The sequence below is a fragment of the Adiantum capillus-veneris genome, chromosome 2, assembly GCF_014529385.1.
Source record: "Adiantum capillus-veneris isolate H3 chromosome 2, ASM1452938v2, whole genome shotgun sequence".
Lineage (NCBI taxonomy): Eukaryota > Viridiplantae > Streptophyta > Polypodiopsida > Polypodiales > Pteridaceae > Adiantum > Adiantum capillus-veneris.
This window is the reverse complement of record NC_140932.1, coordinates 28,404,485-28,476,573: the sequence shown is the minus strand read 5'-3', so window position 1 is coordinate 28,476,573 and position 72,089 is coordinate 28,404,485. Positions and strand designations below refer to the sequence as shown.

At 40.1% G+C, this 72,089-nt stretch overlaps 1 pseudogene; it reads left to right on the top strand.

Annotated features, from left to right (window-relative positions):
- The first annotated feature begins 29,507 nt into the window (after positions 1 to 29,507).
- On the top strand, positions 29,508 to 30,852 carry LOC147462563 (uncharacterized; annotated as a pseudogene).
- Positions 30,853 to 72,089: the final 41,237 nt, after the last annotated feature.

Genomic DNA, 72,089 nt, shown 5'->3' with positions numbered 1-72,089 from the left:
AGGACAGGTGACATGAGTTTGCTTTTCAGCGGAACAAGCATCTCATTGGACCCAGGTGGGCGACAGAGTGACTGGTGCTTTCTTTGAGGCAGCGGAACGTCGGTACTCGCATGCCAAGGTCAGTCAGTTGAGGAGGCCAGATGGGTTAGTTCCTTCTGAGCTCGAGGATATGCGTGCAGTTGCTACTGACTTTTACCGTGAGTTACTGTCTGCAGAGTCCCAGTGAGAGCGTTAGGATGCATGCAGGGAGCAGGTTTGGGCATAGATGCCTTGTCTTGTGATTGAGGAGATGCGTCAGAGGCTTGATCTGCCACTTCAGCTTGAGGAGCTGCACACAGCTCTTAGGGCCCTCCCCCGTGGTAGCTGTCCAGGTTGGATGGGTTGAGTCCAGTTTTTTCTTGGAGTAGTGGGACCTGCTTGGCCCATATCTTTGTAGTAATTTTCAATACATTTTGCACACAGGAGTGATGCCTGATAGCACAAGTAAGGGCCTGATCTACCTAATTCCCAAGGAGGGTGGCTCCTTGAATGAGATTCGACAGTGGCGCCCCATCAACTCAGCCTACAAATTTTTTGCCAAGGCTTTGAGTTTGAGGATTCAGCCACTTCTAGAGAGCCTTATACATGGGACTCTGACAGGTTTTGTCAAGGAACACAGTATCCTTGACAACATATTTACTTTTTGGCAGGCTTCTTCCCTGGTACGGCTCCGTGGTGAGGACCTCGTGATTCTTCTTCTTGACTTTGATATGGCATACGACAGATTTGACTAGGACTTTCTAGAGGGCACTCTACGCAGGATGGGCTTCTCAGATGCTTGGATCAAAGGGGTGTCAGCTTTGTACAGACACGATCATATTGAGGTACTCTTGGCAAGAGGTAGAGGTGATTGCTTCATGCTTACATGCTCGGTCAGACATGGCTGTCCTCTTGCTCCCTTCCTCTTTTTTTTCTATGCGGAGGTGATGAGCAGGTTTTTGGTGTCGCAGCAGGTTGGTCTCTCGGTCTTAGCACTCCCTATTTTAGGAGATGAGCTATTGGACGCTGAGTTTGCCGACGACTCGGCCTTGTACTTAGATGGCTAGGAGGCCAACCTTCACAGGTGTGAGCAGGCTATGGAGACATTCTTTTGTGCATCGGGCGCACTGATCAACTGGAGAAATAGAGTGTCTTTCTTGGTTGGTAGTTCTCCTGTGCCCTATTGGATGCCAGGAGAGAGTTTTAGGTGGATTTCCCCAGGGACTGCAGTTTGTTACTTAGGCTGTCAGGTGGGTTTGGACTTGTCTCCCGAGCAGCAGATTTCTCCCCTTCTCCTGTCTATCAGGAGAAAGTTGCTACATTGGATCTCAACACAACTTTCTTTGGTTGCTAGACTAGTAGTTGCCAACCAGGTGTTGTTGGGGACTATGTGGTACATCACTTCTTCTTGGATCTTCTCAAGTTCTTGTATCAGCCAGATAGAGAGGCTGATCAAGAATTTCCTTTGGTCAGGATGTGACACTCAGATAGCCCGAGCCAAAGTGGCTTGGCAGGTCATCACTATTTCTTGTTCACAAGGAGGGCTTGGGATCATTGATCTAGCACAGAAGAGCAGAGCCCTTCTTGGGAAGTTCATTGTCAGAGGAATTCTTCTAGGTGAGGAGCCCTGGAAGGAGTTCTTGATAGAGCGGCTTTGTGCTAGGGTGCCCCAGGAAGGAGGCCCTTGGCAACCTTCGACCAGATGGAGCTTCACAGAGATGCGCAGAGGTGGTTTGAGTAGGAGACTAGAGGACCGCTTCGCTGTGAGCTTGCTTCGATCTTGGGAGCTCTTGCAGCATGGCTTGGAGCAGAGACAGCCTATGTGCATGGAGAAGCGTCTACAGAAGCCCCTCATTTGGAACCGCATGGTTAGCACTCGGAGAGGACACTTGGTTGGCAGTCAGCCTCATGTTTCCTCGGGTCCCATGGCAGTGGGTCCAGCACGCTCTTTAGGTGACTGGGTAGAGTTCATAGGTTTGTCAGTGGAGGTGCAGGGTATTCATCTACAGGGCATGAGAGGGGTTCAAAGCATGTGGCAGGACATCTCAGAGTCAGTTCTAGCTGAGTGGCTAGTAGCACCCCGGTGGATGGGAGCCTTCACACGACTGGAGTTTCTCATCTCAGTTAGGGCATGCTCAAAGACTGTTCCATCCTTTTTCTTCGAGCTCCAGGGTGGGGGACGCCTTCAGTGAGTTTCAGTAGAGGCCCCATAGGTGGGAGAGTGTTGTTTTTAGAGGATCCGAGTAGTGGGCATCTATGGGAGGACTTGTATCATAGATCCTGACCCAACAGCTCTTGAGATTGGACACTGGAGGTTGTGGTCTTGGGAGTGTTGTCCACTGGCACAAGTACAGTGGGATCCTAGTGAGTGGCTATGGAGGGATCCCTTCTTTTCTATAGACCATGGAGAAGTCCCGTTCTTTCAGTACACTGTTTGTATGGGACGTCATATACTAGCAGCATAGAGAGAGGCCCGCCCCGTTGCAACACCTCATTGACAGGAGGAGGATCTCACAGATGAGTTCTTGACAGCATTTTGGGAGAGGTTGTGGGACTCCAGACAGCCGAGACGAGTCACCTTGTTTGATTGGATGGTCGCACATAGAGCTATGGCAGTTGGGAGTTGGCTAGTGCATAGTGGTCTCTCGGCTGCATGTGCAGCTTGTGACCATCTTGTGGAGAGTCAGCGTCACTGTCTTTGGGATTGTCCCTTGGCCCATCAACTGTGGCAACAAGTTCTTTGATTGATGACTGCTCTCTCCATGGCTCGACAGTACACTTGGGGAGTAGCGGCTTGGTCCACCCTCACAGGCCCCTCACTCCAGTTTGATCTATCCTCCACCAGTAGGATGATAATGATGCAGGAGGGGCGAGCTATACTTCAGCCTGCTATAGAGCTTACTCCACAGGAGTGGTGCAATGAGAGAGAGGAGTGTTGGAGCTCATCAGTGGCCTGACACTCTGGTTCATGTGGCGGGCCCGTTGTTTCCGCATCTTTGAGGCTCGCCCTGTGCCACAAGAAGAGGTTGTACGCGATTTTTGGCTAGAGATGATCCACACTCTTAGAGGATAGCTCAAGGGACTACAGGGAATCTACGATCGCATGCAGGAGCAGAGAGAGGCTTTCCTACGACTCCGGCATCTTGGGCCTTTCCACACCATGGTCCAGGGTATACTACGATGGCACTACCGACCACCTGTGTGGCTTTTCCCTCTCCCCATCTCTTGATTTAGCCCCATTGTACATATGCTAGTTTTTTCATTGGGAGAGTCTCCCACCATGGATGTTGTATCCCTCTCTTGAAGAGGTCCCTATGGGCAGTTTCAGTAACTCAGAGAAGGATCTTTCTCTTGGGACAAAAAAAATTGACTCAAATTTCTTTCTATGAGGATCTCACACTAAGAGTTATGACATATATAAAAATCAAAATGAGTGGAAATGTACATTATTTATGAAAAAGTTTTAGAAAACTATATCAAGGTTCTCTAAGCAGTCTTTGTTATTTTCTAAGGTAGATCTTAAAAAATGAACCGTTGAAGTTTTTATTTCTTTTTGCATGGTCACATTCCTTGGATCATAATCTATCAAATGACAGTTCGATCTTGCAAAATAAGTTCTACATCATTAGATGTCTGGTGTTAAAAACTTAGATTTCTGTCAATAGAAATTCTAACAAAGAAAAATTAATATTAATTATGCAAAGATCCAATTTATAAGTATTTCCTCATCAAGGTCACAATGTTGTGAGAAGGTGTGACAGGCTGAACCAGATTAGTCCTTTCACAATAAAATTACCATTTAGATGTGAAAAAATGAAGATTAGAGCTCTCCATTCACTACAAGAGGCTATTCATATTAGCGACGCTCAAACAGCGACGCTCAAAAACAAAATTCCCGGCGTCGCTATGAGCGTCGCAAATTTCTTTGTAAATTTGCGACGCTCATAGCGACGCCAGCTGGGCTAAAAAAATAACCGAGCGCGCCCAAAAACTCAGATCTCAGATCTGAGTTTTTCGGCGCCCTCAAGCAAGGAGCAGGTAACGCTCTCCCTCTCTCTCTCTCTCTCTCTCTCTCTCTCTCTCTTTTTCTTCTCCACACACACACACACACACACACACGCGAGGAGAGGAAGGAGAGCCACGTATGCTCCTTCCCTCTCCTCATTCTCATGTTCCCTTCCCCTCTTTCTCTCTCCTTCTCTCTCTCTCTCACACACACACATACACACACACACACATAGTGTTTTTGAGAGAGAGAGAGAGAGAGAGAGAGAGAGAGAGAGAGAGTACAAACAAAAACAAAAATGCACACACACATACATAAACAAAGAATGCACACACACATTGAGAGAGGAAAAGAGAGAGAGAGCATGCATAAACAAAAACCGCACGCATTGAGAGAGGAAAAGAGAGAGAGAACATGCATAAACAAAAAACGCACACATTGAGAGAGGAAAAGAGAGAGAAAACATGCATACGATCCAAAAAAACGCACACTGAGAGAGAAAAAGAGAGAAACTAATTTAACATCGTAGGAAACTAATTAAAAATAAAAGACCTAAAGATCTAGCCGGCGAGGAGTTGAACTCAAGACCTATTATTCAAGAGGGAAATGGCATAATCAATCTATCATACTTGGCATGGATGATAGAAAGGTTATACCATTTATCTCTTTTTATTGGCACACACATCCACACACGCGCACACACACAAGAAGAAGAGAGTTATAACGTCGTAGAAAACTATCTTAAAAGACGTTAAAGATTAGGTTATATGTAGACTTACATTAAATTAAATTTAGGTTTATTTTTAACTAGATTTACGTTTATTTACGCTAGATTTAGATTTACATTATATTAGATTAGATTTATGTCTCCATAGACTGCGATGCCTGCATGAAGCGGGTGAAGAAAGCCCTCAATGGAATATAGGGTATTGCTGCCTTCACTCATGGTGGGCTCCGTTGATCCAAAAGGACTGGTGAAATGTCTTCAGAAGATAGGGAAGAAGGTGGATCTTCAGGGCGGCAAGAGTCACTACATCCCCGACACCATGACCATCTAGACAACCTCTAGTCATTCAACAGCAACTTCAAAGTTAGTTACAAGAGCAAGAACGGTCTAAAGGGCCAATTGCTGTCGTCAGATGTGGATAGAGATGAGGCAGCGTCACCGCCGGAAGTTAAGTCTCACATCTTTAGTGATGAGAATGCCAAATCTTGCCGAGTTATGTGAAAAATTATGTGTTAAATCAGTTTTAAGGTTCTTATAATCCCTGTTAGTTTAGTTCTTTGTTTTTAATATAACATAATTTACGTTAGATTTAGATTTATGTTATATTAGATTAGACTTAGGTTTATTTAGGTTTACCCACACACACACACACACACACACACAAGAAGAAGAGAGTTTTAACGTCGTAGGAAACTATCCCAAAAGACATTAAAGATTAGGTTAGATGTAGAGTTACGTTAAATTAGATTTAGGTTTATTTTTAGTTAGATTTACGTTTATTTAGATTTACGCTTATTTACGTTAGATCGAGTCCACGCAAGAATTACTTACGGTTTAGGGTTTAGAGTTAGACGAACAGTGAAAAGATCTACTGTGAAAAGATGTTAAGATGCTGTGAAGTGCTACAGCTAGAGAAGAGGCAAAGGGGTTTTGTCCACTACATGCAGTATCATGTAGACGTGGGTGTGTAGATTTCTTGTACCCACAAATATAGGTATTAACCAATAAAGACGAGATTATAACCCGGTGGTTCTGATCTCCGTGCACCTCTAGACCGAGGTGTGCGGGGATTGGACATGACTAGAGAATGTGAGGTAAAGAGAGAGAGAGAGAGACAGAGAGACAGATAGAGAGAGAGAGAGAGAGACAGAGAGAGAGAGAGAGAGAGATAAGACGAAGAATGCCAATAGAATATTAAATTTGTTGTCCAGGTTATAAGTTTTTTATCCTCATTATGAGTAGTGACGAGGATGTGGGACCGTCCAACCGAAACACCTATCTCTCAACGAGGGTCTTATATCCTTGTAATCAATGTAAGCATGTTGTGCGACGGACAAGACGTGTTTCTTTGCAGCACGTTCGTGAATTTGGCGAGTTCGATCCATCTATTATAGATTGAGTTGTTACCAATTATAACTCGTCGGACTCTGACGCTGGCCAACAAGCAGCAATCTTGCAACCCAATAGACGTGTTCGCAGGCGCTTTGGTCAAGCAGCATATCTGAGGCCACAAGATGTAGCCTCTGACAGCTCGGGGGATGATCATGCAGAGCACATTCCCAACGAGGCAATGTTTGAGCCCGAGATTGATGAAATGATCGAGACGATCATGGATTGAGAAAGGCTTATCTATGATGATATGAAAAGTGAAGCCGATACGCCATTGTATAATGGAGCACGTATGTCTAGATTGAAAGCACTCCTGGTTCTTCTCAACATGCAGGCAAAGTTTGGATGGAGTGACACTAGCGTCACAGCGCTTTTCAAGTGATCTATTACAATTAGTTTGCTTTTATAAAACTCTAAATGTATAATGATCTGATAGATTTTTACACGACTGTATCATATTTTTATGTTGTGTAGATTGCTGAAAGAGCACATACTACCAGCTGACAATGTGATGCTAGATTCCTGAGATGAAGGAAGAAAGATTTTGCGAAACTTGGGGATGGATTACAATTCTATCCACGCTTGTCCTAATGACTGCATTCTTTTCAGAGGGGAATACATAGACATGGAGAAGTGTCTGAAATGTGATTCCGAAAGATATCGAGTAGATCTCCACGGGACAAAAATTCCACAAAAGGTTTTGCGACATTTCCCTCTGCTTCCTCGCATCAAGCATTTCTTCGAATGTAAGTCCATGGCCGCCCTAGCATCATGGCATGAGGAGAATAAATCTTCGGATGGTGTGCTACGAATTCCTGCAGATTGCGTAGCCTGGAAACATATAGATGGAACATGGTCGGATTTTGCCAGGGAAGCTCTAAATTTGCGCTTAGGCCTGGCTATGGATGGCGTAAATCCATTTGGTCAAAGATCAACATCTTACAGTGTATGGCCCGTTGTCATCGTCAACTACAACATTCCCCCGTGGTTGACTACGAAGAAGGGGCACCTATGGCTAAGCTTGATTGTTCCAGGGTGATATAAAGTGGGGAATATGGATGTGTATCTTTGTCCACTATTGGAAGAGCTACAACAATTGTGGATTGGCATAGAGGTGGTGGATATGAGCCGACACACAGGACGACGAAATGCTTTGATCAGAGGCATTCTAATGTGGACCATGCATGACTATCCCGGGCTAACAGAATGCTCAGGTGATCTATTAACACTCCTCACTCAGACACTGTAAATCTTGTTTTTTCCCATAGTTGATCGATTATCATGTGTATACATGCAGGGCTTCAAACAAGCGGATACAGAGCATGTGTCACATGTGGACCTAGACTGAATGCACGTAGGGCACCCTCACTGAAGAAGCAAATCTACGAAGGTCATTAAGCGTATCTTCCAGAGAATCATGTGTTACGCGACGGCTTTTTGGGAAGAGAGCCACCAAGGATGTCTGCACAAGCATGGTTAGAGCAGAAGGAGATGTGCGATGACGGATTGCCTCCAGGGATGAAGAGACTATCTCTATGGTACTAGTTACCATACTGGCCCCGACTCATGATCAATCACTTGCTCGATCCAATGCACATATTCAAGAATGTGGGTAATCTACTATGGGACCATCTGACCGGCAAGAAAGATACTTTGGGAGCCAGAGTTGACCTTAGAAATGTGGATCGTATGGAGCAATATTGGCCGCAAACAGCGTCTGATGGATCGATAAAACTCCCTAAAGCATCATGGATTTTCACAGGAGCCCAAGAACGCAAAGTAAAAGAGACCATTCGATCTTTGCGGACCCCCACTGGCGTAATGCATTCGCTCCGAACGTGTTTTACTAAAGAAGGAAAGCTTACCGGTTCGAAGTCACACGATTGGAATGCGGTGACGAAGTGACTGAGGAAGAGTGGGAGTACTCTCAGGGTTGCGCGACCAAGGTAAGTTTGCAATGTACAACTAGCAAGTGACTTTATTTATAAATGTTTGAACGGCCACTCATAATCTTTGTTCGTTGTAGTATAAGTCATACACAGCAGCATGGTGTAAAGGTCGACATTTTAGGGTGGAACGAATCGACAAAAAGCGTTTTACTCAAGATTATGGAATCATGGAAAAATTTGAACAGTCTAGTCGACGACGTTCCTCTGATGCAGATCCTGTGGTGGCGGAACTCACTTACTTCGGCACGCTGCAAGAGATTTTGAGGATCGATTACAGAGGATTTTTTGTCGACTTGTTCGACGTGCAATGGTTCAAGATAATCATGGAGGGTCGCAACGCTACTGTGCGTAGAGGAGAGTCTGGTTTTCTTGAGGTGGATTCTACTAAGAAATGGACTGACCTAAGAGACACTTTCCTACTACCCGAGCATTGTGAACAAGTAAGTATGTAAATAGTTAACATCCCCCTTTTACAAGTTATGTGCTTGAAAGCTCTCATGTAAGTTATGTGGCTCTGGCAGGTAATATCTCATCCTACAAAGTCTACATCAAACTGGTGGTACGTCATAGAGGTAGCCCCTCGTAGTGCAAGGACGTATGAAGGCTACCATGTGCCAATCACAACGGCATCAATGGAGGAGATCAGAGAAGATGCTCAATCAGAAGCCGCTGCGGTGGTGCCAGACGAGCATCAAGATGCTACTACTCTATATGGGGTGCATGCAGAGGAGCTACGAAATGAAACAGAGGATATGTGTTTAAACGGAGAGCTCTATATAGATATAGGAAGTTATGCTGAGTTATGCGAGGATGAGAGAGAGATCTCTTAAAGCCACAAATATTGTATTTGAACAATTTTGCTCCGTGTTGTAAAAGCTCTGGCTCTCTAAGTACCTTCCATGGTGTATAACGCTCTTTTCTACTCGCGCTCACATCTTTTGATTGAAAATTCTGAGTTTTCGACTTGCCTCTTCTATCACTCAATTCATTGCGTCATTGTATTTATATGCGTCATTACGTCATTCTATTTAATGGTCTTTACGTCATTGTCTACTCTATTCATTCAATATTAAGTTTAAATATTCGTGTGTTTAATGCAGGTATGGATGATGAGGAGTTTCTTTCTTCTTTGTCACCGCAGTAGAGACGGTGGTACGTGGAGCATCATCGCTCTGGCGCATCATCGCGCGTTCCTACTCCATCCGCATCTCCCTCTCTTTCGGAGCATTCGGCGCGCTCCGAAGCTTCGGCGTCGACGAGACGAGCTTCACACTCGTCTAGACACCGGCGCTCTAGTGGTGGCGGTGGCGGTTGTTGCGGGGATTCCGCCACCGATGCCTCCACACCGCCTCGTGTTCGACGAGGCTCTTTACCCTCCCCTTCTTTGCCCGCCCCCACACCAGCCACAGCATCGCCATCTACGCCAGGTTTTGCACGGCTGACTGTTCCTAGAAGCTACACACCTCTACCTACTCCGCCAGGAGCCACCCCACTCGACACTCCTCGCTTCGGGGCCCAGACGCCGGTGGAGACACCTGACGTCTGTACCCCCATCGACACGCCGCTAGAGACCCCTGCCGGGACACCCAGGTTCACGCGTCACCGGCCAGAGGGCTTGTCTTACTCCATCGACTTCAGCGGCGGCATCATCATGGATGATGACGGCAAGAAGGTGATCTCGCGCTTGCGTGGTCTTTGCTCTCAGCTGTTTAGACACTACATACTAAACAAATGGAGTGAAGTACCAAGTGATTTAAAAAACAGAGTCATCAGCATACTTCATGATGAGTTTCCTGTTCCAACACGGGATCAGCACTTCAATGAAGACCTGATGAAGATTCGAATGCGCGAATACTGCAAACACAAGCGTTCCGAAGTGCAAAAAGCAATCAAGAATGGGTGTAACAGGCCAGATTGGCTGGCCAAAGAAGATTGGAAGAATGCGAAGAAAGCAGCGCGCGAGAATCCGGACAAGTGGAAGCAACAAAAGGATGCAGCCAGAGCGCGAGTAGAGGCAGGGAGCTCGCACCACTTGGGGAGCGGTGGATGGGCATCATTTGAGGCCGATTTTGTAAGTGTTTTCACATTGCTCTTTATGTTCGATAGTTTAGGGTTTATGAGTTTTTTAATTCTAACATAATGAAATCTTTGTATGTTTTGATAGTGGTCGATGACAGGACGTGATCCCACACCGTACGAGCGCGAGTACGCAGGCAGGAAGGGCTTAAACGCCTTGATGGACATTCTCAGTTCTCGCGGCGGCATGGTTAGTATTAGGGTTTACTCTTTTTTATTTTTTGTATTGTTTTATAAATGTCGTTATATGTTTATACTTACTGAAAGCTGTCTTATTGTCTTTTTTTGCAGAATCCGACAGATACGCCGCTTGGACACGATGAGACGTCTGACTAGACGACGTCAGTTTAACCGTAGCTAGATAGCATTAGTTTAGGGTTTCTCATAGCTTATGTATCATGAGACGGATTTTATACGTCTTTTTGAACCATGTATATTATTACATTTGTCACCGCAGTTCTTTTTGCCAATCAATTCTTTATGCCTATGATGTTGTACAATTGTCATTATTACATTTGCCAATCAATTCATTTTGCCTATGATGTGTACAATTGTCAATTTTGCAAACAATGCGTCTTGTGGGTGACTATTTTGAGTCTATTATCTACCCTTGCACTTTTTTTAAAAAGTGAATCAAGTACAATATGGTTGATGGGTGGCAGGGCATTCAATGCCCTGCCAGCAAAAAAAAATTCTCTCAGGCGTCGCTATAACCGTCGCTATTTATGGCTCTGTAGCGTCGCTATGAGCGTCGCTATAGTCTGCAGTGTAAACGTCGCTATAAGCATCGTTATGAGCGTCGCTATGAGAGTCTCTATTTAGCGACGCATATAGCGATGCTTATAGCGATGCTTATAGCGAAGCTCATAGCGACGCTTATAGCGACGCTTATAGCGACGCTCATAGCGACGCTCGTAGCGACGCCGGGGGTTATAAAAACCCAGTGTATTTCCGTCGCTAACAGCGTCACAAGAGCACACAACCTCTTGTAGTGATTGTGTTTGCAACTATGTGCTCTGTGTGGCTACCAAATCTTGACTCTTCAAAGTAAGTGCAAGAAAGTCAAATGTACATAGGAATGGAAAAAAAGAGGTTGTCTTGGTGGGGGAAACTGATGAAAGTGGGTACAACTTATCATGCATACACCCCACAAATTGGAGAAGATTAAGAAGATAAAGCAAATGATCCCCCTTGGGATCTCAGGGGGTCACTATGTATAAATTGTGTATATCATGTTGGAAAGGGGGAAAGGGGAACACACCTTGAACACAAAAAACATGCCTTTCTATAGTGTAGTATATGCATAGTACCCCAATCCGCTAGAGTTCACATTCAAACTCACACAACTCAGAGGAAAACAACCATTTTTACACAACCACACACACACATGGAAGAGGCCCAATCATCCCGCACAGTTCAATCCACAACCTTCTGCACACACACGAACTCTGTCTATTCCTCCTTGCACAAATTGACCTCGGGGGACACACCTACCAACACACAACTGAAAACATGCACACAAGCAGAGAAGAGAAGGGGGGAGGAGGAATTGATAGCAATGAGGCCTTCTATTCACAAAACACGACCATTTGCAACGTTCTCTAAGCGGACACACTCCTCGGCGAGCTCAACACAAAAATATGCAACCCTCTCATCTCTGCACAACCTCCATATCTTTCATAGTCCCTTCCTTGGAAACACACTTTGGATCAATACCCAGATGTGGAGAAAAATCGGAATAGCCTCCTTGGTCCTCTTGCACCATTGCCAAGAAAAGAACCTCCACCCAATTGTGAGAATACCCTCTTATAGGAGCTTACAAAGGCATATAAAAAAAAAGTGTTTCGTCTGCTCGTATAGTTCAATAGGAGTATCTTTTTAGAATCTCTCACATGATACCCCCATTTGGCAGTTTTTTCTTGAGCACATGTTGTATGATGTCAAAAAATCATTGACTTTCCACTCCTTTCTTCAAACTCTCATGCTTTGCTGAAAGATCATCATACCTTCTCTTCAAAAGATTATACTCCTCATTTTCCTCCTCTGTGAATTCTTTGTAAGGTTTGTTGGCTAGTGAATATGACTTCTTTTTCAATATCGTCCACAATTATTCTCCTTGCTTCCTTACTCTTGACTCAAGACTTCCTCTTCTGTGGATAAATACCAACCATATACATCTAGGTCATCTTGAATCATATTCGAGCATTTTGCCTCATGTTCTTTACATGTCTATACTCTGTTCATTAAGATACAATTTTTTGACTGCAATTTGGAATGGTCAAAATTTAATAGATCCATTTTTTCTTCAAGAGCCATGTATCAATAATTTCTCCATTCTTGAAATTTTTTTACATTACTCTCTCTTCTATGCAAATGATTCTCGTAAAATGTGAATGACTCCTTGTCTTTCTTCGCCTCGTTTTCTAAATCTAGTATTTTCTCCTTCATGTCCTCAGTTAAATTAGCATCTTCTATCTTTTTTTCATTTCATAAATGTAAGACTATAGTTGGATATTTTCTTGGGGGGTTCACCTTTTAGTACCCCCCTATATAATATGCATTCACGGGATATTTAAAAAATGCATCGTTTAACATGTCTAAATGAATAAAATGACCCCTTATTTTAGGGATTTTTTCCAAAATTGAATTTAAAAATCACTTGTTTTAATGTATCTATGTTAAATTGCCTAAATTTCTTGCATTTAAAAACCCTTCCTTTCAAACACACGTTATACATTAACATGATTACATAGTGCACCCCCAAGGATATTTTTTCTTTTGCAAGAAATTATTTTCTAATTGATCTTGTTCAATAAAGCGTTTATCCAAATCTTTGTAAGCATCACCTAATCCCAACTGACTTTAGGTGGTGACAGTGGTTGACTCCTTAAGATCTTTAGTATGAGATTTCTTCCTCTTCAACCTCAATGAAGGCTTCCCTGAAATTATACTCTTTGATGTTTCTTGAGCTATCTCCTTTAGGGTATTCAATAGATTGACCATATCTTCATCAAAGCCCAATAATAATGAACTCCATATATCTTTTGATTCCTGATTATCTGACAAGATCACTAAACTCACCATCTTCCTTGTGTCAGGATCATGCTTACTCCTTCTCCTATTTTCTCTCCAAATCTTTCCATCTCAGTTTCTTGTTTGGCTTCTCTTTGGCTTGTGAAACTTGATGGATTGCATTCTGATCCATGATTGTAAATGTCCCTTTTGTAATTTGGGGGTTTTGCCATTAATGTGGTCATCTCCATCTCATGAAATTGCAATGCTTTAAAAAAAACTCCAATTTTTGTTGTCTTGTCCTTCCTCCTCTTCTTTATTCAATCTCTAAAAGAGTAGGTTTGCCTAATTTGTTTTTCTCCCTATTTTTGCAACATGAAAAATAGCAAAGCTTTTTCTTTGAGATGTACTCCAATTTCACAAGAAGACAATACCCTCTCTAGATACCAGTTGATTTGTTGTAGCGTGCAAATATTATGCATCTTATTCCCATGTGCCTATCTAAATTTCTCCACCGTTAAATAATCTAATTCCTTGTCAACTTTATTTTCCTCTTCCATATCTAAGTTAAAAATCTCTCCTCACATTTCAAGAGACATCCAATAGAGTCCAAAAATATTTCCTTTAGTATCCTACACATGAGTAAGAATGTTTGCCGTCATTGGGTTTCTTAACCAAGTTTTCCAAGTTGGGCATACTCTAGAAAACCTATTCTCATGAGCCACTCCTTGTATACTTGGATGTTAATGTCAGTTTCTTGCCTCATCTCTACAACAATATACTCTATAGGAACTTCTTCTACTACCATTGGAGTCTTTGTTAGGGGTGTTGACAAATCCTCTTCAATAATGACATTGGGTGATGTTGAAGGACTTTCTTCTAGAGTTTTGCCCTTCATAGTCAATTGCCTAGTCACCATCACCTTAGGTTTCTCCCATTTGGTAGAGGCTTTGGGTGAATCCGCCGCTTCTACAAAAAGTTTTTTCCTCACCATGAGAGGTAAGAAAGTGCAGAGGAGAGTGAACGGTACAAACACACACCGAAAAAGGCTACAAACATATGTGCCATGCTATCCTCTAATCGGTGTATGGATTCAAATTTTGACATGACCCCTCTCCACTTACGAGACTAATGTCAGCTAAATATTATCCTTGATTTGAGCATGAATGGTCCCTCTCCTTGAAGTGAGGATTCTTGACAAAAAAGGTTTTAATCTAAATCCATTAATTTCTTTTGCAAAAATTTGACCTTGAAAATTTGCTAATAAGTAAATGGACTCACTAATTTCTCCAAAAATTTGAAGGGATCCCTGTTAGGAAAAAAGAAGTAGCTAATATGACATCCCCAACTCGTTGACTCCAGTCATGATGGGGTCCTTGACCGGTCTCTAGGTCTAACAAAAACTAGATCCTCTAAGTAAGAAAAATCCGAGGAATAGACCGTTGCCATTGGCAATGGCTTGGAACTATAGCCCGAGTCCCATCTCACAAGTAGAAATGAAACAAATGTAAAAGACCCAATACTTTTTCAACCCTATAACCTTTGCAAATGGGCTATGTATCCTTGTCCAATGCTCTTTCCCTCTACATAAATGAGGGTTGAGTTGTTGGTGGACTCCTCTTCCACAGAAGAAGTCTTCTAACGTAAGTGCGTGAGGATGGAGTGTCACTTGACTAATGAGGTCCACCTGTCCATGATTGGAAACCCTAGTCGATCCCCACTTACCACCCCGCACTCACACATGCTTCTTTTTTATGTAATTACTACCACCTTCTTTAAAAATCTAAAATAATTTTTTTCTTTTCATTTTTCCAATGCATTAATTTGTTAAAACAAGTCTTGAATTCAGTATTAAAAACAATCTTTTACAAACAAGCATCTTTAAACTGAAGACAAGGTATGGTCAACCAAAAACATTTACCATAATAACCATGACCCATACTCTTCTTTTCTCAAGACCACCTAAGGGTGAAAAACAACACCCATGCCTTATTCATAAATTGGGGTGAATATATCACCAAAAGATTAGGGTTCCCATACGCCGAACAAGTTGCCCATACAATTGGGCGGCTCCCCTAGGATAAGAAATTGTATCCTAACTTAAAATTATGTAGAAACATTAAGACATGACAGAGTAGAGCCTCATCATCCATGGGGGTAGATTATTTATCAGTGGCCTTATAGCCATCATTATTCATCAAACGTTACCAAGGAGTCGTAGGTGTCTTGACACAAGTTGTCTTAGGGATGACCAATCATTTTCCTCCTAGATCAACTAGATTAGCCAAAAACATTTATTTCCCAGTATATATCAAGCAAATGTACGATGTTTATTGGAACATACCCTTCCGTTTCAGCCTGTTCCAAAAATCATACTTACCTTTCCACTCTTTAAACATATGCAATTCTATTACTTAAAAAGAGTTTAAATTACTTAAAACTTAAATTATAATGAAGACCCACGTGGGACTTGTCGGGTATTTTCTAAAGCCTAGGGACCGAATGCTCTCGTCCGTTGTCGGAGGGTATGTGTTTGAAAGGTGAGCCGAGAAGGCACGGGGCCTCTAGGTGTGAGTGGTGTGAAAGAGAGAGAGATCAATAGACACAATCAATGTAGATGAAGATTAAACACTTGAATCTAACAATATACACGATATCCCAAAGCGGGCCGTTAGCAGCACCGCTACTTAAGTTAAGAATTAATTGAGGAGTTTGAGCTCCTTACAACGAGTTAAATCGAGTTAACTCAACTGTTAATAAAGAAAAACACCTCGATGATCTTGATGATGATGGTATTGTTCTCCTCTACCACTTGCCAAGAGTTCTCTCTTCTCTTCCCACTTCAATTGTCTTCGAGGGTTCTTAGAAGTTCCCTCTCTTTGTTGTCAAGAGCTCTCAAAAACTCGCTTTAATTGCCTTGCAAAACAAAACTCCAAGCAGTCCTCTCTTCCGCTTCTTTCAATCAAGGGAGCAAGAGTGCTTGCTTAATCTTTATTTTGAGAAAGAGTGTAGCCTTGAAGGCCTGCGATACTGAGAGCAAGAGAGATTATCTATGCATCTCCACCCCTCTTCATGCCTTAAAAATGCCAGGACTTACTCTCCTCTTGCTTAGTTGAGAGAAAGAGAGAAGATAGTCGCGAGGGAAAGAGAGGATAGTTGAAAAAGATAGAGACAGACCCCCATGTCTTCTTGCAAGTTATTCTCCCCTCCTCACCATGGGTTCTCCATCTCTTTTTTTACCCTTCAAGCCATGGGCTTCCTCCCTTTCTTACCCTCACTCTTGTTCATCTTCCTCTTGCATGATAGTGACGGGCTTACCTCTTTTTTTTTCCAGCTCTCCAGAGCTCATCCTTCTTCTTCTTGCCCTTTGCTACTTTCCCCTCGCGTTTTTTTTTCTATAAAAAAATCCTCTTTTTATATACTTGGCACCATCTAAGCAAGGATGGCACACTTGTTGCTAGGGCCGTGGGAAACAACCTCTATTAACGTGGCATGCCCGGTTGGACGTGCAACAATTCCATGTCATTAGGAACAAATTGATACAGTAGACTCACTTGAGCACTATTCGCTTCATCAATGAGCTCAGCCGTTCTCTCTACTCTCCAACACGAGCTTGTATCTCTCTCTCTCTCTCTCTCTCTCTCTCTCTCTCTCTCTCTCTCTCTCTCTCTCTCTCTCTCTCTCTCTCTCTCTCTCTCTCTCTCTCTCTCTCTCTCTCTCTCTCTCTCTCTCTCTCTTTCTCAGCGCTCGTTGGTTGCATCCTTTGCCTCTTGCCCCCATTCACATTATGGGTAGTCCTGCTACTTGGGTTTTGGGGGGCCATTTAATTTATGGTTCATGGGTGGATGGCCCTCAAATGACACCACATTGGGCATACACATCAACCAGGGCACCACATTTGGCATGTATATTGGCCAATGCATCACTAAGCATGGCATATCATCCAAAGCATTGCCTATCATACCATTATAGCAGACTTCCCACTACCATGTTGGGCATTCACCACAATCAATGCTCTCCAAGAGTTGACCTTATCAATTGGAAGGTCATCAAGAAGTTCATGTGCATTCGTAAGAGCACCACATTTAATTACATATCAACTACGATAGTGCCTAGTAAAATCCCACCTATATACCCTACTATCAATTCACTACAAGATATAACATTTCAAACAGGATGCTCCTGGAACACTTATTGGTCTATTGAGTGCACTATATTCATGAACCTTGTCAAAGTCCAAAAACTCCTAGATGGAACATTGATTGAGGCAACCAATCTGGAAAAGATCAGGCTCCGATGAGACTTTAATGGGCAATATCTTGGCAACAAGAACTCTGATTGCCAATTTGAAGAGACCCACACAAGGTGAGCACTTTAGGCCCATGCATTCTTACGAACTTTGACCCTTCATCCATAGCTACCCTGTTTGGTACAAATCTGCAACAATCAATCCCAACTTTAGACTCCTATATCTTCATCTTTGTAGCTCCATTGACGAGTCATAAAGATAAGCATGTAGAGAATTCCGAGTACTTCAGTTTTAGTCCATAAAATTCCACTTTTGATAGATTCAAAGATCTCCACTTTTAGCATCAATAAGACAGTTTTTGGACCTTTAAAGTTGCATCTGTTCCTTTAGCATTGAGCTAGCTTGTTATCAATCCTTGATCACTGCTCAATAAATATATAGCCTTCAAGCACATCCTTTTCTCTTTTTCCCATCATGGAAGTAAAGCGACACAACATCCACCCCTATGAACCTGCACACCTCCGGTGCATGCCAATTGGTCATCAATATGCATCTGCTATAAGCACTTAAGATCTTTGCTATCATCAAGCTCCCATAATTAGTAGGTACATCCAAAATAGTGTAGGTTTGAAACCCTATCATGAATGGTCTAGCTTTATCATTTGGTAATTTCCCATCACAAGTCTTTGAACCATTTTTTTCGTATCTTCAACACACTCAATTAAAAGAAACGATGTATAGTAAACCCTGCCAAGCTCAAGCATTCTCCAGTTAACTGTGCACACTTCTTGACCATCAAGCTCAATTTAGGAAATGCCATCAAGCTCAAGTATGCCTTAGCCTGTCTCCACACAAAATGGTTGTCAAGTCCTCCACTTCAAGTTTTGGCAACAAGACCAACTCAGAATATGTAAAGATACCTTACCAATTGTCCAAAGAAATCAATGAAAGCTAGCCATGTAAGCTTACTGACCACAAAACCAAAAACATTGCCCCTCATAGAATAAATCCAAAAAAAAATCCAAGTGTCAAGCAACCTGCTACAAGAAATAATTGATAACCTTTGAATCTACAACCTACACTTCACTAGCCCCCAAGATCAAATGCGACATAGGTCCACTAATAGACATCAGAAAACCCAAGCCATCCCCATGCTGGTGTAATATGATATCCTTCTCTAGGATCATAAGGAAAATAGAGGAATTTATGCATATTAGTCACATCTGTTGTAGATTTCTCTTCAAGTTTCTCTCCCTTATTCAATATATTTGTACTTCTATAGCACAAGTTCAGCTCTAACTCATAGCACTCTAGGTAGCCCTTTGGGTCATAACCATCAAAGTGTTGCTTCTTGTCATATATTGCATCTAATGTTGCATCCAAAGCTTCATCCATTTGTTTCTTTGTCTTCATGGCTTCCACTTCAAGTAAATATCCTTGGACCAATTGAAGCATCTTCAACAAATCCAGAACTGTTGACTTACCATCAAACCCTTTGTAGTAAGCTCTTCAATCAACTTCATCATCTATTCTAGATTATCCATCTGCACCTCCCACCTTAGCTTGTTTCACATTCAGTTCACCAAGTAACATCGGGGGATATGTGTTCAAAAGGTAATCCGGGAAGGCACGAGGCCTTTGGGTGTGAGAGGTGAGAGAGAGAGAGAAACATACACAATCAATGTAGAGGAAGATTAAACACTTGAATTCAACAATATACATAAAATTTTGAAGCTTAATTACACAAAGCAAGCGGTTAACAATGCCACTAATTAAGTTAAGTGTTTATTGAGTAATCTAAGATCCTTACAATGGGTTAAATCGAGTTAACTCAACTATGAATAGAGGAAAAAACATCGATGATCTTGATGATGATGGTACTGTTCTCCTCTACCACTTGCCAAGAGTTCTCTCTTCTCTTCCCACTTCAATTTACCTCAAGCGTTCTGCCAAGCTTCCTCTCTTTGTTGTCAAGAGCTCTCAAAAACTCGCTTTAATTGTCTTGCAAAACAAAACTCTAAGCGGTCTGTTCTCTTTTTCTTCTTTCAGTCGAGGGGGCAAGAGTGTAGGTTTCTTGCCTTGCTTAATCTTTATTTTGAGAATAGTGTAACCTTGAAGGCCCGTGATAGTGAGAGGAAAAGAGATCTATTCATCTCCCCTCCTCTTCATGCCTTGAAAGCCGACAAGTTTACTCTCCTCTTGATTAGTTTGAGAGAAAGAGAGAGGAAATGAGAGGATAGTTGAGAAAGGCAGAGAGAGATCTCCCATGCCATCTTCTTGCAAGTTCTCCCCTCCTCACCATGGGTTCTCCATCTCTTTTGTTACTTTTCAATCCATGGGCTTCCTCCCTTTCTTACCCTTGTGCTCGTTCCTCTTCCTCTTGCATGCTAATCACGGGCTTACCTCTCCTTTTTTCCCAGCCTCTAGAGCTCATCCTCCTTATTTTTTCCCTCTGCTACTCTCCTCTCACGTTCTTTTTTCTAACAAAACCCTATTTTTCTATACTTAGAACCCCTCCCTAAGCATAGACGGAACCATCCTTGCTAGGGCCGTGGGAAACAGCCTTTGCTGATGTGGCATGCGAGGTTAGACCTACACCAAATTCCATGGCGTTTGGACAAAATCATTGTGCCAGACTCTCTTAAGCACTATTTGCTTCATCAATGAGCTCAGTGGTGCTCTCTACTTCTCAACGCAAGCTCCTCTCTCTCTCTCTCTCTGCTCATTGGTTGTGCCCTTGCCTCCTTCCCCATTCACACTATGGGTGGTCCTATTACTTTGGTTTTGGGTGGCCATTGAATCTATGGTTTATGGGCAGGTAGCTCTCAAAGGACAGCACATTGGGCATACACATCAACCAAGGCACCACATTTGGCATGTATATCAGCCAATTCATCGCTAAGCATGGCATATCATCCAAAGAATTGCTGCACCATTATATTATAACTGGCTTCCCACCACGATGTTGGGCATTCTCCGCAATCAATGCTCTCCAAGAGTCGACCTTCTCAATTGAAAGCTCATAAAGAACTTCATGTGTGTTCATAAGAGCCCTATAAGAGCACCACATGTAATTACATATCAACCACAATAATGTCGAGTAACGGCCCTCCAGTATACCCTACTATCAATGCATTGCAAGAGATGACATTTTGGACAAGATTCTCCTTGGAGACTTACTGATCTATTAAGTGCACCATATTCTAGAACCTATTCAGAGTCCAAAAACTTCGAGATGGCATACTAATCGAGGCGACCAACCTGGCATAGAGTTGGCGTCAATGAAACTTTGATGGGAAATATCTTGGAAACAAGAAATCTGATTAACAATCTAAAAAGACCGATGCCCTCGACAAGGTGAGCACTTTAGGCCTATGCATTCATACCAACTTTGACCCTTCATTATCACAAGTTCAAAAGAAGCACAAGACCTCATGTACACAAACTCGGATGATTTGCATTCAACTAAAAGGAGCTTTTGTATACTTGGTCATACATCATTGTGGGATAAATTCCCTTTGCTCTCCTTCACTCTACCAGACTTGACACAAAACTTCAACACCCCCCCTCAAAGATTCAATCTTTGCATTTTCATGTCCTATATGCCTACTTCTCTAGTAACATAGCCCACACATGGTGCCCTAGATTCCTTTAGCCCTACAATTGCTAGCCTGAATCTTGACAACTACACTACATACATGGGGTTTTTGAAATATCTTTAAAAATATTTTCAGTCCTCCTGTAGGCTTTTTCCCTTGTTGGTGCTTCCTCTTCTTCTTATCTTCCAATAAAATTTGCCTCCTATTGAGAAAAATGTCCTGGTTGTGCACATTTGTGGCAAGTGAAGTTTCCTATGCCTCAACCGCGGCCTTTGCCTCTTCCTCTTGTCATCCTCCCTCCTGTGAATCCTCCTTGGTTGAAGAATACATGATCTATTTGTGTTTTTATTGGAGTCACGCCGTCTATCACATTCCTCTGTTTTTAATCAAACTCTATAAGTGCGGCGATAACTTCATCAAGTTTATTTTCCATAGTGTGCAAAGTAGACACAAGCATGTCAAACGGTGCCTTGTCGACACTGTTGAGTAGAACTATGATAGCTTCATCTTTGAGAATCTGTTTTTCCACTCCTAGCAGCTATTGCTTTAATGTTTTAATTTTTTTAAGTGGTAAGTCACGAGAAACTCATAATACTTCTTCTCAAATTTGTAGAATTGCATGAGAAAGTTGGTTTTTTAGCTTTTCAATGCGGTACCAAATTCCCTTTTGAGGGTGTCCCATGCCTATTTGGCATCCCTGATCCTGACGATATGTGAAATGACTTCGTCTCCTAATGATTGGGCAATAAAATTGAGGGCTTTTTGGTTTGATATGATTATTGTTGAGCCTAACACTTCATCATTTGGCTCTATCAGATGCCATAGGCCATTGCGCATTAATAGATACATTATTTTTCTTTGCCAGGTGAAGAAATTTTCCCCATTGAACATGGCCATCATGACTAGCTTGTGTTCCATGGTATGTACCGTCACTTGTGAAACTAGTCACAAGAGCAGTGTCAAATTGCACACATGAGAGCCCTTTGGGACTAGGTATAGCATACAAAAAATAGTGGGTGGTCTTACTTGGTCACTCCAACTCAAGCAAAGAAGGCAAGATAAAAATGCTTCCTCATTCAAGAAAAAAATTCCAAAGCTTCTCTCTCTCTCTCTCTCTCTCTCTCTCTCTCTCTCTCTCTCTCTCACACACACACACACACACACACACACACACACACACACACACAACCTCTGGTGTAAAGATTCATGGTTTCAAGGAAGCTAGGGTGGGTGATATCTAATCATGATGCATAAGTGAGAGAGGTGTAAGAATAAATATTGTGACTCAAGAAAATTAGGTTCCAAGATAGATTAGCTTGGACTCATAGTCGCAATCTTGAGTTGAGTGCAAGTGATCACAAGTTCAAAAGTAACATTGAACTTCATGTACGAAAACTTGGATGATTTTCATTGAACTAAAAGGCCCTTTTTATACTTGTCCATACACCATTATGTTGCATGTGGGATAAATGTCCTTTGAGAATAGGAAGGCTTGGGATAGTAAGATAGATTCTACTTTGTGGACATTCAGGACAGTACTCAAAGTGAGCACATGGATGATACCTTTTAAAATGGTGTTTGATCTAGAGGCTATTATGCCAATACATTTCATTGTTCCAAGTTTAAGGGGTTTAGTTCAATAGAAGTTGTCAGTAGATTATTCTTCACTTTTCAGTAGGAGAAAATCTTGAAACTTGAGGAAAGCAACATTTGAGTAGCTTATGTTACTAAGTCAATCTCAAGGAGAAGACAAGCATGGGTAGACAATAAAAAAGAATTCATGTAGCTTATGTTACAAAGGCAAATCAAGGAGAAGACAAATATTAGTAGACATGAATTTGAAGCATAAATGAATGCAGAAGGAGAGTGGGTGTTGATGTACAATAGAAGGTTGGGTAAAATGTTAGGAAAACTAAACTTTAGATACTTGGGATTGTTAAGTATGGAGCCTGATTTACACCTTGTAACTCTTAGTCTCAAAAATGCACATTTGTAAGGTCCCCATTATGAAAAGAAGCCTTCGTGCGTTAAAAAAATCACTCACAAAAAAACCAAAAATTCACCTCCCACCGGAAGATTCTCTTTTTTGCAAAAATATTATGGCGGGATGGTAGCCAAAAAGTAATCGAAAAATGTCGATCGGTTGGTCGGTTGGCCGATGACTGATAGTCAATGGCCGGTGGGTGGAGGGCGGATGTCTTTAGTCGATAGTGGAATTCAATGGCTAGTGGCTGATTTCTAGGTGGATTTGTCTTCTCTGGGGTGGCCACATGATGGGTGCATGTGAGAATTCAACTCGGACTTGTCTACACAAGGGTGGTTGCACACGGCTCCCTTTCATGAGAAAGGGCATCCCTTTTGGCCTATAAAAGGAGGCCTCTTGTACACAAAAAATGCATTGTGAAATTGAAAAAACAAGGTTTATGTAAGGTGGTGAGAGTGAAACAAAGTGGGAGTTCCATTAAGGGTATAATCTCTTTGTAAGCTATTTCTAGTTTGAAGTACTAAAGCCATGGAGTGGCTACATTCCCATTGACATAGCCCACATTTGAAGACTATCTCTACCAGAAGGACATTTGCCACTAGGCGGTCTTGCAAAGAAGCCCGCAACGATCGTAGATAAAGCATGGATTCTCCTTGACCAAAAGACATTAGGAACAATCTAGTTAAGCTTGGTGTTGACGGTGGCCTTCAACATTTTGGAGATGAAGACCACAAAGGACTTGATGAAGTCACTTGATGGCCTCTACGAGAAACCATCAGCATCCAATAAGGTATTTCTCATGAAGCGCTTGTTCAATCTAAAAATGGCAAAGAGTGATACAGTTTGAAAATACCTAAATGACTTTAACACCAACATAAGTCAACTTCCATCAGTGAAGGTCAATTTTGACAACAAAGTGCAAGCCCTCCTTAGACTATCATCTCTACCAAATAGTTGGGATATCCTTCTGATGGTTATAAGTATCTCTATCTGTAACAGAAAGACTCTTGAGTGACATTGTGGGTCTTCTCCTAAGCAAGTAAATGAAAAGGAGAAGCACATGTGAATCATCAAATCTTGCAATGTTAGTGGAAACGAAGGGAAGATCAAAGGAAAGGATCAAAAATCAAAAGGGTCGTGATCGCCCAAGGCAGGGCAAGTCACACACAAAGTCAGTTCGTGAATGTTGGAATTGTGGCAATAAGGGCCAAATCAAGAAGGATTTCTGGTCCAAGAAGAAGAAGGAGTTGGAGTCTCAAGACAACAAGCAAACATTGGAGGCCAATGTGGCAGGTAAAGTAGAGCAAGATGCTCTAATTATTTTATAAGAAAATGTGTCTAATTCGTGGAAAATAGACTCGGAGGCTTCATTTCATGGGACACTACACAAGCACCATTTCCAAGCTTACACCAAAGGTAATTTTGGGTAGTATAATTGGGAGATGATGAAGCTTGTGATATTACCAACAAAGGTATAGTTTGTGTCAAAACCGCTAATGGAAATGAATGGAAGCTTAAAGATGCAAGACATCTTCCTTCTCTTTGCAAAAATTTGATCTCTATAGGAAAATTGTATGATGAAGTTCACAACAATGCATCTAGAAAATAACATTGGAAGATCTCAAAGGGATATCTAGTGGTTTCCAAAGGAGAAAAAAGGTTGGTAAACTTTATCTGTGTATTGTGAGCACGCAACTCTCAACTTGTGCAACAGCTACAAAAGTAGACAGTACAGTGTGGCACTACTGGCTTAGGCATATGAGTGCCAAAGGAATGCAAATCCTTCAATCAAAGAAGCTTCTACCAAGTTTGAAAGAAGTGGACTTAGAGTTCTGTGAATATTGTGTTTACGGTAAACAGAAGAGGGTAAAATTTCAAAAGGCAAGAAATGGAAGAAAAATAAAAACTTTAATTAGTTCTTTCTGATATTTGGGGTCTTGCAAGTACACCATCACTTGGTGGCTCATTGTACTATGTAGCATTCATACACGATGAAACTAGGAAAACATAGGTTTATGTAATGAAGAAAAAAATCAATGTGTTTTCCATATTTCAAAGGTGGGAAGCCTTTTTGGAAAATGAAGCGGGTACCAGACTTAAATGCCTCAGATCCGACAATGGAGGCAAATATTGCATACAAGCTTTGAAAGCTTTTATGTTAGCAATGGAATTAGGAGGCTAAGAAAAACCCCAAGGATACCTCAACAAAATGGAATTTCAACAAGGATGAACAAAACAGTCATGGAGCAAGCATGAAGCATGAGGCTACATGGAGGTCTTCCGCTTGAGCTTTTGTGTGAGACGAGAGGGTGCACTGGTATATCCTTCTCCTCCCAACCTCCTTACTTAAAGCCCTTGGCCCTTTCAAGTAGGACCCCTAAATTTATGCTTGGCCCTCGGCTCCTATCCGCACTGATCCATTCAGTCCCTAGCCCTTGGCCTACTGCTCGGTACTACCGTTGACCTGACATTACTCCCCCCTTGGAGAAGCGTTTTCGTCGTGAAAAATAAAAGTGGTGAGATCTTCCTAAGAACATTAATGTTTTTTGTAGTGGCATCTTTTAAGGATGCACGTGTTTGTTGGACCAAAGTACAATGCATTAGAAGGTTCAATGAAACCAAGAGTTACACCTTGAGTTTCAACATTGTTATCCTTTTGCAACCATCTTGTATAACCAGCTCATAGACAACATAGCATGTAAACTGCATTTAGAACTCACTTAAACGAGATATCACAACTAGGATGTACCCAAAAGAGTACTTCTTTTCACATTCCATGAAAGTAACTTGTTGTTGTAACTCATCATCCAAGCGTAAGTCTTTGCCTTGTTATCTTCTTGTAATAGTAAACAACCCCACCATAGCTAGCATTCAAGGTTGAACCCAATGTAAAAATGAAGAGACAAAACTTAGTCGCAAACACGCTTTATCTTATGGTAAGAAAACTCCAACTAGAGCAATACATGCTTCTAATTGACCTACTTGGTGCTAACATTTAGACTTTGCATATCCTTTACCACAAGATTAAACTTGTAATCTACCTATCCTCGTGGGATAGCTGACATTATTGAGGTGTGTTTCTCCATAGTTTACAAACAGTCTTCCAAAGTGACTGTTAAACGGGAATCGCAATATCATACAACATTGCTGAGATGAATCAACAATGTCATGAATAACCATCTTGGTTAACTTGAAAAATCCACAATCACCCAAACCTAGCCATGACCTCTATTGGTGATTGGTAGACCCAAAAGTAATATCATAGAGATATTGCACATAGAGTGCAAAATGCTAGGGCCCATAACACCTAGTGTGCATGCATTTAGGAAAAACAAATCCAAACCTGCATATCCATGATCATACTTGCCAATACTTATGGTGAATGTGATGCTCCTAGCACACATTATAGAGAGTAGTGTAAACAGTTCTGAAAAGAAACCGAATACTTTCTACTGTAATCATTTGCAAGCCTTGTTGAAGTGTTTGAATCATAATATAAGGTGAAACATTAATCACTTCTAGGTACAAACAATGAATTTTTCATTAACAACTCATTGCCTTGATATATGAATAAAGAACCATCCGTTAGTGTTGTTTAGCCACATTTGTAACCTTAACAAGTTTTGCGTATCCGCTAAATTTTTTACCACTGAAATTGTTCTTGATACGACGTCCTGAAAATGGTCTACAAAACGGATATGACTAGCACCTAGAGACATCTTCGCGACACATAATTGAAGTAGCAGTGCGAGTGTCAGTCCTAGAGACTCATATTCTCCACATGTGGAATATGTCTTAGGTAAGGATGTCCGAAAAAAGAACTTCCTTCAAGTACAAGATGTACTTGGGTGGGGAGGTAACTGTAAACATGCATACGACGTGCGTGAGAGGGACCCTCATTATCCATGCTTCACAGGAGCTAAGCAAACTCCTTGAGTTCCTAGACCATGTTGTATCCCATTTGACAACGTGTGCCAAATCAAACCCTACAAATGGGTCCATAACTGCATAGGCTAGAAATATACTTTGGACACTACGATCCAAATTAATCGTTGGCTCTTACATGACCTTGTCATCTCTTTGAAGAGAAAAAATGGATGAAGGCATTGAATCTTATTCATCCGACTTGAAAAAGGCAAGAAAAGCATATTCAAAAGTGGAAATAAATCGAATTAGATGTGTACCTAGAGGTTGAACATAAAATTTCACTTACCCGTAGCTACACGCACTTTGCAAACCTAAAACATACAACTAGAAAGGTGCCTTACCATAAATTAGCCTTGAAGATATAGTAATTGATTACCTGTTAAACACTAAAGGAAAGATTAGTGAAAAACAAGCAATAGGATCTGGTAACCCTGGGTGTTGACTTTGTAATCCAAACCCCTTGGTTAGCTGTTGGATGTTGCCTTTGCAATCCAAACCCCTTGGTTATCTTCTACCATGTCAAACCACTTGGGTGGACTTTGCACAAAAACTACTCGAACTAGCATCCCCAATGGTGTTGAACATAGTCCATCGTGGTCAAAAATATTTGGAATCAACTAAGAAAGTTGAATTTTTCCACTATTCCTTGGTAGATTGTGGACTTCTTGTTATAGAATTGATTTTATTATTTATTGTAGCTGACACGTGGAAAAGACTAGACCCAGCTTGGCCTATGCGAATGGATATGTATATCATGTAAATTTTATTATTCAAGTGCTCTTTTATGAGCTTTGGTCATTTATGACCGGCCGGCCAGTTTGTAACCAATTTGACCATTCAAGAAATCTATATAACAAATACATGCAAGAGGGAAATGGTCACTCTTGCACGGGGGGAGATTGCACCCAGCGTCATCTTATTCTTCTCTTCCCTCCTCTCTTCTGTCTCGTCGTGTTAGGCATAGCACTCCTCTCTAGGAGGTGCGCCTGCACAGGCTGTCTTGCTCTCTCTCGCTCTCTTTCCCTCTCTGTTGTGTTGTGCTCGATTATGGATTTGCGTGAGTCGACAGGTACGTAGATTCATTCATTTTCATCTTGCTATGTGCTATTTTGAGTATTTTGCAGGGCAGCCAGGCTTCCGACTGTAGCAGTGGTATCAGAGCACGAGGCTACAATTTGGGTAACAAACAACTTGGCATCCAAGTAAAACTCCATGATTTTCCTTTGAGGAATATAGATCCTTGCGATTCTACACTACAGATAAGCTACTTAAGCTTTTCTACTCCTTTGAATTTTGTTGTTTTATCTCTCTATGATTCTGAAATATTTCTAGATCTTAATATTAATCTTTTATCATTTTAAGAGAGTTAGTGTAATCATATTAATTATAGATAATAAGTATCTATCGGTGTTTATTATAAGAATACTTATGGCAAGATTGTTTCAGTTTATAGAATTGGTTTAGAAAATCAAGTGGGCATATGGGATTAATAATAATAATAATAATATCAAATAGAACGTAGAGGTAATTAGAGAAAGTAATAAGTTACTAGGAACTCCTTGAATGATTAGCTAAACCTTGTGTTACAAGCTTAAGCAAAAGAGTGTTAAGATAATAGATATACGAATTCGATGGGTAGTAGAAGAATGGAGGAAGCACGGACCAGGGACACACTCTCAGCTCTCAGCTCCAGGGGATGCTTTCTAGCAGAAAAACCCCTATGAGGTGCTGCCTTCAAATTCCACCAAGACGGGAACACCTGCAGCCTCACATGTCGCCATCAAATAGCTGAGGACGCTATCAACCTTGATGTCCGCAGGACAGAGCCCACGTCAACCTCGTCATCGGCCACCTCACGAACTTTGGCTACCGTTCGTTAAACACCCATAGCACTGAGCGTTCTCTGTCTCTGGCCAAATGGCAGTGCACCCACACTTCCGCCTCTTACTCTCTCTCTCTCAGTACTCTCTTGCCGTATCTCCCTCTCAACCACTTGCATGTGCAAGTTTGCAACCTCCTCTTTTTGCATGGTTTTCACAACCAACAGCCGAATATCACCTACCACCTCATGCAGCAACAACGAGTGGCTCTCTGTCTCCTCCTCTTGCAGAGTAGACTAACACCAGTCTCTCTCTCTCTCTCTCTCTCTCTCTCTCTCTCTCTCTCTCTCTCTCTCTCTCTCTCTCTCTCTCTCTCTCTCTCTCTCTCTCTCTCTCTCTCTCTCTCTCTCTCTCTCTCTCTCTCTCTCTCTCTCTCTCTCTCTCTCTCTCTCTCTCTCTCTCTCTCTCTCTCTCTCTCTCTCTCTCTCTCTCTCTCTTTCGAGTGGCGACCCAAATCGCTCTCTTACTCCCTGACGACTCCAACTCCATGTAGCGGTTGTCTTTCTCTCTGTCTTTGGCCCATTAGCAGTCCCTCACACACACCTCTCTCTCTTTGATCTCTCTCTCTTTGTCCCACTGGCAGTCCCTCACACACACCTCTCTCTCTTTGATCCATGTCGATCAATGCTCCTCTCTCTCTCTGTGTGATATCGGCCATCCAATCTCTCTTTCTTTTCTTTTTTTTGTGTGCATGCTAACATTAGCTACTTGTTTCTCTCTCGACTCTCAACAACCGCTCCCACACACAGACACACACACAAGACGACGTCAGGCCATCATCATCTGCAACCCTCCCCCAATTTCTGGCTATGGTGAGCTCCTCGAGCGCCTCTCCTCCCTGGAGCAGTCTGTCCAGAAGCTTCTTTCAGAAAATAAACGCTCAAATTCTCAGTAGCATCTATTTCATTTGGAGCAGCAACATGAGACTTTCTCATCTCCCAGGTTGCGAGTGCCTTACCCTTTCACATTTGGAGTGACCAGTGCTTCCGTACCTTCCGTTTTCCAGATGCCCCTGCACTATCCTCGATTCTCACGTGCGGACTATGAGGCCATGGAGGAGTGGAGGCTCGCTCGTTTGCTGGAAGAGTATGGTCTGCCTATCCCTTCCACTCTCGCTGATATGCGCGAGCTTGCCATTGGGAACTTTCTATGGGAAACATAGAAACACTGACAAACTATTTACTCTTAGCCTTTTCCATCAGTAAAGGGTAAGGTTCCATTTCCTTATATGTTCTTCAGATTTCATGGATTCGCATGTAAGATATACATGCACACACATCACCTTGGAGAGTCTTTTGTTCGGCGGCTTTGACATTTTTCTCTGCTGAAGGTTATTATCTTCATTGAAATTGGTATCAGTTGTTTGTGTTTGCCTATAGTGGGAATGTTGTATGCCTTGATTTCCATTGTTGCTGGTTTTCTTATGTCGGCTGCCTGTCCTTGAAGAACAATGTGTTAATTTGTGTGTAGCTTTATGTGGTAGGTGTCTGCTAGCAGTGTTCAACCTTTAATGTGCTATCATTTGCTTTCCTGGCTTGATCATTCAAGCATGCTCCATGCTTTCAGGAATTTGTTACCTACAAATGTGGATGTGCAAGGAATTATAGGAAAGTGTCGTTTCTTCCCACGAGGCTAGTTTATGTTCCAATAGTAGTAACTGCAACAAGATTATGGAATGGCAATGCTGTGAATTGGGCTTGCCCAATGTGGAAAATGCTTCAGCTGAATTGCTTACAAAAATCTATGAGCAGAGGTTACTGTACGACTAGTGGATTTGTTTACATTATGCACAAGACTAAATTTATTTGTTTCTTTCTGTTTTGAAAGCAATGACTTCTTTGTATCCATTGCTTATGTAACCTAATGTAGAAAGAGTTCTCTCATAACTAGGTAAAGGGAGCAGAAAGCTTGAGGAGATGGACACCTCCAAGAAGCGTCAACAAGGCATGCCCCTGGGCACTTGGGAGCACTCTCTTCTCCCTCTCTTCCACAGGTCACTGTTTACAGAGGCGGACATTAACGAAACTCATCAGTGACTACTGCGATACTTTCTCAAACTGATTTCAATAAACGATCGTAGGAATTTTTTTTAAAGGTTTAGTCTTATTTTTAAGAATTTCACTTTATTTCATTTGATTTTGTACCCCACATTGTATTAGATCCATAAGTATTCTATTAGTTTGTTCCCATAGGCCTTTGGAAGCCGGATGATAAAACATTTCATTTCATTTCGCTCTCTCTTCCCTCTCCCACTACGATTCTTTGTAACGATGGACACAGATGAAGCTCTCCAATAAGCATACAATAGCCTTTCGGACATCACCGGGTTGCCAAGCATATTCGGACATCGCCAACGCTCCTCAGCAACCAACTTCTTAACATCGCGCCTGCCGACCATCCCGGGCATTGAGATGATCATGATGATGATGATTTCAGTATGCCGATATTAATTTAGTCTTTTAATTCAATTTTTCACTACACTTCATTTTATTTTGTACTCGACATTGTATTAGATCCATAAAGATTGCATGAGTTTGACCCCATGGCTTTTAAAGACGAGTAATATAAATTTTCATTTCATTTCTCTCTCTCTCTTCCCCCCAATACCACTACCTACAACGATGGACAATCACGACGCTCTAGATGCAATACTTCCTGCAACAATGCTAGAGCCCTTTAGTGTATTTTAATTTCTTGAACTTGTAAATTCCCCATTACCTCTTTTGCTTGCCTTAAAGAACAGTCACAAATTTACACAAGTTTAGTGTAATTACCAGTGAAAGCTTTATTATATTTGACCTAAAACCGCACGAATTTCAAGTTTGAACTTATTTTCAATAATTAGCACAGAATGTATTTTTTCTACCTTGTCAAAAATCACTTAGTAGAGCATGCAAATCCAATCAAAATTCATTACACCATCGCTATAGAATGTCGTTGCCAATTCCATTCCTATAAATACTCTGCCTATTGTGTATGATGATGTTATATCAACCATTAGAATGAGGATCAAGACACGTAAGTAATTAACTACAAAAAAGGAGAAAATTGCTCTCTCCTCACTATCTGCATGAGACATTATGTCAGTTATACCCATTAGCAGTAACGTAATTTACTTAGATTTTACTTTGATTGCTCTATAATTATCCTAAACGTTGAATCATCGGGGTAGTGAAATTATTGTTGCATATTACTCGATATTGTTTCATCTATTTGTTTCTGCATCCCACCCCTCCCAATGTTTCTAATACTCATTGATGTAAGAGTTTGATAAATCCATGCTCATTCTATTTAATTTCTTTCAAGTAACTCTATTTACATGCGTTTTCACAAGACTATACCTAAGCAATTTTTCAATATGTAAGAATATCATCGTCTATTTTTAGAAGAGGGAGCTTCTATACTTGTTCGCATATGTTATAAGTTGCAAAATCTATTGTTTCTAATATCATGGCTCGTACTTACTTTGATTGAAATCTTTACTGAGATGACTTGTCACACCACTACTTACATGAGCTCAGTTGGTGTGCGATGATCGCTAGCATTTGGTACATGCTTCCACACTCCAGTCTATTCCAATTTCATATCAAACAGGTCTTTTATTTTCCACTTTTTATGTCTTGTCTAGTCCATTGGTCACAAGCACACAGATTCGCCGATTTATGCTCATCCTAGTGTAGATTTAGGCAGTACACCAACAAACTACAGATTCATAATTTTCTTCACCAAATGTAGATTCGCCGATTTAGGCAACACCAACCACGAAATCATGCTACAGTGGCTGGCCACCACTATAACTGGCATGATTTTGTTACCCGGGTACATCATGAAAGATTTGGATTTGGACTTATATTGTGGAATTGGAATTGGATTGGGATTTGATATCTGATGATTATTACAACAGCGCTTATGTGATGAGACTTGACATTATGAGATTGATGATGAGTGTGACCAATGATATCCTGATTCATCAGGGTATGACATATACTGCTTATTCTAGTGGTATGGGACACTAGAATAGGTAGTATGTGGATGACGACAGGCATAAGCAATGTTGTCTAATTTTATGGAATTTTTAAACTATTTGATACAGATTTCTAATCATTGTTTTTGACAAGTATTGTTTGCAAATATTTTCGCAATTGAGGACAGTTGCTTTCCAACGGAGAGGTATGTTATAGAATTGATATTTTATTATTTATTGCAGTTGACAGGTGGAAAAGACTAGACCCAGCTTGGCCTATGCGAATGGATATGTATATCATGTACATTTTATTATTCAAGTGCTCTTTTATGAGCTTGGGCCATTTATGACTGGCTAGCCAGTTTGTAACCAATTTGACCATTCAAGAAATCTATATAACAAATACGTGCAAGAGGGAAATGGTCACTCTTGCACGGGGGGAGATTGCACCCACCGTCATCTTATTATTCTCTTCCCTCCTCTCTTCTCTCTCGTCGTGTTAGGCGTAGCACTCCGCTCTAGGAGGTGCGCCTACACAGGCTCTCTTGCTCTCTCTCGCTCTCTTTCCCTCTCTGTTGTGTTGTGCTCGATTATGGATTTGCGTGAGTCGACAGGTACGTAGATTCATTCATTTTCATCTTGCTATGTGCTATTTTGAGTATTTTGCAGGGCAGCCAGGCTTCCGACTGTAGCACTTCTTTCCTTGAAAGTACAACTATGTTGAAGTCAAAGCATGACTCTCAACACCTATGGAGTGATTGTGTATTAGCGGAGTCATACTCCTTACAACTCCTAGAAACATAATCCATGTTGCAGGTAAGCAACAGATCTTCTTCAGTGGGAATCTTATTCACAACTAAGTTGTAAGATAATACTCTTTCTCTATAAACCGAGGAGAAATATGTCAAATACTCCCAAAGAAAAAAAAGTCATACTATATTTTCTTAGGTGTTTACAAAGAGACTACGTCTGTGGAAGCACTATTAATGTATTCATGTCTTCTCAGGAATCAGTTGTTGGATAGCTAGGCCATGCCTACTTCCTACCCATAAAAACCATTAGTGGGAATGGCCGCACCTTGTGCATAGAGCCAATAATGGAAAGTTATCAATGTTGTATACATATATAATTAGTGGCATCCCATCCACCAGTCTCAAATAGTCTTGGACAGAGTAGCGAATGCTATTGGGAAAGCGTATACAATGATGGAGTAGACATACTACCATCATATTTGCATGCCATGCATGAATAGCCAAAAAATAGATTGGTAAACCCTTGGCTTCAATAACAGTTCCAACCTTGTGAGCTACTGCAGTACGTGCCTTGCATGATTACACTAGCATGGATACATCACATTGCTTTGTTGTCAAGCTCAATTGTGAGCTTATATCCACTTAATTCCAAATATGTGTGCCATTATCTTTGATCTAAAGTCAAGTGATAGTTCCTTGCCACATAAGAGAAGCTTTGCTTTTCATGAAGTCTGGAAAAGCACTTTTTTTGCATAATAGATAAATCTTTTTGAAATGGAAGGTCAAATTTCAAAAAAAACAAGCATGCCTTAAAATCTACTAACCTTGTCGCCCCTCTGAGACGAGTAGTCATTTTGCCAAGTTTCCTGAAGTCCGTATGCTAGTAGCATATTCCAGACTTTGAAAAGTTCTATGCAAGATTTCCTAAAGTGAAGCTTTGTCATAGCTAACAGGTGTTCCTATTCATATATATATGTCAAAGTAGAAAAGAACCAACCTTGTGACGATTTCATAGAGAATCAGCCTTTCCGATCATGCACCTTAATGAGAATGATGAGATTTCCCAATATTAATAGAGATAGCATCTATAGCTTAGCTATCAAGTGACAACTATTGTCAAATATTTCTTGATTCAAGAAACATTTGCTTGAATAAGTTCAAAAGTGAAACTTAAAGTTAACATGCTTATCGACTATCCTTGACATCAAAAGTCATAGCAGCCCATATGTGTGGTGATAGACATTGGATTCAGCTCATAGATGTGGATGCCAATGTGATTTTCAATGTGCTTCATGGGTGTTTCATGTCACTGGCACTTGGCCTAGTGCCTGCCGATCCTATCGTTGACCTGACATTTGGGCAAAATCGACAAGTACGTCTGTGCACTTGATCAACTGGTCACCCTCAATGACATTGGATGGGGCAGTTCAAAAGACGCATGGATAGGTTAATTGGTGAGTTATGCATTTTGCAAAGTGTTTGGATACAAGGCTTTTATGCACATAGATAGAAGGCTAAGGTCAAAGCTAGATGCAAAGTTCAAAAAGTGTTTCTTCATTGGTTATGGAAAACTGACTTTGGGTATCACCTATGGAATCTAGAAGATGGTAAAATCTTTAGAAGTAGGGATGTAATTTTCAATGAGAAAAATATATACAAAGATTAATTGGAAAGAAAGTAAACAAAACAAGTGATGAGTACATGGAGTTTGAGGATGGTTAAGACTCATGAGTGCAAACGGTGACAATGTGGAACACTATCAACCAATTGACAAGCCCCAATCTATGCCCCAAAGATCTAGGAGAGCAAGTAGACCTCCAGAAAGGTTTATTCCTTACTTCAACCATCTCTTGGTCTCAGATTCTGAAGAGCCACAATCAAAAAAAGAAGTTATGCAACACAAATCCAAAGAATAATGGATGAAGAGCATACAAGTGGAGATGGACTCATTATATATTGCAACCAAACATAGGAGTTGTTTGAGTTTCCTAAAGGTAAGTGGGCACTGCAAAACAAATGGGTGTACAAGCTGAAGTAAGAAGAAGGTGGGAAAAAAGGTACAAGTACATTCTTGTTGTAAAAGGGTTTTCTCAAAAGAAAGGTATTGACTTCAATGAAATATTTTTTGCTATAAAAATGAACTCAATTAGGCTTGTCTTAGACTTGTGGTTGATCATGAATTAAATCTTGAGCAAATATATGTAAATACGACATTTCCTCATAGTGACTTGGAGGAGACAAGAAGAGTACGTGTATGTCATCATTATTATGGTAAATATCTTTGGTTGACCATACCCTATCTTAAATTTAAGGATGCTTGTTTGTAAATGACTATTTTCAAGATGTTTTAATGAATTATTATGTTGGAAAAAGAAAAGGAAAACCATTATCTAGATGTTGAAAGAAGTCGGTTGTAATTAAATAGCAAAGAAGCATGTGTGAGTGTGGGGTGGTAAGTGGAAATCGACTAAAGTTGTCAATCATGGATGTGTGGACCAGATTAGTTAGGTAACTATCCATCTCTGTGCACTAACATTAGAACAATTTTTAAGTGGAAGAGTAGTCCACCAGCAGATGTGCCCTCACTTATGTAGAGGAAAAAAAGAGTTAGACAAAGATAGCTTAGCCCACTTGTAGAGGTTATAGGGTTAAAAAATTATTGGGTCTTTTAGATTTTGTTATGTTTCCACTTGTGAGACAACACTAGGTCTTTTTCTAGGGCTATAGTCCCAAGACATTGCCAATGGCAAAGGTCTATTCCTTGGATTTTTCTTACTTAGAGGATTTAGTTTTTTCTAGACCTAGAGAACTGTTAGGGACCCCATCATGACTGGACAGTCGGCAAGTTGGGGACCTCTCATTTGGTATCAGATCGTGTGTTAATTGAGATCTTGAACCTAGGAAAAGTTTAAGTAGTTAGGTTGAAATAAGTGTTTTTTCACAAATTAATTTAAAGAGATATTGAAAAGAGAGAGAGGAAGAAAGAAAGAGCATTGTCCCCATTTTTGTAGGAAGACTACCATCACGCCTACCACAAATTCATGGGTTTCAACATTAGGTTCATGAGGGCATGCCTATCTTGATGTTATCCTATACAAAAAAGTATGATGAAATGGTTAGACATGAGATTTTCTCCTCCCACTTGCAGGATCAACTTGTCATGATCCAGTGGAATTTTCTTCATTGATGAAGGAGATTTAGGAGGTCTTGCACATAATTTGAAGAGGCTCAAGTGGGCTGAAGCACTTCAAATTATTGAATTCTATTTTTTCACAGGAATAGAGAATCTAGATAAAACTACTATAGTAGATGGTGTCCAAGTGTCACAGAACAATGGGTGTTTGATGAGATGTCTAAAGTAACCTACAGAGGTAGAAATAGGCCCATGGGTGTAGGCCCTAGTTTTAGAGGACCAAAAGATGTTGTATATTTTGATCCTATGTTTGACCCAGAGATATTCCACAAGACTCTAATAAAGGACTATCAATACCCTTGTACATAGTAGGATCTTCATGGATTGTATTAGCTCTTGTACATGCTATGGTTCTCATGGCTATGCTATAAGCAGTTTTGTTTGTGGTTTGGCAATAGTCTTCATCTAGTGTGCACATTTTCTAAGTATGAGATAAGTTTGAAATCATAAACAAGATAGATTTTTATTTAGTACGAAACTCCACTAATTCAATTCCGGGGTAATGCTCACACAAATAGCCTTCGCATAGTTATGTAAGAAAAGAAACTATTAATAAAGCAAGTACAACTCCCCATCTTCAAGGGAGAAGGACCCAATCTCGAGCGTAATGCTGAAGCATGGATGGACACTATGAAGACTATTTTTTGGCAGCAGGGTTTGCTCAAGAGAATCTAGCAATTATTGGTATGTTCTACCTCAATGGAGACACTAATCTCTGGTAGAAAAACATTGTAGAGACAATCCCACTAGAAACCCATCTTGGGAGAAGATGAAATAGGTAGTTAAATAATGCTATCTCCCTCTTGCACGTGAGGCCGTTTAGATAAATGAGTTCCTTGGCTTACGCAAAATTGAGCTCTCTTTGGAGTAGTACTACACAAAATTTGTGTCATTATGATTCTATGCTCCCCATATGACAATGGAGCAGCAAATTGTCCGCTTCTGTTGAGGCCTCAACAAACCCCTGAGTACACATCTCGAAGCCATGAGTCCTACATCAATTTAGGATGACCTTCTCAGGGCCAAGCCTCTTGTAGCTAAAGGAACCAACCCTACCAAGAATTATAATGGTTTTAATAACTTTAGGGGAAGAGCTAGGGACAACCAAGGATATCAACAACGTGGAGTACCTGCTATAGTAAACTTGGAGCAGACCTTCCCAAATGTCAGGTTGTATGGAGGCAATCATATGGGCCACTATAGAAATATTTGTCCCAAAGAGAGAAACCCTGGAATTACCATTAAAGACATTTCTCAAACTCAAATAAATAAAGGAGACAATTTAAGAGGAGGTAGAAATGGAGGAAGAGGTAGAGGAAGAGCGAGAGAAGCTAGATCTTATGCAATCATTGCAGAACAAACCTGAATGAATGAGGAAGATGAAAGAGCCACTCGTTTGGCCACAATTAGCAATTCTAGAGCTTAGCAACAATAGGAAGTGAGTGTGAACCACTACAAAGCAATAATACTTTGGGTTACTTGTACATTGTAATAAGTACATATTACTTTATTTTTTCAATTTTTTTAAAGGAATCTAAAGTTAAGTTAGTATCCAATCATGAAGAGGTTTACTCTCAATTCTCACTCGTAGGAAAATAGAATTTAAGCTCAAAGGAATCCCACCATCATCCTATTTCCACACCTTTTCAGTAGAAATGTATAATGGAAACCTTTTCAAAACCCAACTCAAATTTCTTGTGCACAAGATAGCCCTATTTGAAATTATTATATGAGATTAATTGGAAGACAAAAACTATTGGTATGATACCTCTTAAAACCCTTTATATATTTTTTGTCAACCAAGTTAGGACACAGAGGGGGTACCTCTAGTGTAATCGTGGTAGCTTGTACCAAACCCAGATTGCTCAGAATGGCAAGAACATGCCAAGCACGTTCAGAGTGGCAAAGTTGGAATGCATCATTCTTGTCAAATGGTGATTGCTTTGAATGGTCAATTAGACCAAGCACATTCATGTGGGCAAGTTCACTATATGAGATCTTTTTGTTTATATGAAAGAGATTAGACCTGGATAAGGCTGGACATTGTACATGTAGTGGCAGTTGTGAGTAGATTCATGGACAATCCAAGTGGCCAGTTGGTCGGCGGTCGGTAGTCAATAGCCGATGGCTGGTGGGTGGGTGTCTTTGGTTGGTGGCCGATTTCTAGGTGGATTTTTTCTCTCGAGGGCGGCCACACATGGGTGCACCGGATAATTCAACTCAGACTTGTTTATACAAGGGCGTCTGCACACGGCTATCTCTCATGAGAGAGGACAGCCCTTTTGGCCTATAAAAGGAGGCCTCTTCTACACACAAAATGCATTGTGAAGTTGATGAAATAAGATATGTGTGAGGTGATGAGAGTGAAGCAAGGCGGGAGTTCAATTAAGGGTATAATACAATTTTAACATATTTCTAGTTTGAAGTAATGAAGACATTGAGTGGCTATTTTCTCATGGATGTAGTCCACATTGGGTGAACCACGTATATCATGTGTGCTCTCTCTCCCTCTTCTATAATCTCTCATGTGTGAAAAATATCTCTCTCCATTGAGTAAACTACTCTAACATCTACTTAGTTGTAAGATTTCTACCTTTTTAGAAGCAATAAAATGAACCCTAAGGTTTATTTGAGAACCCTAGACATAGAAACTATTAAACCATTATCTCAAAAGTAGCTAAAATTGGTGTTTTGGAATCTTAAGCACGACAATACTATAGCTAGGAATTTTCATAACTAAATTCAGGTGAAAACCGACCCCACTATGGCCTCCAAAAGTTTTTGCAGCTACTATAATTTTCTAAAATAATAGAAAGGTTTTGGTAATCATTGAAGTAGAAGACTTTTTATAACCTCCAAGATATTTACCGTTTAAGCAAAAAAAAAGGTTTAAAAATAGAAAATTTGAATTTTAGAGCGGGCATGTGCTAGGGAGGGCCACTAGTGACTTGCTAGAGTCAAAAGTAACAGCAAGGGGCCCTAAGGGAGCCAAGGGGCTGCCTTGGAGTGCAAGGAACTGCTAAATGCAAGCCCTGGTTGTCAAAAATGTTTAAAGAATCTTAAGTTGAGTTAGTATCCAATCATGAAAAGGTTTTCTTTCAATTCTAAGTATTAGGAAAGTAGAATTTGAATCAAAGGAACCCCACCATTATTTTATTTCCACATTATTTCAATAGAAATATATGATGGCATCTTAAGAATGAGCTAGTTATTCAAAACCCAACTCAGATTCCTTGTGCATGAGATAGCCTTCCTTGAAAAGTGAACTAGATATAGAAGTATTATTGCATGAGATTTATTGGAAGCCAAAAAATCTTGGTATGGTACCTCTTAAAACCTTTTACATATTTTTGATCAACCAAGTTAGGACACAGATCAGGGGGTCGGGATGTGATCGGAAAATGGCCGGTCGATTGGCCACCACTGGTAAGTGGAAAAATTCAATAGCCAGTGGCCTATTTCGAGCCAAATTTGTCTTCTCCAGGGTGGCCACACATGGGCACATGGGAGAATTCAACTCGGACTTATCTACACAAGGGCGGTTGCACATGGCTGTCTCTCATGAGAGAGGGTAGCACTTTTGGCCTATAAAAGGAGGCCTCTTCTACACACAAAATCCATTGTGAAGTTGATGAAACAAGTTTTGTGTGAGGTGGTGAGGTGGTGAGAGTGAAGCGAGGTGGGAGTTCCATTAAGGATGTAACCTACTTCTAGTTTGAAGTACTAAATCCATTGAGTGGTTGCTTTCCCGTGGACGTAGCCCACATTGGGTGAACCACATATATCATGGGTGCTCTCTCTCTCTCTGTCTCTCTCTCTCTCTCTCTACTCTATAACCTTGTGTATGAAAATTATCTCTCTCCATTAATTAAACTACTCTAACATCTACTTTGTTGTAAGGTTTCTACCTTTTTAGAAGTAGAAAAATGAACCCTAATCTTTATTTGAAAATCCTAGACACAGTAAACCACTATCTCAAAAGTAGCTAAAATTGGTATTTTTGGAATCTTAAGCACGACAATACTATAGCTAGTGTAACTTTTAATGGCCTAGTAACTTGTGTGTAGCAGAAAATAGCATAAACATAGTGATTATTTTATTAGAACCAATTCCTAATGAGCATAGCAAGAGTGCTTGGATGGAGGGAGCACCAAAACGCATAACACCTAGCTAGATAGGCATGAACAATACTTCAAAAGAGAGAGAAATTAATCTATTGACAACAGTTGAGGACCGGATTTGCATGGAGCCGGTCCCCCCTCCAAAAGGCTTTGTATTATAGGTTTCCCCCATCAAGGGAGACATTTTACAATACTATACTTTGTGTTCCTTCAATAACTTACTGGTGCAATGAAGATGGAAGCTTCAAGCACCATGCATGCACTTATAAAACACAACATCAATTCCCTCACCGTCTTAGACCCAAGACCTCACACACCTTTGAAGATGGTGAGAGCTAGCGGGGTATGAGAGTAGATTGAGAGGAAGAAGGACTATTCTTACAAGAAAGAAGTAGATCTCCTCACATGATCACTCATAATAGCTTAGCATAGCTTAGTAATTAGCCTGGTAGAGGAGATGAGCATGCATTGGAGATTGGCTCTTGGTTGGATTTGCATCACAAAGCCAAGAGTTGTTGGTATAGGCCTCCCTTATCACAAGCTTGGAGTAGATGATGAGCTTTCCATTAAAGCTTGAGAAGGAGAGAAGTCTTCTTTGTTTTACACATGAGATTCTGTGAGTGAGTGTGTGTGTGTGTGTGTGTGTGCGCGCGCGTGTGATAATGCCTTGTCAAAATCAGCCCCATCTCTCTCTTGGTCGACCCCTCTTGCATTTTACTCATGCTAGCACCCCATTAGACCCTTCAAAGCTTGGCGAATGATATTTGAGAAGCATAAGTGATAGCCTTTTGACATGTGTCCCCCATTCAACTTTTGTGAGAGCTTTAGGTATTTAATTAATGCAATTAAACTCTCATTGGACCCCTTTTTCTTCTAGCCAATAGGAATCAAGCAAGCCATTGGGCTGCTCAATGCTCGTTGGACCCCTTGGGAGACTATCCAATAATCTTCTAGAGAGCTTAATTTCTATTGGTTCTTTTATCAAGTGTTTTAAAATGAATTAAACTAAATGTACTCTAGCCTAATTCTCATTGGTCCACCTCTATGGCCATCCACCTTGGGGGCAATTGGGCTAGGGAGCTGACACATGTCCCCTATTCCCTGTGTGTAAAGGGAGCTTGTGAGTGTGTGTGTGTGTGTGTGTGTGTCTTTCTCTCTCATCCCCTACTAAAAGGGCTTGCCCCCTCCCATCTAGGGATTTGCAAAGACTTTTAGGTCTTCCAAAGGCATCCAATTTCCCTAATGTTTGGGCATTGGACTTCTTATTGAATTTTGGAACCTTAGCATTTTGGAAGTCTTAATGGGATGAACCTTAGGGTCTTTGAAGCCCGTTGATGCACATTGCTCTTTTGCAGATGGCCACCCCTTTTGGATCCCTATTTTCCCTCCTTTGGATCCCTATTGTGGTCGGTCTCCAAGCTTAACCAATATTCTATCTTTTTCTCCCCTAGTACTTCCCGATATTAAAGGATCAGTAAAATCATTTTGGAGAATTAGATATTACTTATTATGACATTACCTCTCTCTTAAAATCATAATTGTCCTCGACTATGGGGTAGAGAAGAAAAAGCCTATTCATTAGTCCTTTTTCTAGCGGGTAGAGGATCTCTATGTTACCCTACGACATCGTTCCAGAATGGATGACTAATCGATTTGGCACTTGAGAGACTAAGCTGCGGCAAGCATGTCTGCACATTAGTCCTATCAATCTTCCATAGTAGAGTGACAAACTCTACTTGGTCTTTGGAAGACGTTGTCTCTGTAAACTTGATTCTAAGCATGCATACTACTTAACATTTGTGCACAATAAAGAAAAAGAAAGTCTTATAAGACGAAAAAAACTTTGTTTATTTTAAACCTTTGTACATTTCCTTACTCTATGGAATCATTGTAAGCATTGACAAGGTTTAGGTTATCCTTTAATTGTATGCCTTGCATCCATCTAGCATCTTCAAAAGGATAGTTCTTAATAAGATACCATCGGATAATCTTACCGCCTCTCAATACCTTTTCTTCATGTCAGAGAATGGACTTGGGCTGCATCACCTCTTCTTGGTCCTCGATCTTTGGTGGGTCTTCAATAGTTGGTTCTTGAGGTGGGATCTCCTTTGTAAGGCTTTAGTAGGCTCACATGAAAAGCATTGTGTATGAGCAGATGAGTAGGAAACTTGAGTTGATAGGCCATGTCATTGATTGGTCTAAGAATTTGGAAGGGACCATAGTACCTTTTTGCTAACTTAGCATAGTACTTTTGATGTCCCATAGAATTCTTGCCCGTCCTGTGCCTTAACCGAGCCTTGGGAAATTTAAGCAAGACCCAATCATTTTCTTTAAAGGCTTGGGCTGTTCTGTGCTTATCAAAAGCATCCTTTTGCCTTTGCTATGAGATAGAGATAGTATCCTTAATCTTTTGGAAAGATTCTTGTAGGTCTCGGCTATACTCATCTGCACAGCGAAGATTTTCCCGTGTACCTTAAGTAGCAAGGAACTTTTTGATATTCCCTCAATTACCTCGAAAGGTGCTTTTCCTATGGAGGTATGTAAAGTATTATTGTAGGCATACTCCACCAAGGGGAAGTACTTCTCCCATTGGAAAATTTGATCTACTTCCGTTACATAGGCTTTTAGTAGATCAAGAATTTTTAGGTTAGCTATTTTACTTTGGCCATCCATTTGTGGGTGATAGGCTGAAGAGAAGTTTAGCCTTGTCCCTAAATTCTCAAAGAGACCCTTCCAGAAATTATTGGTCATTCTAGGATCTCTCTCCGACACTATGAACATTGGCAAGCCATGGTACTTGAAGATTTGTGATATGAAGAGGCTTGCCATTTGATGGGCTTTGATAGTCTTTTTGAAAGGTATAAAATGAGCTTGTTTGCCGAACCTGTCTACTATCATCCATATTCATGTATTCCCATGAATATACTTGGGCAATCCTGAGATAAAATCTATGGATATGCTCTCCCATGGTGAATTAGGGCTTGGCAAAGGTTGAAGAAACTCTTGTATGTCTGCTTTCATGGTAGGCCAATAGAAATATGTTTCAATCCCTTTTAGGGTAGACTGAATCCCTCTATACCCCGCATAAGGAGAAGCATGAGATTCATACATTATTTTCTCATGTAATGAGTAAGTAATGCATAGTCTATTACCATAGAGAAGATAATCGTCTTGTCAAGTAAATGGTTCTTCTTTCTTCCCTAGTGCAAGGGCTGAAGTCACATCTCTAAAATCGGGATCAATAGCGTACTCATATATCATAGAAGGTAGATCATTGTGAGTTGCTATGGAAACTACATTCACTCTTGGCCGTCTTGAGAGTGCATCACCTACTTGATTATGCTTGCCAACAATGTGAGCAATCTGAAAATTAAATTGCAAAAGGGAATTTTCCCACCTCATTTGTTTGTCAGAGAGCTTGATCTGCATCATGAAGTACTTAAGGCTTTGGTGATCCGTCTGGAGAATGAAAGGAGTCCCCAATAAATAGTGCTTCCATGAGTCTAAGGCATGTAGAACTACAAGGAGTTCCTTTTCATATATGCCTAGATCTTTCTCAATAGGGTTGAGCCTTCGACTTTCGTAGTCTATTGTGTGCCCTTCTTGGTGCAAAAGAGCTCCAAGGCAATCACCACAAGCGTCACATTGGACCAAAAATGGTTTTGAGAGATCCGGCAGTGTAATCACAGGTTGAGAGATAAGATTTTGTTTAAGCTTTTTGAAAGCATTGTTCTCCTTGGCAGACCATGTATACCTAATGTTTTCCTTTGTTAGGTCATGTAATGGTCCCACAATTTGTGAGAACTTTTCTATGAAGCGTCTATAGTATGCACACATACCTATAAAGATTCTTAGTTCATGAAGATTCTTTGGATTAGGCCATCCTTTCATTACCTATAGCTTTAATGAATCCATTTGGATTCCATCTTGAGAGATAATGTGACCTAAATACTGAATATCTTGTAGGAAAAACTCAATTTTCTTTTGATTAATATAAATTTTATTCTCTTGTAAGACCTGAAATATTACCTGGAGGTGTTGCCTGTGTTCATCTAGTGAATTAGAGTAGATGATGATATCATCAAAGAACACTCTAGTAAAAGGTTCAGTGAGGCATGAATAGCTTCTCCATCAAGCGGTTGAATGTGGATGGTGCATTGGTCAAGCCAAAAGGCATGACAATGTATTTGTAAAGACCAAACGTAGTGCGAAATGCGGTCTTTACAATGTCTTGATCAATTATCCTTATTTGATGGTAGCCACTTTTTAGGTCAATCCCATTGAAGTAGCTTGACCCTTGTAGCTTATCAAATAGATCTTCTACCCGTGGAACGGAAAACCTATTTTTGATAGTGATCCTATTTAGTGCTCTATAGTCGACACACATACGATATGCACCGTCTTTCTTTTGCACTATTAACACGGGTGAACAAAATGGAGATGAGATAGGCCTAACCATGCCCTTCTCAACTAACACATGCATTTGCTATATAATCTCCTCTTGTTGAGCTTGAGAAATTCTATAAGGAGGTTTATCAAGCTGTGAACTTCCTGGCAGAAGTTTAATTGCATGGTCATCATTGTCTCATTTAGGAGGCAGCTCACAAGGAATGTCGTCAATAAAAACATCTTGAAATCCCTTGAGAAATTTGGATAAATCTAGTTCCTTGTGATTATTTATATTTTCTTTTGCTCAAGCATTAGGTTCATTTTGAGAATCATTAACAAAAATCATGTACATAGAAACAGAGCTCTTTATTGACTTATTGAAATCTTGCATATGTACAATGGGTATGGTGTTACCCAACTCCTTAGCATCTATGTACATATCTTTTTCCCTGAACCTAAAGTAGATTTTCCTTTCAGGGAATTTAACATTGGCAACCATGCAATCAAACTATGATACCCCCTAGGATTACATCCTCATGCTTGAGAGGAGAGATACAGAAGTCCTCTTTGTCCACATAGCTTTAGACATGGAGCCTCAATTTCCTAATTAGGGGAGAGACTAAAGTTTCTTGCCCCTTGAAAGCACCATCGGCTGGTAGGACATCTCCCACTCATAGGCTTGGTTGCCTAGCTTGGTGACCAACTCTGTGGATATAAAATTGTGAGTAGAACCAGGGTCAAAGAGAATAAAAGCATCATGTTCTCTTACCTTTCCCCAAGCATGGCATAGAGGAGATCCTTTGTGGTGAGCTTCCTCTCCTTGGATTTTCACCAAGGTAGCTCTAGGAGGCTTGTTTCGTGTATTCTTGTGGGGGCAAGCACAATAAGCATGCCCTTGATCCCCACACTTGAAACAGTGGTTATCTTTACGATAACACTCAAGATCTTCAAGAGAGAGTTTATTTTTGCCTTCATAAACTCCCTTCTCCTTAGCTTTGTTGTTGTTGGCATTACCTTTAGGAGACTTTTGGACATTGTCCTTTCCCTTAGGCTCATTGTTACGGTCCTTGTTCTCCGTGGGCTTAAGATTTCTCTTAGCCCCTATTTGAAAATTGATTCATGAAGCCACCATGGTATGGTGTATGACCGCAAATATGATGCATGGCCTTTGGGAGTTGCTATACTTTGCCATATATTCAGTTAAGCCCGCACAAAGTTGGAGTTTTTGTTCTCCAAAATCCATCTTTTTGAAGACAGTGGCTTTGAGATGTAAGTCCCAAAACTTGTCTACATATTTGTGAATAGATTTGTAAGAAGAGAGCTTCAAGCTTCACCATCCGATGGGTACTTTGTCTTCAGTATCGGTATCCAAAAACGGCTTCATGATGGAAGCTCTTAAAGCTTTCCATGTTCGTAGGGCTACACCGTTTGCCCATAGGCTAGACCACCATTGCCTGGTGGACTTTTAAAAATGCATAGCTACATGGTGTAGCTTAGAGGACTCCGTGAATCCCTCATCTCCAAACGCCACATTGAATAGTTGGATGAAGGCCAAGACTTTGTCTGTAGCACCAAAAGGTGCCATCGTAGGTAAGGAAAGAGATGTTCTTTCCTCCCTCTTTGAACTTCTTGAGCTTGGATGACCTCTTCCATGCGGCATAGGATTTCCTATGGACTCTTCTTTTTGGTGGTTCAAAAGTTGCACCATCGCTTTCTTTAGAAGATGAAGAATTTGAGAAAGATGGAGAAGAGGGTGACCTCTTTTTCACCTTTTTCTTTCCTTGTTTGCACCATCACTTTCTTCATAAGAGGAAGAGGATGAAGAAGATGGAGAAGAGGGTGACCTATTTATTGCCTTTTTCTTCTCTTGTTTTCTATCATCCCTCTTTGAACTATGGTCTGGATAATTTTGCAATGGTATTCTCTGTTTAGGAGGTGATGGGGAGTGTTTTGACCGCCATCTTCTTGGAGCCATATCTATCGAGGTGGCAGGAGACTCACTTATTTCTCGTTCTTTTGGTGGGGGGTCTTGAGTTCTCTAGGAATGAGATGATCATCAAGAAGTAAGTTTTTGAGCCCTTTGTATGGATCCTCTTCTTTTTCCCGAATCGGAGAGAGGCCTCTTTTGGAACTCTCACAAGGAGGCTTCCTAGGTACTCTCTCTTCATGGTGGGGAGTTTGGAGAATCCCATGAGCAAGAAGCTGCCATTGCACTTCACTTTGGTGAGATGGATTTCCCATGGCTTGTTGAAGCTTAGAAACAAGGTAGTTAACAATAATCGAGGCAATATTAATATCTTGCTCATTAGCAAAATCCTCGGGGGTTCACTATGTGTAAAACTACCATATCACGTGCGTTCAAGACATGTTTGTAAAACCCCTTATCTATGAATTTTGTTAAGAATATGATATGCCCTTTTCTTTTAAAATCTATAAGTTTTTTCTGAATTTAAAAAGATAATGCCCTTTTGTATATATATTTCTATAAGTTTCAAGAACTGTAAATACCCTTCTGTTGAGCTCACGTGATAGGTTACATTTTTATTAGGTGACCTCCCCGGGGCAAAATCAAAGCTATCAACATTAATTTCACTCTCTTTACTATTGTCAGCCATTCTAACAACTTTTAGGTGCAAACTTTTTTTCTCTTTTAGATGTACTTTGGCACTTCAAGCCCTAGTTTCTACTCCTCTATACCCCTTTAGAAAAGCACTCAAGCTCTTATATCCGTGGCTCGAATATCATTAATTGCAAGGAATAGAAGAAAGGTTCTTTCAACACCAAAACAATACCAGCTCTTGTCAATCTTCTAATATCTCAATAGTGGTTAAACCATAGTCAAAACCATAGGCAAGCCCCGTAGGACTTAACTATTAAGACCATAGCTCTCGATGGTGGTGCCTCATTATTTGCACAAAGCAAGCGCACTGCAAGGCTGAAAATTCCTATTCTACTTACTCAATTGCAATTAATAATACCAACCATTTATAGTTAGGTTAACACTAGAATGGTAACAGGACACTTTTATGTCCTTGGACACTTTTGTGTCCTGTTAAGTGACCATTTTACAATTGCAAATAATAATACCAACCATTTATAGTTAGGTTAACACTAGAATGGTAACAGGACACTTTTGTGTCCTGTTAAGTGACCATTTTGCTTGAATTATTTGAAGAGTATGAAAATGAATTTCTAGGTGCTATATATCCACAAAGTTGCCTTATGATCTGAAAAAAACTTAGCATTTTTTTGGAGTATCGATCTCACCATTAACCTTACTCTTGCACAACATTTTTGAACCTAAACTATGTGAAAAAACGGGTCCTGCTTTTGTCTTTTTTTAAATTTTTGGCAACTATACCACTCTAAACTTCATGTTTGTGAGGTTTACATGGGTAGAGGTTAGGCCTTCATAGTTCTTAACATGTTTTGATGCTTGTAGGGAGAGCTAAGTGCTAAAATTGAAAGTTATGACCAATTTACAAGAATTGCATAATCCTATTTTTTGACCAAAATTAGCACTTTTATGATTTTTTTGTTGGCTTTCTTGATATCCAAATTCAATTTTGATTGTGTAAGTGTAATTTATAATATAAATCTAATCTTCCTTGAGTTTTGGGGGACCCAATATGCTATATAGTATAGTATATGATGATGGTTGAGTTTTTTGATTGCTGAAGAATACGATACATTTTAGAGTAGCAAGTATAACTTTCTCAATATTGCTAGTTTCTTAGGTCAATTGTGTGTATTTTGTAGGTAGTAACCATATCTAATCATAGACTACAAACTTTGCTAGATATTGAGTAGTTTCTATGGGTTTCTAGAGGTCATAATGCTAAACCCAGTTTTTTCAAGTTTGCTGTATTTAGCACTTTATCATTGCCCCTAAGGCTCCAATTCTAAGAGATCCATTATCCTTTTGACATGCTCCATGGCTCCTTTTGAATCCAAAGGCCCAAAGGGAACCAATAAAACATGTATATAGTATTTGTATTGAGCGTGACTATAGAAACTTTGATGATAGGTCCGCATAATGGCAAAAATGCAACTTTTTTGTACTTATTTTTTTTGCCCAAAAAAAAAAATAGTGAGGTAAAAGCAACCGTACGTTTTGGTCACCAACCCATTGAAGTTAACGGGGCATTTTATCTCATGTCCTACAAAAATCCCCACTCTTATTTATATGCAATCAACCGTAAGAAATTGTTGTTTTGTGCAAAATGCACTAGTCCATCAACTTTGGAGGCTTGTAGCGACCAAGTGATGAGAAAAATTACAAGTTTCTCATTTTTTTCATATGTAGTAGTTATTGAACTATAAGCTCATGAAAGGATTTTTCAAAATGAGTCGATCTACTATAGTTTTGGAAATTTTTCCCAAAACCCTGAAAGGACACTTTTATGTCCTGCTAGGTTACCATTCTAGTGTTAACGAACTCCCTTCTTGACCAAGAAAAGAGAAATCTTGTGCTCTAAAACCAATGTAACATTTCATGGCCTAATAACTTGTGTGTAGCGGAAAATAAGCATAAGCATAGTGAGCATTTCATTAGAATAGATTCCTAATGAGCATAGCAAGAGTGCTTGGATGGAGAGAGCCCCAAAAAGCATAACACCTAGTTAGATAGGCATGAACAATACTTCAAAAGAGAGAGAAATTAAGCTATTGACAACAATTGAGGACCGGATTTTCATGGAGTCGGTCCCCCTTCCAAAAGGCTTTGTATTATAGGTTTCCCCCATCAAGGGAGACATTTTACAATACAATACATTGTGTTCCTTCAATAACTTGCTGGTACAATGAAGATGAAAGCTTCAAAAACCATGCACACACTTATAAAACACAACATCAATGCCCTCACGATCTCAGACCCAAGACCTCACACACCTTTGAAGATGGTGAGAGCTAGCGGGGTATGAGAGTAGATTGAGAGGAAGAAGGAGTATTCTTATGTGAGAAGAAGTATATCTTCTCATATAATCACTCAAAATAGCTTAGCATAGCTTAGTAATTAGCATGGTATACGAGATGAGCATGCATTGGAGCTTGGCTCTTGGTTGGATTTGCATCACAAAGCCAAGAGTAGTTGGTGTAGGCTTCCCTTCTCACAAGATTGGAGTAGATGATGAGCTTTCCATTAAAGCTTGAGAAGGAGAGAGAGTCTTCTTTGTTTCACACATGAGATTGTGTGAGTGTGTGTGTGATAATGCCTTGCCAAAATCACCCCCCTCTCTCTCTTGGTCAACCCCTCTTGCATTTTACTCATGCTGGCACCTTATCTAACCCTGCAAAGCTTAGCCAACGATAGTTGAGAAGCATAAGTGATAGCCTTTTGACATGTGTCCCCCTTTCCCCTTTTGTGAGAGCTCTATGTATTTAATTAATGCAATCGACTGTCTTCTGGCCAATAGGAATCAGGCAAGCCATTACGCTGCTCAGGACCCCTAGGGAGACTATCCAATAGTCTTCTAGAGAGCTTAATTCCTATTGGTTATTTTATCAAGTGTTTTAAAATGAATTAAACTAGATGTACTCTAGACTAATTCTCATTGGTCCATCTCTATGTCCATCCAATAGGATTTGAATGCACCTTGGGGGCAGCTGGGCTGAGATGTGTCCCCTATTCCCTTTGTGTAAAGGGAGCCTGTGAGTGTGTGTGTGTGTGTGTGTGTGTGTGTTTCTCTCTCATCCCCTACTAAAAGGGCTCGCCCCCTCCCATCTAGGGATTTGCAAAGACTTTTAGGTCTTCCAAAGGCATCCAATTCTTCCAAAGTACAAAGGCATCCAAAGGTTTGACCATTGGACTTTTTATTGAATTTTGGAACCTTAGAATTTTGAAAGTCTTAATGGGCTGAGGATTAGGGTCTTTAAAGCCCATAGATGCACATTGCTCTTTTGCAGATGGCCCCCCTTTTGGATCCCTATTTTCCCTCCTTTGGATCCTTACTGTGGCCGGTCTGCCAGCTTAACCAATATTCTAGCTTTTTCTCCCTTGGTACTTCCCCATATTAAATGATCGGTTTAACATGAGAAAATCATTTAGGAGAATTAGATATTAGCTATTATAACAGATAAACTAAATTCAGGTAAAAATAGACCCCACTATGGCCTCTGAAAGTTTTCATAGCTACTTTAATTTGCTAAATTAATCGAAAGGTTTTAGTAATCTTGAAGTAGAAGAATTTTTAGAAGACTTTTTAAAACCTCCCAGATATTTATCGTTAAAGTAGAAATAAGCTTGAAACTACTAAATGAATTGAAGTGCAAGGAAGTGCTAAATCTATAAATAGTCCCCCTTAGGCTTCACAAATTCACTCAAACTCGAAGACCTAGCCAGATCTATTTAGCATAGAGAGACTCTGTCCAAAAATCACTAGAGAGCAAAACTCTAGTTGATTAACAAAGGTAATTAGTCCTAACCCTTGTTAATAGATAAAAATATACTAACCTACATCTAATTTTCTTAATTATTGTTTAAAAAGATTATATATCTCTCTAGTAAAAAGTATACCCTAATGACTAGTACACTATTGATTGTTCAAATTATAATTAGGATTAATAATTTGGTTAATTATTAATTCTATTAAGGTTAAAATTCATCAATTTTGTTCTTAATTAATAAAAAATATATCATTAAAGCTTAAATAATTACATGATAATTAATAAAGATTTTTCATACTATTAGAAAGTTAAGAAAATTATATCATAAGTTTTTTATTAATTTATGTATTTATTTAGAGAGAAACTCACTATTTTCAATCTTAAAATTGATGGGAAACTTAGTAAACTAACTTAATAAATCCCAAAATATTATTAGAGAAATAGCTAAGTGTAAATGAGTTGTGATAATTAGATATATTTTTGGCCTAAAAACCTTGTTTTGTCCTAAAGATTAATAGGGATGTTCGGCAAACATGTTTAAAAGTTGATAAGATATTTATCAAAGAAATATCAAAGTGTAAATAGCCTATGCTAATTATCTTATAATTAGTTAATAAGTTCTAGTAATTATCTTGGACTTAAATCCTATTTTTTGACTAAAACTTAATAGGGATAATTAGCAAAAATGCTTAAAAGCTAATGAGATATTTATCAAAGAAATATCTAAGTGTAAATATTACATGAGAATTAGCTTATATTTAGCTAATTAGTTTTAGTAATTATCTTGGTCTAAAAACTCTATTTTTGAATAGAAATCTATGGGGATAAATAGTAAATCCATTTGAAAGTTTTTAAAATAATTAATAAAGGTATTATACACTATCAAAAAGTTGAGATAAATATATTTATGTGAGATAATAGCTATAATAAATATCAAGAAAAAAATAAGCTAGTTTTGGACTTAATTAAAAATGAAAATTTAGAAAAATACTTAACAAATTATAGGATGATTATTGGGGCCTGGAAACCCTTAGAAGAAATCTAAGATCAAAATATATCTTACATATAAGTACACATGAAAATACTGTGTCCAGTAGCTAAATTGTTTAAATAGTCAGTTATTATGACATGCTCTTGACCTAGCCTATGGATCATTAAGTAGTCAAACTCTTGCATTAACAAAGCCCATCTAGCCAATCTCCCTAAAAGATGGGGTCTATTGGGTCAATACATCAAAACTTGATGATCAACCTCGTGATCAACATGGATCACTACTTTGTTTGTCACCAAATAGTGCCTGAATTTTTGCAATCCAAAAATAAGTCCTAAAATTTATCTACTGGTAACGGTGTATTCTTCTTTACAGGTGTGAGAACTATACTAGCATTAAATTGGTTTAAAACATCTCTTTTTTACTTCCTCCATGACAAGTGCTCCGAGTGCTGCATGGGATGCATCTACAAACAAGTGGAATGGCAATTCTCAATTCGGGTCAATTAGTATTGGTGGAGTCACTAGAATCTTTTTCAATAGTTGAAAGTAGTCTCCTGCCTCTTCTTCCACAAAAAATCCACATCATTCCTTCACAATTCTGTGAGTGGTAAACACATGAGATATGTACCTCAAGAACCTACTATACCACTTCACATGACCAATGAACCTCATCAATCGATTCATTGTCTTGGAGGATAAGGCTTTGAAGATGGCCTCAACCTTTCTTGGATCAATTGAAATTTACTCTTTGCTAATGATTTGTCCCAATAAAATAACTCTCACACCAAAGGTACATTTCACACGGTTCAATGATATTCTAAATTCTCTACATTTCTCAAAGCATAATCTCAAATGATTCAAGTGATCCTCCTTCTTTTTTGATTCATTGAAGCCATGCAAGTATACTTTCATGAAGGTTGTTAAGTAAGAATCAATACATAAGGATCAAGAAATTATATGACCCACTTTTGAAAAGCATGTGGTGTATTCTTCAGACCACAATTCATACATACATGTGGAAGCATACCATTCCTCATTTACCAATAAATGTAGTTTGGTTTTTCTCTTTAAGAACCATATTTCTTTTTTATACCCACTAGAACCATTAAGAAAGATATATATCTCTTCACCAAATACAACATCTAGCATTGTATTACAGTAGAGTGGGGGTAATGGGTCAGTAATGGTTGCAGCATTTAGTTTCTTGTAATCTACACATACCTTGATTTTTCCATTCTTCTTTGGGACTACCACAATTGGTGATAGCCATGTGACGTTTTCCACTCATTAAATGAAACCAACTTCCAAAAACTTTTCAAGGTATTCTTTCACCTATTCGGCATAATTAGGGTTCATTGTTTATCTCTTCTACTTCATTCTTTGGCACTATATCTGTTTTCAAGTAAATAGTATGTTGATAGACAATTGGATATGCTCCCTTCATATCACTGTATGACCCAACAAAGATATCCATGATTTTTTAAAATTCTTTCAATGTCCTTCTGAATTGGGCATCCAATTCAATAGATACTTTGACAATTTTTGAATTATCTTTATTGCCCAAAGTTATTTCTTTCTTCTTTGACTCTAGAACTCTTGGACATTTTTCTTCAAATATTTTTATTGCATAGATAATTGCCTCAAAATATTCTTTCTCCTCGTCCAACCTTTTTCTTTTATTTTTTTTTCCTAGTTTCTTTGTGTCTTCCTTCAGGGTCATTTTAGGTACGTGTTTGTAATTTTCTAGTGTACCTACACCTTTTTGCATATCTATTAAAAACATTGGGATTATTATCAAATTTCTTTTAAGAAACTCCTCCTCTTCATTTTTTTGAATGCCTTCTCCCATGTAGATCCCTTATGCATACAAAGGTCTAAATCTAGATAGGATGCTCTTCCTTGACACCATTAGGGTAAGCCCAACCTGCGGCACCATATGGAAAAGACCTCTAGCCACCTAGAAAAGATAAATGATGACATGGTCCAATAGCAAAAGGATGCAACCTATCTAGCCAATGATTGTATATAGCTGAACCTACTTAAGAGGCTATTTTCTAATGAATCATTGCTTTTTGACTCTATCATTGTGTCTATACTCCCTTCATGCTCTTTCCCCTCACATAACATAGCCCTGAACTTCATCTCTCTAACCCTAACCCTAACACCATGGTCAAGCTAAATCTCCATCCTCCATAGCCTAATGCTACACCAATGGTGACTAGGGAGCACACTTCCGCAACTAACCCAATAAGTGTTATGAGAGCCGATGGTTTTGTACCTAGGCCAATCTCTCTTTGTATTAGCTTTCTTAATAATCTCAATGACTAATCACCTTTTGGGCCCAAGCATTCTCCACTACCCTTTGGTGATTAGGTGAGGAGGAACTCACATTTCTCATTTTTTTCTTGCATTGATTTTAGATTCACATTACTATATTGTGTGTGTGAAATTTCAATTTTTGTGCATCTTTTTAGTTCATTCTCAGCCCATTTTGTATTATCCTAGCTCTCAATAGAACCACCAGTACCTTTTAAAATATATATGTGTGTGCAAAGTGCTCATCACTCAATACCATTTCATAGAGCTTCAAATGTCATTATTGCACATGTTTTGACATCCCAATTGTGTACTCAAAACATCCTTGTTTTAAGCTTTTATGGGATCCGGCTTAATATTTGCATTTGAACTCAATTAACACACTCTAATCACTTTGTCTATGTTAAGTTGTGTGTATAGGATCCTAAAACCTACAAATTTGAGTCTATATTGCATATTCTTAGATTCACTACACGTACAGATTGTGTGGCTACCTCCCTAGCTTAGGAGTGCTAACCCCCAAAGAAATCTAGGGCATGGCTCCTAGGCAAGTTGCTAGCAATTGATCCATACAAACAAGGATAGGATCCACCCATTATTGGCAAGCATGACCCCGACAAGTTTTCAAAGGTACTTGGCAATGAGCATACGCAAGCATTCTTGGATAGGTACGCTTTGTTTTTACCTTTATTGTCGATAGTGTTATGCTTCCAATGTGGTATCCTATTAGACAAGGTTCACAATCATCAAGATTAATTTTTTTTTAACTTTATTTAATATGAAAATGTCATACCATACACCGAGAAAGGCTCCATGAATTGTGTAAGTCTTTCAAGAGCATGGCTCGCTATATATATGCATTGGGTACAAGATTACTATAAAGCAAATACAATTTGCTCAAGTACAACAAAAAATACATACATAAATCACATTGGACACACATGGAGGTCCACAGATATGAGTTAAATCCAATGTTGACCACCATACTACATGATGGTAGGAATTTTCATGCCAAAGACAATAGGTAAGTGTGTTAATGTTAAATTTCAATTTTGAACTGATTCACTTTCGAAGGACTTTCTATAGTGCCAACTTGACAAGAAAATGTTTCTTTGGTCAAGCAGAGTTTGGAAGTTATTAGATGAGGCTTGATAGCTACAATTCTCACAAAGATGTACGAGTCAGCAAGGTTGGTTCTTCAAGAAAGCTTGACAAGGTAAATTATCTTTTGTTTTGACATGAGCCTCTGTTAGCTATGAGCATTCAAGCACTATTCTGTCTCATCTTTCTGATGAACTTATGTGCATGCAAAGGACATCTAACAACTCTAGATTCATCAGCATATCTAGCTATGCGTTAGATTTACGCAAAGGGAAACTCCTCCCAGAGGGACAACAAGGTTAGCCAATTTGAAGTTCTATTTGTTGATTTGTCTTTAACATTTCATTTGAGAAATATTTCTCTATTGTGCAAAGCAAAGTGCTTTGACAAACTTCATGCAAAGCAAGGCTTCTATTCTGTACCAAGCTATTATCCATCGAATTAACATCACAGATAAGGGCATCCAGGTTACATAAATGGGTAATAATGGGATATAATCTCACAATTATGGTTTTCAATTGACCAACTATGATGTATGGATGCCACTAAAAATTGTGCAGCACATCATTTTCCCACTTACCATACTTCATTCAAAAGTATGGAAACCTATGCATATGGAACACCCAAGGCTTGGAAAAGTCTCATTACATGGCGAAGAATTCATATTTCAGACACACACGTCATGTTGCCTCTCGAGATAAGGCAAATGATTTGAAAGAGTTGTTCCAGAGGTTTTATCACAGAATCCTTCATTGGCTGTAACAAAAACATGTATTAAATTGTTCGGCAATATCACAAGCAATTAGGCATTTGCAACAAAGGAAACGGAAATGAGTAGAGGCATTCAACAACTCTAGTGCTCATGAAGGCTAGAAAAGTGGAGAGAGACAATGAAATATGGTAACCATAGGTGGATTAAGAGATTTTGATTTTAGGTCACATCATGTACTAGAGATGCCTAATGAGATTATAGATATAGTACAAGTCACAAGTCTCTCAACTTGATGATAGATAGTGGATATCTTTTGGCACATTAACCTTGTATCGGATCATTAAATGTTTTCCATAATCTAATAGTTCATTTGGATTTTGTTTCCCCAAAGTTAGTTCCATTGTTGTGTATGTGTTATAATAAGCTGCACAACCACCAGCGTACCCATGACAATATCCAAAACATTCTGTAGCAAAAACTTGTCGACGACGATAACTTTGTCTAAATTTTGTGGTAGCATTTGTCCACCTAGGAAGCGTGAGAGTGTCTTGAGGGTGAATGTTGCAGTACTTCCCTCTTGGGACATTCCATTGTGAAACACACGGTATGGGTGCTTCTCAAAGTCTGGCAAGGTATTGTCCTAGTGCTGCATCCCTTCCATGATACTCTCTTGTCCAACGGGGAAGAAAGTCGTCCTTTTCAGCAATCCAGGACTGTACACAAAAGGATGAGTTAGAGAAAGACAATGACATCTAGGTTTTTTCTTTTTTTTGGGGGGGGAGGTGGGGGTGTGGTGGGGCTTACCATATAGCTCTCATTTGGCATATATAATTCATCCTTCCATAGGTACACAGACCTCGTGGACCCTTGTGCGGGATGTGTAAACTAGTCCTCTACTTCCTGAGTACTGGTTGATGGCCTGAGGTTGTTTCTGATAGCTTGGAAGGTGGCCTCATGTGGGAGTGTCTCTCTATACTTTTTTGCCTTGTCAAATCAAATGTTGAGGCACTCCATCGGGTTACTAGAGGTTTACATTGCCTCATCATATTGTTGTCATCAAATACAAATCCACTCCTCCCCTCTTGAAATTTGGAGGGTGTGGTAAGTGCAAATTAGTCTTCTCTTAAAGAAAATATACTTTGAATGTTATGGAAGAAAATGTATGATCTCTCACCAAATTTGAAGTATGACAATCCAAGAAGCATCAATGTGGCTTGTTTCTCATTAAATCCAGAGACAGCTAAAGGTAGTTTGATGTCAGATGTTTTAATCGTAAGTAATTTTCTTTGTTACACCTCTTTATCCTCTGCCTCAATATTCATATCCTCCTCAATCTCAAGAACCTCATTGGACTTCCAGTCCTCATCATCTTGTTCATCGGGTGGTAGATCCTCCTCATCCATTACCTCTGAAGGATCATTCAATAGAATAGCAAGTAGAGAACTTAAGAATAGAAGGAACCCAAAGGATTCTTTCATTAGCTTGCAGTCTTGTTTGTGCATAGGACATCATGAGGGTCTATAGATAGTAGGTAGATGATGGTCTTCTTGTATGACCGTCTTGTGGAATTACAATCTTTTAAGTGCACCACCACCATGTCAGCAAGAACCACCCTATCCCTGTGGACCTCAAGCTCAAACTTGTCTCTTTCAAACTTGACGAGATCGTTGTGATGAGCTATAAGGTCATCCAAAATGAATGGGGCATTGAAGATGGAAGAGACCTTCTCAAACATTCAGCAGCTCCTGCAGTGCAAAATCAAAAAGTCTTTCATTCACACATGCAGGATTTTCAACCCCTTACTTACATTTTGTAGCTGGTTTACTGGCAAAACAAAGATCAATTTGGTGCTAGTCACTTGAAGGTTCTATCTTACAGGCACTTCTTCCTGTTTTGAAGCTTCTGAGTCATTGGGGGATTCCTCTGTCCCCACAACATCATCTCCAAGAAATGTATCTTTAGCCAGAACAAAGTCTACATGTCTCTTTAAAGAGCCTCTCAACAGCAGCTTAGGTGACCTCTCTCTTCTGTTTCATGTTCACCTAAGACAATTTCTAGATCCGCCCTCTGCCTCTTCATTCTATGGGATCTTAATCCTAGGAAAAACAAACTACAAGCAAAAAAGGTAAGTATTGGGACACACTAGCATTTAACTCTCTCTCTCTCTCTCTCTCTCTCCCCCCCCCCCCTCTCTCTCTCTCTCTCTCTCTCTCTCTCTCTCTACAAAATACGCAACCATTTTTTGACCTACTAGACAGCAGTTCACTCTTTGGATCATAACTTCTTTATCCGAACTCTGATTTGGGTGATCTATAGCCTCAAAGAGCACAACACCCTCTACACATTGATTTAAGATGGATTTTTTTAGAGTTATGGAAGGAATTCTTGTAGTAGTATTCTTGAAGTGAACAGGTTCAAGAAAGTTGACTCTCATCTCTTATTTCACATGCAATGTCTTCTGGCACTCGCAAGGGGTCTTCTTCTTCAAGAAGGTCTACAAACATGGAAAATGATCCAAAATCTCCTAAGTGTGGAGATAGCAACAGGACCACCCAGCCAACGACATCAAAAACCATGGAATACTTGGTATCGTTGCAAGAGACCTTAAACAAACAAGGCAAAGACTTACGAGCACTTGCAATGGAGAATGGCACATGTGCTAAGGGTACTTGAGAATGAGAATCTCACTTGCAATGGAGAATGGAACATGTGCTAAGGGTACTTGAGAATGAGAATCTCAAGAGGACACTTGAGATGCAAATAACACGTTTGATGCAACTTGAAAAGGAAGTCAAGGAATGTAAATGCTCTCTTGTGGACTTGAATGCTTTGAAGGAGTGCAAGAGCAAAGTAGAGCATGACCATGTATTGAAAGAGGAGAAATTTGACACCAAGAGCCGGGATGTATGCAAGATGAAAAATGTATGAACAAACAACTCTTGGGTTGATGTATGTCGTAACAATGTGGTTCCTAATTCATCACTCATGCAAGCTATGGTTCAAACAAAGAATGTTGAGAATGTGGATGTGGAGCAGTTGAAGGAACCGTGACGGGAGCAACATTGGACAGGGGGAATGGGGGAACACGCCCGCACAAACACAAAGGCCTCTCTATAGCTCAGGGTATACACAGCACCCCTATCCTCTCAGAAAACACCTTCAAAAGGACACTTCACACTAGCAGACCACCTCCTGCTCTTTTCCCAATCTCTACACACTCCACAAGTCCACCACACAATGCACACCTATTCCCACAGTCGGTCTCCACCCTTACTCACACACACACAGCCACTCAATCTCACTCTCTCACACAAAGCACCGTCGGCTTTGGGGGCCACACACTTCCACATGGCCGGCACCGCGAGGAAACACGAGAGCAGAAGAAAGAGAAGGGAGGAAGGGGAAGCAACAGCAAAACGGGGTGACAGTGGCTTGATTACACTTCAAGAGGCATGTACAAAGCTTCCAATGCCATCACAATGGTCATTTTCATGAGAAAATACAAAGGGATTTGACAAGCATACTCCTCTACAAGAGAGATCCACTTTGCAGGCTTCAAACTGCACAAAAAATGGCTTATTTGATTAAAAAATGGCTTTTATAGTGGGGAGTCTTCAACTTTGAAAATTGCACTTTAATTGGTCCATCTGGCACCTTATTTTGGCATCTTTTGGAAGGAGGAATCCGCTTTGCTTTCCTCTCCTCTCTTTTGCTCTCTTTGGCTTGTGCTTGAGGGGGGGTGCACTAGTGACATTGATAGTATTCCTAGGCATTTTTTATTTTTCCTTTTTCTTTATTTCTTACCCTTTGGGGAGGCTTAACTTGCACTACCCCTTTGAACCCCTCTTTGGACCCTTTGACCCGCTTCTTTGATTGATCCATCTCCACCAGCCTTCTTCTCTCTCTTTATTCCTCACCCTCCATCTTGGTCCTGCCGTGTGCTCGTCCATCTCCTCCTTGCCCTTTGCCTTTGCTTACCTGACCTTGGAATGGGCTTGCCTACGCTTTGCAATTGGCGGCCTTCTTCTAACTTGCCCTCTTGGTCCGGCTTGGAGTGTCCACACCTTGAATTGTCCAATTTCCCCTTGTCCATGGTGGACCCCTTAAGCTTACTGTCTTGGCCCTGAGTTGCTCTTTGATTGATTTGCCCGGTCTCTCTCTTGGCCATTGGACTTACCTTTGAACCCTCTCCCCCAAGCCCCTCTGATTCACCTCATTACTCTCTCTCTCTCTCTCTCTCTCTCTCTCTCTCTCTCTCTCTCTCTCTCTCTCTCTCTCTCTCTCTCTCTCTCTCTCTCTCTCTCTCTCTCTCTCTTCCCATCTCTCTCCACCGTGGGACCGCCCCTTACCCTACCACTAGCGACACCGCTAGTGGGGGGGGGGGGGGGGGGGGGGGGGGGGGGGGGGGCTCGCTTATCTTCAAAGGGGGTGGGTGGGAATGTCCTCTTCAAGCACGGACCTACCACGTCACCACTACGCAAGGATCCCCGACCACCGCCAATAGCATCTCCGCCTCACACACAAGTGTGTTGGGGGTCCCATCGTTGCAATAGCTCCAATGACCAACAAAATTATCAATTCGGAGGGATGAGCTACCCAGCTAGGGCATGGAAACACTCACATGGTTAGTGAGCTAATTGTGGCAACACAAATGGTTAGCTCTATGAGGTGAGCTTCTCGACCTATGGAGGAGCGAAGCTGCAATGAAGGGAAATCTCCATATCCACCTCTCTTCACCTCTAAGCAACCCAATCACACACACTACAATTCCAAGACGCACACAATACTAATCCTTTCATGCAACACATTAATCGCAAGAACACGTACATAGATCTATCGAGCACCACACTCCAATCAAACCTACATGCACACACAATCAAAAGAGGGCAATCACACAAGATTAGAGGGGGATTAACCCACTAATTTGTGTAGATCCAGTTAATCTAAGCATCATTGGCAATCATAAGAAGCATGACAGAGGCATAGTGAGAGAGAATGAATCATTGATTAGTGTTAATCAAGTGTCATGACTAAGGAGAAGCTCAAGGACTCCATAGTCACACACCGCAAGAGCTCTCACCAAAGAGTGCTCTCAACAAATGACTTGAGAACCCTCATTTCTTTTACACACTACCTTATATACCTAGGTTAAAAATGTGCAATGTCCGGGCACCCAAGGCCTTTAGGACTCCACCACTTACTGTATCTGCAACCTTGGCACAGTAACTGACCTGTTCTTTACAACGTGGAACTCCCATTGAGCCCGTAACACATTAATATATTACAATGGCTTGAAATAAATCGGGAATTTACAATACGTTACCATTTTGGAAAAACGTGTAAAATGTGTAAGTCCAATCTTTATTGCTTCTTCATGTTGATCTTCAATGTGCATCCGTACGTCTTTGGTCTTTAGCAACTTCTGTTTAATTGATGTTGACTCCATTAACATTCCCCCCTTCCATTTTTAGTGCCCGTCCTCGGGCACTATTGAAAGGTGTCTGTGGAGGCTGTGGAAGGTTTTTGATTGGTTTTTGATGGGCTGATTGTCTTCATTTGTCATTGGATTTGTTGATGAGGTTCAATTTGTTGCAGGACCTTCATTGGTCCGAATATGTCTGATTTGAGTTGTAATAGCATAATGATGAGGTTGTTGCTTGAAAAGTATGTACAAGAGAAATAAAATGATGAGGATCGAAATTAGGTTCTAATACCTGGATGACCAAAGGGAAAAAACCCAGTGGAAAAAAGTGCCTTTGGGATACGCACATTATTGGTTACTTATTAGCATGGAAATATTAATAAAGTATTGAAGGGATTATTCACTGATAGATATGGAATTAAAAAATGTGATATCCATGGAAGTGTATTGGGCCGACACCAATTTGCCAGGGTCAACACCAAGCGATGGGAGCGATGGGCAATCACCAAGCCTGCTATTTTCTCGGTGATCACTTCATCATCACATGTAATGGTTTTAACCCCAAGGTCAGTACCAAGCAATAGGGAACGTTGGGTAGTCCCCAAGCATCGTATTTTCCCTTTATTGACTCAACTGTCATATGTAATGACTTTAAGAGCAACATCAACACCAAGCGATAGGGAGTGTTGGGCAGTTCCCAAGATTTCTATTCGCTCAGTAGTGACTGAACTGTAATTTTGTAATCACATCACCATGGTCTTCATCGTCGGTTATATCAAGGTCAGCACCAAGCGATAGGGGGCGTTGGGCAATCCCCAAGCGTCCTATTTTTCCAGTAGTGAATCAACTCCTTTTTGTTGTTGGTTATCATGCCCTAAGGTCTTTGACGTCACCTATTATGGCTTTAACACCTAGGTCAATACCAAGCGATAGGGAGCGTTGGGCAGTCACCAAGCCTCCTATTCGCCCAATAGTGACTCCATTGAATTTTTTCTTATCATTGTCTGTTGTTTCTTTAACATGAAGGTCAACACCAAGCAATATGGAGTGTTGGGAAATCCCCAAGCGTCCTATTTGTCCAGTAGTGACCTCACTACATGGCACTTGTAATAGCTTTAACATGAAGGTCAACACCAAGCGATAGGGAGCATTGGGCAATCCCCAAGCGTCCTATTTTCCCAGTAGTGACCTCACTACATGTCTTTGTTGGTTAACATGAAATTGGTTGTTGCCAGTTGTAGTCCACTCAAGGTGCATAGGTGGAAGCAAAAATAGTGTCTAATGCATATGTCCAATGATGGGACATCCTGTTTATGCATACACAAAAATGCATGGGAAACAATATGCTGTGCAAGAATGATTTTAAGGGGTTATTCAAAAAGATGGTGTAGCTATGAAAGCATTTGACATGGCTTTGCAAGCTGCACCCCTTTAAGAATGGTTTTTGTTGATGAGGATATGTGCTTTCATCTCATTGTGCATTGTGCGTGAGTTATGGACTCTACTACACTCCACCAATTGTAAGTTAATAGACTTTGACTCTTATGATCATCTCATCCAGCATGAGTGACACGACTTAGATATGCTCAACTCTTCCAGCTTGAGCGTAAGCCTAATAACTATGACACTTAGCTCAGAGTTTAATATGACTTGAAGCTTTGGGTCTAATGCTTTGCTCATTTTATGGCTCAGTAGAAGCCCGTGACACTGACTATGCCAAAGAGTGTTTTCTGCACCCTGGCGACTTGATTTTCTACATTCTTGTGCTTACTACATACAATTCTTCAATTAAAAGTAAGCTTGAATCCTCAAAAAGAGGATTATTGAAGGACCAAGTTGGCATTGAAGGTTTATTTTGCCATACCTTCACGTTGGTTGGGTTGTCCTTGTTTGACTTTGAAGACTCCATTATCTGTTTGATTCTCCAATCAGGCCTGTAAGCCTTTTTTTATCATTAACATTTGACTTTTGACTAGGAGCATTGGAAGACTTAGTAATGCAAATCTTTTGATGACCTTCGTATCTCCATTGTTGACTTTGCTTTGCTCTAGGTCTTGTTGCGTTCCTGAGATCTTTATGTAGGTCTGGTGTAGTTGCAACTTGCGTAGAATACTTGCGTGGAATCCAAATCTTTGTATATCCTGCGTAGAATCCTTGTCCAAGAGGAACATTCCTTGAGATCCGTCTTTGTTCTATATCCTCTTGAGAGTTGTGGTAGACTTCAGCATTATTCAATGTTGTTCTGTTGTATACATGCTACTTAGGTATCCTAGGATATTGTCGAGGTTGATACCTTGTGGGCCTTCTTTCTTGGGAGGGACTTGAAGTTACTTCATATGCCCTAACCTCCGATGTTGAAACCCATATCTGTCCATTACCTCCATAGTACTCTTGTCCTTTTAAGCTCCATTGTGATGCTATCCATACCATGTGTTTGTCATTATGTGTTGATTTCGCGTCTTTAATCAAAATTGGATCATTGACTTTGACTAAACTGCTTGGAACCAACACTTGCTTGACTTTCCTTTGATTTTTTGAGTACTTTGGTTGAAATATCTTTGCTTTTATGGGTGTCTCCTTAAAGGTTTTAGTTGGTTCAGCAATTGACTTGAAGTTTTGAAAGCTTGACTCGCTTGAAGAAGCTGATCCATCAGGGTTCTTTGATGTAGAGGCATATGCTGTCACAACTTCTTTGCTAGTCGGTGTAAGGTCCGCTTTAGCTTTACCTTTGTCTGCTGGCTCGACTGGCATTGTGTGATTGATCTTTGGGCTTCCTATTTCTTCTTGGTTGTCTGCAATCCCGTTCTTCTTAACTTTTGGCTTTGGTGGCACTCTCTGCTTAATAGCGATTGTGGTTTCTCTTTGTTCTGTTTGATCTTCACTTCTTATTTCCTGATTTGCTTTAAGCTCTTCTAGAGTTTTTTCCGATGGAGATGAATCATCTTCCATAAGATCTGCTTTGATATCAGTCTCCATTCTAACTGTGCTTGAGGACTTTGTGTTGTCATCCGCGGGTGACCAGTCTTGATCTCCATTCTTTGTTGCATGTGATGAGTCCATCATGTTTGCATTCTGCATTTCTAACATCTTATGGGTGATTGGCATTCCCATTATGATGTCGCCTGGCATATTTTTGTTGTGATCGCATGAAATTGAGGTATTATGATCTGTGAACTTACTTCAATGGTGGTGGAGATGATTCCCCAGAATTATGCTCGTTTGTTTCCAGATATGCTCACAAATTCAGAAGCATCTTCCAGTTGTGGTTGACTACATCTTTTCCAAGTGCGAAAAGACATGAGGTTCTTGTCTAACTGAAAATCTAGCTTTACTTCTCTTGACAGCTTTTCTTCGTGTTCACCAATGATGTTGCACTTGATCTTCTCAGGTTTTGTATCCAAATTGACTACTTTTACAGTGACGGTGTCCTTAAGTTGAGCTTTATCTACATTTTCTTTTCTATGACCACATGCTTCAATTGATGTGGACTCCATTGGCTATAACATTGTACTTTTTTGCAAATGTTGAGAACTGTCTACCTGCATCTGAGTAACCTTTGACCTTAAAAGATCCAATGTACTTTCTAGCAGAATCTGTCTCTTTAGAGGAAATTTTGGTGGTGACCTTTGTGTAGCTTTTTGGACTTTAGCTTTCACTGACTTTTTTGTCGCTTGTTCTAGTAGCTTGAGGCTTTGCATCATGTTCAGATAGTCTTTGACTTCAGGTTTAGCATGTGTATGGGTTTGTACAAGGTCATGACCTTGTTGGTACTTGTTACCATGTGCATCTTGATATATATATATGAGCTTGATCACATGTAATTGTTTGAGCACTATTGGATTTGTCGGCTTTTGGCTTTGACTCATGGAGATCAATTGAAACTTTTGTCCCTGATGATCTTCATATAAGCATTTGTCTGCAAACTCTGATGGAATCTGGATCAATTAGAAACTTCTAACAACCATATGTACAATGTTTTTACTGGTGCTTCTAATGGTAATGCAGAATCATCCGATTGCATTAAAAGTGACGAGTCAAATGCACTTACATCAAGATTCACATATCCAATTTTCTATGTACCTTGCTTGTTGGTAGTTGATGTGTCCCTGTTGTCAGGATTTCTTGGACAATATTCACCAAAATGTCCACCTTTTTGTCCACAATTTGAGCATTACGCCATGACTTGTGGTATTTCATTTGGTTATGTTGTGTCAAGCTCTAGCTAAGAAGTTTTTGCTTCTATGCTTGCCCAATTGTCGGCATCTTCTTTCAAAACATTGAGCATCAAGCTATAGATTGTTCCATCTTGACCTTTGTACTGTCTTTGGCCTGGTTCTCCAATTAGACTGGCTTCTATTGATTGATCTATTGGATTTTACATTACTGACTCTTGATTATAGATTTGACCACTGTAATCCATGTACAATGATCCTGATTGCATATACACTAACTGGATGTTTTGCGGACTTGTGCAAATTTTTGGGTAAACACTTGGGTTGATTTTTTGCACTTCAATCTGCACTTCATCTTTAAGCTTGGAATACTTGGCTCCACTAAAGTTTGTGAACATCTAGAAATGTGGCTTCACTCTTATCTCTCAATAAGATCAAAATGCGTTTATAGCATGCCATCTATTTCTTACTAAGGCATGAATCCATACACCACCAACAACCAAAAGCTCCTGTGTTGCTTTTACTGCTCATAAGATACTTATAACCTTCTTTATATGCATACAAAACCTTATCTCTATTGTAGCCATAAAGCTGCAAAATTTGCTCTATTGCAGTTGTACACGTGTTGCCGCTGCTACTAGCTTGTTCTGTTGTACTTGAACTCTCGGCTCGATTTGAGTCCATGTCGGCTTGATCTACCAACACTATCAATTGGAAGATTTTGGTGTTGATAAGTAGAATTTCTATTGCTCGTACTAGCCTAATCTGCAATCATATGCGAGTTGTGCCCCTGTTCATTTCATTGGAAACTATATTTCATAGCTACACTTGCATCTGCTCGGTTCTCGCATGCAAAATTTTTGAATTTATTTGACGCTCTACTACTTTGAATTGGTCGTTTTGCTTGCTTTTTTGGCTGATCCGATCCGCTTTTCATGGTGTGCTCGGTCTGCTGTGTTTGCTTCTTGTGCGGTACACTTTTCGGCTTTGCTTTTGCTATTTTGGATCTTTTTGTGCTCGTTTTGGCTTTTTTAAGCTCTTTCTACCTATTTTTGGCACTTCTAGCTATTTCTGCGCTTACGACCACTCTCTTTTTATTTTTATCTAATTATTTGTGAGTTTTTTAAATTTCTAATTTTTTTGGTATTTTTATTATTTTATTTTCTGGAAAAAGTTTTGATTTTTAAATAAATTTTCAGGGATTTTTGCATTTTTTGATTTATTTTGATTTTTCCAGATGATTTTTTATTTTCTATGAGTTCTTCACTATTTTTGTGATTTTTCTATTTTTTGAGAATTTTCTGTGAGCTCTTATGATTTTTTTACAATTTTTATGATATTTTTGCTGAGTTTTTGAATTCTTTGTGGAGTTTTTGAATTTTTATAGATTTTTTTAAATCCATTTACAAATATTTATGAATTTTTTATTAATTGTGCGACTTTTTGTCAATTTTTTTATTTTTTTAGAATTTTCTAAGAAGTTTTTAAAATTTTTTTGAGTTTTTTTTTATTTTAAAATTTTTTGTGGATTTTTTTATAAAAAACTAATATACAAATTAATGAAACAAAAGTGAGAAAAAAAAAGAAAATGAAATTGAAATAAAAATTTAAACACAATGAAATGAAATTTAAAGGGAAAGAAAGCAAAATGAAATGAAATTAAAATGAATCAATACAAAAGTCAATGATACAAAAAAAGGCAAAAAGACAAAAGGTTAAAGACAAAAGGCTCCACAATGTTGAGGAAAGAGAGAAAGAAGACAAGTAGATCCCTTTTCTTTTTCAAAAATTTAGAATGTCTTCATGTAGCTTGCGTGTTGTGTGTGTAAGGGTGGGTTCACACGTCACGAAGCACAAGAACTGCGACGAAAGCGGAAGAAGAAAGAAGAAGAAGATTAATTTAGCGTCGTAGGAAACTATCCCAAGAGATGTAAATCTCTATCCAACGAGGAAAGCCCATGCACCGAAAGGCATGCTCGGGAACTGATAAAAGCCGAATTTAGGTCGAAAATTAGCCGAAACACGTAAAATCACCCAAAAATCCAAAAAATTGGAAAAATTATCCAAAAAGTACCCAAAACATTTCTACAAATTCTTCACACATTAAGGAATAGTGCAGCCAAATGAAATTGCAAAAATCTCATCAATTCAATTGTCCAAGAATTTAATCAATAAAATCAAAACTAGGCAATTAAACCGGTAAAATTAGACAAAATTAGGTCAAAATTCGATGCAAAGTGTGTAAATCACTGTTTTGAGCACCAAAATGCAGCATTCAATCATTATTCACGTCCAATTTGCAATCAAAATTTGAATCAATCATGCAAATTAAACACTTTTTTAGGCACACACACTAAAAAAATGACAGTTTTTACCAATTTTTAGGTGCGTACACAAAAGGGTGAAACTTGTTGGATTTGCAATGTGATTTCTCATATCATTAGTTGGGAATGAGCACAACACACATCAATCATCACAATTAAAAAATCATAACGCACACATTGATTTCTAGGTGCTCAAACATGGGCAAAAAAGTACTAGCACACACACCTAAAATTAGGCATACACATACTAAATTAGAATGCGCACACACTTGATTTTAGTGCACACACACTTTAAATTGACTATCCAAGCATGCAATTAACTCAATTAGGCACCCAATTAGCAACCTACAATCACCAATTAGCAATTGAAACTTGTCAAATTCATGCGCCACCAATTCTTCAAAATTTCGGCATTACGACGGTGTGAAAATTAATAATCGTAAAATTTTCAATCCATAACATCAACATTGCATTGCATCATGGTGGGATTTCTACACAATTCAACACATCTCTAGATTCTAGGGAGGTTGAGAATACCACCTTAATTACCTTTCCATTGATGATCAATTGAATGGTTGAATGCTCCAATCCTTCATAGCAAATTAGTAAGTTAGCAAAAATTAGTCAAATTATCAAGGGGTTAGTGAGAAATTAGAGTGTGTAAACACACAATTGGCAAGATATGGTTACACATTTGGGAAATATGAACACAGTGCTTCATGCACACAAATTCAAAATCCACAAAAACGTAAACACACAAGTGAAATTAGTATGAAATTAGTGAGGGAACGAATTCGTTTATGCCACAATTACACTAGCGTAGGCCATTGTCCCCGGCAGTGGCGCCAAATGTTGGGGGTCCCATCGTTTCAATAGCTCCAATGACCAAAAAAATTATCAATCCGGAGGGATGAGCTACCCGGCTAGGGCATGGAAACACTCACACGGTTAGTGAGCTAGTCGTGGTAACACAAATGGTTAACTCTATGAGGTGAGCTTCTCGGCTTATGGAGGAGCGAAGCCGCAAATCAACCCAATCACACACACTGTTGAGCTTATATGTGAAGCTACTCAATATAATCTCAACACACACTACGATTGCAAGACGCACACAACACTAATCCTATCGTGCAACACACTAATCATAAGCACACACACATAGATCTATTGAGCACCACACTCCAATCGAACCTACATACACACACAAGCAAAAGAGGGAAATCACACAAGATTAGAGAGGGATTGACCACTAGGTAGTGTAGATCTAGTTAATCTAAGTATCATAGGCAATCATAAGAAGCATGAGAGAGGCATAGTGAGAGAGAATGAATCATTGATTAGTGTTAATCAAGTCTCATGAGCAAGGAGAAGCCCAAGGACTCCATAGCCACACACCTCAAGAGCTCTCACCAAAGAGTGCTCTCAACAAATGACTTGAGAACCCTCATTTCTTTTACACACTGCCTTATATTCCTAGGTTAAAAATGCGTAATGTCCGGGCACCCAAGGCCTTTAGGGCTCAACCACTTATTGTATGTGCAACCTACGCACAGTAATTGACCTGTTCTTTACAACTTGGAACTCCCATTGAGCTCGTAACACATTAAACTAAATTACAATGGCTTGAAATAAATTGGGAATTTAGAATACGTGACCATTTTGAAAAAACGTGTAACTCCAATCTTTACTGCTTCTTCATGTTGGTCTTCAATGTACATCCGTACGTCTTTCCTCTTTAGCAGCTTCTGTTAACTGACGTTGACTCAGTTAACACAGTGCACAACCAAAAACGCCGCCCATTCCCATGGGCCACCAACTACCGGGCGCAGCGCTCAACACAATGCATGCCACAGCCCGGGCCAAAGGGGAGCTCGCCTCCTTTACTTTGATGCATCAATGTAGTCACCAGCCAGGCTATATATCCCACCTCCCTCACTATGGACTGCGTATGTCGGTTTAACGCTAGCCCACATGGCATCTCCTGGGCACTCAAGCCTCCAAAGGCTTTGAAAATCCTCAATAAACCCTCATATACTCTTTTATTTTTGGGCCCACCTTCCCCATGCTCCCCTTCACTGCTTCGGGGCGGGATTTTAAAGCTGCAAAGCACTACTAGAAGCCAAAAACGCTGACTCCAAACTTGCCGATTCTCACCGCATTCCAAGGTCTTGAAGGCCGTAAATCAATGCCACAAAACTGGGAAAAAACATCCGAGATTGCTTTATCGATAATTACCGCCGAACTTCCTAGCGTGATATCCCTGTCATTGTAGCTTTGATTGTCAAGATATAAATTCCTGTTGACTTCAATTGATGCATACCATTCTCCAGAATCTCGTCGAGGCCCCAATGATGCCAGATGGCATGATTCCCCACGCGGTCAACCTGGCCCATAACTGGCCCCCGGAAACACTTCAGTTGGCCATAACTTGCTATCCAAAGCTGTGATCCACAATCTAAGAAGACATGTATGCTCCATATTTGAGCTCTACACATGTATCTACTGACATCTCCCTGGGCCATACGTCCCCAGCTGCCCTACCTGTCAGGGATCTGCAACACTTTCCAACTTTGAACTTTAGTATCTTGCACACCGGGCCTTCGTTTGATGAGCCGTCTGGACCGTCTTCTAGAGCATATCAAACACTACATTCTAGAGCACTGACTCTACACTTTTGACCCTTCACGTGTTATTCCGATTGATCCACCTTTGAGATTTTTTGGCCTAAAAACCTGCATCAAGCATACAATTTTGCTACCCTTTGTCTGCCTATGACCTTGGTACTTGCCCTAGCCTTTTGCATTGCACCTGCGTGCAGCCTTCGCCTGCCATAGATCACTTTCTAGCTCGCACCAACTTTGGCTACACCATCATTTCCCACCCCCTCATTGAACATTTGTGTTCAACCACACATAAATTTATTGACCAAAAAATTGCACAGTCAAATCAAACTCTCTATACACCACAAAACACCTAACATATGTACAAAACTGGCAGCTGTCACCCGCTGCTTTTGTTCATGCGGGCTGCCCAACCCCCTGCTTTACGAGTGATCATCCACCTGGGTCAAAGATCCTCCATTGATCCCTTCCACCCGCCTTTAACACCTTTGCATAGTGACACACTAAGGCACATATCCAAGTGCATACCCAAACCGCCAGTAGTATACTTCTACCATTCCATGCACCCAATGGCCTACTTCCCACTCGCAACAAAGCACCTCCAAGAACACCAAATAGAGAACCATTGTGCTCACCATCTTGTTCAACCAACACTCCTGAAATACCAGGCCCACCTCCCAACCATGTAAATCTAGATCCTCATCTAGAAGATCCCGCACTTTCTCAACGGCCCATTGCACAGCTGCTTTTATCACCATTCCTATCAACCACCACTCACAAATCCCCTTGGAAAGCCTAGACACCACCTT